Source organism: Triticum aestivum, chromosome 6D (genome assembly GCF_018294505.1).
Source record: "Triticum aestivum cultivar Chinese Spring chromosome 6D, IWGSC CS RefSeq v2.1, whole genome shotgun sequence".
Classification (NCBI taxonomy): Eukaryota; Viridiplantae; Streptophyta; class Magnoliopsida; order Poales; family Poaceae; genus Triticum; species Triticum aestivum.
Window position 1 is genome coordinate 158,550,254 of NC_057811.1, and position 72,089 is coordinate 158,622,342.

The following is a 72,089-nucleotide window of genomic DNA, read 5'->3' on the forward strand; positions in this document are numbered from 1 at the left end:
AATTACATTGAGAAATATGCTAGGTAGCATTCCACATCAAAAATTCTGTTTTTATCATTTACCTACTCGAGGACGAGCAGGAATTAAGCTTGGGGATGCTTGATACGTCTCTAACGTATCTATAATTTTTTATTGTTCCATGCTATTATATTATGTGTTTTGGATGTTTAATGGGATTTACTAAGCACTTTTATATTGTTTTTGGGACTAACCTATTAACCGAAGGCCTAGTGCAAATTGCTGTTTGTTTGCCTATTTCAGTGTTTCGCAGAAAAGGAATATCAAATGGAGTCCAAACGGAATGAAACCTTCGGGAGAATTATTTTTGGAGCAAACGTGATCCAGAGGACTTGGAGTGAACGTCAAGAAAGAAGCAAGGAGGCCACGAGCCAGGGAGGCGCGCCTGCCCCTGGGCGCGCCCCCACCCTCGTGGGCCCCTCGCAGCTCCACCGACCTACTTGTTCCTCGTATATATACCCATGTACCCCGAAAACATCCAGGAGCACCACGAAACCCTATTTCCACCGCCGCAACCTTCTGTACCCGTGAGATCCCATCTTGGGGCCTTTTCCGGCGCTCCGCCGGAGGGGGAATCGATCACGGAGGGCTTCTACATCAACACCATAGCCTCTCCGATGATGTGTGAGTAGTTTACCACAGACCTTCGGGTCCATGGTTATTAGCTAGATGGCTTCTTCTCTCTCTTTGGATCTCAATACAAAGTTCTCCTTGATCCTCTTGGAGATCTATTCAATGTATTTCTTTTTGCGGTGTGTTTGTCGAGATCCGATGAATTTTGGGTTTATGATCAAGATTATCTATGAACAATATTTGAATCTTCTCTGAATTCTTTTATGTATGATTGGTTATCTTTGCAAGTCTCTTCGAATTATCAGTTTGGTTTGGCCTACTAGATTGATCTTTCTTGCAATGGGAGAAGTGCTTAGCTTTGGGTTCAATCTTGCGGTGTCCTTTCCCAGTGACAGCAGGGGCAGCAAGGCACGTATTGTATTGTTGCCATCGAGGATAAAAAGATGGGGTTTATATCATATTGCTTGAGTTTATCCCTCTACATCATGTCATCTTGCCTGATGCGTTACTCTGTTCTTATGAATTTAGTACTCTAGATGCATGCTGGATAGCGGTTGATGTGTGGAGTAATAGTAGTAGATGCAGAATCGTTTCGGTCTACTTGTCGCGGACGTGATGCCTATATACATGATCATGCCTAGATATTCTCATAATTATGAACTTTTCTATCAATTGCTCGACAGTAATTCATTCACCCACCGTAATACTTATGCTATCTTGAGAGAAGCCACTAGTGAAACCTATGGCCCCCGGGTCTATTTTCCATCATATAAGTTTCCAATCTATTTTTACTTTGCATTCTTTACTTTCAGTCTATATCATAAAAATACCAAAAATATTTATCTTATTATCTCTATCAGATCTCACTTTTGCAAGTGGCTGTGAAGGGATTGACAACCCCTTTATCGCGTTGGTTGCATGGTTCTTATTAGTTTGTGCAGGTATAGGGCAATTTGCGTGTAACCTCCTACTAGATTGATACCTTGGTTCTCAAAAACTGAGGGAAATACTTATGCTACTTTGCTGCATCACCCTTTCCTGTTCAAGGGAAAAACCAATGCAAGCTCAAGAGGTAGCAAGGCACTTGCGTACGTACGGCTATGGCCCTAGTGGGTCCCTACTGTCATCCAGTCAAAATAAAGTCATCTCCTGAATCCTCATGTTCGTTGACCATGTTGACAATGCTCGGCGCCACGGTGAGCGCAACAACTCGAAGGACGACGGAGAGGGCCTCACGAACCCTACGGATGGTCTGATACAACGTCTGCTCCTCATTCAGGAAGCCAGGATCATCGGACACCTATGAGCACCTTCGAGAGACTGAGACGGCATGAAACAGTAAGGACACGCTTGGGAGCTGTGGTTTACTTCACACCTGTATTAAGATACAAGTGTAATTTACTCGTCATCAGAAAGAACGTATAAAATACAGGCGTAATGAAACCGAGGGCCCAAGGTCTGTAATTAAAACCGGCGGGTTACACGTGTAATTTGAGAGACCAGTGTATATTTTACTAGTCGAAATCGACCAACCAAGCGCTTCGCCCGAGACCATCTGCTTTTATTTACAAGCGTCAGTTTTACAAGCGGTTTTGGTTGGAAAACGATGATCCAATCACGGCCTAAGATGATGAGTTTGTCGGAAAATCATATGGTTTCACCTCTAACCTACCAAAGTTGTCGTATAGGCTATGAATGAAACATAAGACAATGAACTTCTTAAGCACAAAAACAACAGAAGAGGATGATCTTCTTAACATGCAAATCACGGGCATTAGGTCAACATGCAAAACAATATGGAGCATTATTCTCAGGAGGCACGGTGAACAGCTCGTGATGCCGCATGCCACAACATTCCAAGCTCAACTTTGCAATCAAACTCACAAGGCCTGGCATTACATAGAAAACATTCAGAACAAACTCTTAAAATATCTTACATAAGTCAACATTCATGTGGCTATGCATCTCAGCAGAGTAAATATTTACTTCTGAACTGAAGACAGGAATAGGAAAAAATGATCGACGTTGCTCACAGCAAAGGGCGTCCCACTCAAAAATATCAAATGCATGTCTTCTGGCTAACATCAATGAGCAAAAATTGACAAGATTTTCCAATTCCAATATATTAAACTAATGTCAACTTTGACAATCTTTTCCCATTCAAAATATGTAATGCCTATGATTATGGAACGGGCAGGGTTTGTCATCAGTTTGTCATCTGATAGTCTGGTGGCTCAAGGTGACGACGAATGATTAGAGAACCATTCAATGTATTGTGCATGATGAAGTATTATGGAGGACACGAACCATCTGAACATTTTGTGCAGTTCCACTAAAATCAAGCTGAGCATCCCTGCGGATTTCGTATTTATATGCTGCCAGAAAACAAAGACACATCAGCACACACATGAATATTGGCCCCAGTGTCAACCCACCAATCGGTGGACTAACAAACTGAAAGTATGGTAAACATATTACCATACCCAGATGCCCCATCATTGTTGCTTAGAGTGACATTGACAGACTTCGAGTCCTGTCCTGGCTTCTTGGTACTTGTTTGGGCACTTGTTTGCCTAGTGTTCCTCCGAACCACAAGTAAAGCAGCCATCTCTCTTTTTGTCTTTCTTCTTACCCTTCTTAATGGCCGACGCTGGCAGTACCATTCAAACATGTAGTCCGGTGGCTCAAGGTGACGACGAATGATTAGAGAACCATTCGATGTATTGTGCATGATGAAGTATTATGGAGGACACAAACCATCTGGACACTTTGTGAAGTTCCACTAAAATCAAGCTGAGCATCCCTGTGGATATCATATTTATATGTTGCAAGAAAACAAAGACACAACAGCACACACATGAATATTGGCCCCAGTGTCAATCCACCAATCGGTGGACTAACAAACTGAAAGTACGGTAAACAGATTACCATACCCAGATGCCCCATCATTGTTGCTTAGAATGACATTGACAAATTTGGAGTCCTGTCCTGGCTTCTTGTACTTGTTTGGGCACTTTTTGCCCAGTGCACTCCACGTGTTGTAGAGTTTCCTATGCTGTCTGCAGACTAGTCATGTCACCAGCGTCTACTAATACTCTGTAAAGCTTCTCAATCATTCCTTGTGTAATGTAGCGCAAACAGTGACTGCTTCTTTCTGCAAAGTGGTAAGACCAACTGGACCCACTAATGCAGCAGTTTGCCTTAGACACATTGGCTCCTTTTGTGCAGTTCAACTAAAATCAAAGTCGGAATAAAACCGAGCTTTGATTTTGATATCCCTGTAAGCAACAATAGGTATAAGGAAAACAATTACTGAGAAATAACGGTTGATGACTTGTACTCCCAGAAGAAAAACATCTACTGATCTACCTTATCTTAATGGGAAACCAAGCAAGAGAGTAGCAATTCTCAATCAGTGTGATTCATTCATATTAACTAAGACATTATCTTAACAATGCCTTGTTTCAACATGTATAAAGAACGACAAAGCAGAAAAGTATCATTCCTAAAACAATGCGACTGATTCATTTTAAAAGAGACATTATCTTAACAATACCTTGGTTAAACATGTAGAAAGAACTACAAAGCAGGATAGTACCATTTGTAAAACATTGTAACTCATATATAATAACAGAGACATTATCTGAACAATACATTTCTTAAACATGTACTCCGGCCGGTCCCTAACAGAAATGGTACTCCCGCCGATCCCTAACAAGTGTTGCAGTTTTGAACTAAGATTCAGTAGTTAATTCTGAGGAAAGTAGTGTTGGGGAACGTAGTAATTTCAAAAAAATTTCCTACACACACACAAGATCATGGTGATGCATAGCAACGAGAGGGGAGAGTGTGTCCACGTACCCTCGTAGACCGAAAGCGGAAGCGTTAGCACAACGCGGTTGATGTAGTCGTACGTCTTCACGATCCGACCGATCAAGTACCGAACGCACGGCACCTCCGAGTTCAACACACGTTCAACTCGATGACATCCCTCGAAATCCGATCTAGCCGAGCTTTGAGGGAGAGTTCCGTCAGCACGACGGTGTGGTGACGATGATGATGTTCTACCGACCCAGGGCTTCGCCTAAGCACCGCTACGATATGACCGAGGTGGATTATGGTGGAGGGGGGCACCGCACACGGCTAAGAGATCCAAGGGATCAATTGTTGTGTCTCTAGGGGGTGCCTCCCTCCCCGTATATAAAGGAGTGGAGGAGGGGGAGGGGCCGGCCACCCTTGGCGCGCACCATGAGGAGTCCTACTCCCACCGGGAGTAGGACTCCCCCCCTTCCATGTTGGAGTAGGAGAGGAGAGGGAAGGAGAGAGAGGGGGAAAGGAAAGGGGGGGGGGCGCCTCCCCCCTCCTTGTCCAATTCAGACTTGGGGGGGGGGGGGAGGGGCGTGTGGCTGCCCCTTCGCCGCCTCTCCTCTTCCACCACTTGGGCCCATGAGGCCCAATAACCTCCGGGGGGGTTCCGGTAACCCCCCGATACTCCGGTATTTATCCGATAACCCCCAGAACCATTCCGGTGTCCGAATATAGTCGTCCAATATATCAATCTTCATGTCTTGACCATTTCGAGACTCCTCGTCATGTCCGTGATCACATCCGGGACTCCAAACTACCTTCGGTACATCAAAACACATAAACTCATAATATAACCATCATCGAACTTTAAGCGTGCGGACCCTACGGGTTCGAGAACTATGTAGACATGGCCGAGACACGTCTCCGGTCAATAACCAATAGCGGAACCTGGATGCTCATATTGGCTCCCCCATATTCTACGAAGATCTTTATCTGTCAAACCGCATAACAACATACGTTGTTCCCTTTGTCATCGGTATATTACTTGCCCGAGATTCGATCGTCAGTATCTCAATACCTAGTTCAATCTCGTTACCGGCAAGTCTCTTTACTCGTTTCGTAATACATCATCCCACAACTAACTCATTAGTTGCAAATGCTTGCAAGGCTTAAGTGATGTGCATTACCGAGTGGGCCCAGAGATACCTCTCCGACAATCGGAGTGACAAATCCTAATCTCAAAATACGCCAACCCAACAAGTACCTTCGGAGACACCTGTAGAGCACCTTTATAATCACCCAGTTACGTTGTGACGTTTGGTAGCACACAAAGTGTTCCTCCGGTAAACGGGAGTTGCATAATCTCATAGTCATAGGAACATGTATAAGTCATGAAGAAAGCAATAGCAACATACTAAACGATCAAGTGCTAAGCTAACGGAATGGGTCAAGTCAATCACATCATTCTCCTAATGATGTGATCCCGTTAATCAAATGACAACTCTTTGTCTATGGCTAGGAAACATAACCATCTTTGATTAACGAGCTAGTCAAGTAGAGGCATACTAGTGACACTCTGTTTGTCTATGTATTCACACATGTATCATGTTTCCGGTTAATACAATTCTAGCATGAATAATAAACATTTATCATGATATAAGGAAATAAATAATAACTTTATTATTGCCTCTAGGGCATATTTCCTTCAGTCTCCCACTTGCACTAGAGTCAATAATCTAGATTACACAGTAATGATTCTAACACCCATGGAGCCTTGGTGCTGATCATGTTTTGCTCGTGGAAGAGGCTTAGTCAACGGGTCTGCAACATTCAGATCCGTATGTATCTTGCAAATCTCTATGTCTCCCACCTGGACTTGATCCCGGATGGAGTTGAAGCGTCTCTTGATGTGCTTGGTTCTCTTGTGAAATCTGGATTCCTTTGCCAAAGCAATTGCACCAGTATTGTCACAAAAGATTTTCATTGGACCCGATGCACTAGGTATGACACCTAGATCGGATATGAACTCCTTCATCCAGACTCCTTCATTTGCTGCTTCCGAAGCAGCTATGTACTCCGCTTCACATGTAGATCCCGCTACGACGCTTTGTTTAGAACTGCACCAACTGACAGCTCCACCGTTAATATAAACACGTATCCGGTTTGCGATTTAGAATCGTCCGGATCAGTGTCAAAGCTTGCATCGACGTAACCATTTACGACGAGCTCTTTGTCACCTCCATAAACGAGAAACATATCCTTAGTCCTTCTCAAGTATTTCAGGATGTTCTTGACCGCTGTCCAGTGATCCACTCCTGGATTACTTTGGTACCTCCCTGCTAAACTAATAGCAAGGCACACATCAGGTCTGGTACACAGCATTGCATACATGATAGAGCCTATGGCTGAAGCATAGGGAACATCTTTCATTTTCTCTCTATCTTCTGCAGTGGTCGGGCATTGAGTCTTACTCAACTTCACACCTTGTAACACAGGCAAGAACCCTTTCTTTGCTTGATCCATTTTGAACTTCTTCAAAACTTTGTCAAGGTATGTGCTTTGTGAAAGTCCTATTAAGCGTCTTGATCTATCTCTATAGATCTTGATGCCCAATATATAAGCAGCTTCACCGAGGTCCTTCATTGAAAAACTCTTATTCAAATATCCCTTTATGCTATCCAGAAATTCTATATCATTTCCGATCAATAATATGTCATCCACATATAATATCAGAAATGCTACAGAGCTCCCACTCACTTTCTTGTAAATACAGGCTTCTCCAAAAGTCTGTATAAAACCATATGCTTTGATCACACTATCAAAACGTTTATTCCAACTCCGAGAGGCTTGCACCAGTCCATAAATGGATCGCTGGAGCTTGCACACTTTGTTAGCTCCCTTTGGATCGACAAAACCTTCCGGTTGCATCATATACAACTCTTCTTCCAGAAATCCATTCAGGAATGCAGTTTTGACATCCATTTGCCAAATTTCATAATCATAAAATGCGGCAATTGCTAACATGATTCGGACAGACTTAAGCATCGCTACGGGTGAGAAAGTCTCATCGTAGTCAACCCCTTGAACTTGTCGAAAACCTTTTGCAACAAGTCGAGCTTTATAGACAGTAACATTACCGTCAGCGTCAGTCTTCTTCTTGAAGATCCATTTATTCTCGATGGCCTGCCGATCATCGGGCAAGTCAACCAAAGTCCACACTTTGTTCTCATACATGGATCCCATCTCAGATTTCATGGCCTCAAGCCATTTTGTGGAATCTGGGCTCACCATCGCTTCTTCATAGTTCGTAGGTTCGTCATGGTCTAGTAACATAACCTCTAGAACAGGATTACCGTACCACTCTGGTGCGGATCTTACTCTGGTTGACCTACGAGGTTCAGTAATAACTTGATCTGAAGTTTCATGATCATCATCATTAACTTCCTCATTAATTGGTATAGACGTCACAGGAACCGGTTTCTGTGATGAACTACTTTCCAATAAGGGAGCAGGTACAGTTACCTCATCAAGTTCTACTTTCCTCCCACTCACTTCTTTCGAGAGAAACTCCTTCTCTAGAAAGGATCCATTCTTAGCAACGAATGTCTTGCCTTCGGATCTGTGATAGAAGGTGTACCCAACAGTTTCCTTTGGGTATCCTATGAAGACACATTTCTCCGATTTGGGTTCGAGCTTATCAGGTTGAAGCTTTTTCACATAAGCATCGCAGCCCCAAACTTTAAGAAACGACAACTTTGGTTTCTTGCCAAACCACAGTTCATAAGGCGTCATCTCAACGGATTTTGATGGTGTCCTATTTAACGTGAATGCGGCCGTCTCTAAAGCATAACCCCAAAACGATAGCGGTAAATCAGTAAGAGACATCATAGATCGCACCATATCTAGTAAAGTACGATTACGACGTTCGGACACACTATTACGCTGTGGTGTTCCGGGTGGCGTGAGTTGCGAAACTATTCCGCATTGTTTCAAATGTAGACCACACTCGTAACTCAAATATTCTCCTCCATGATCAGATCGTAGAAAATTTATTTTCTTGTTACGATGATTTTCAACTTCACTCTGAAATTCTTTGAACTTTTCAAATGTTTCAGACTTATGTTTCATTAATTAGATATACCCATATCTGCTTAAATCATCTGTGAAGGTGAGAAAATAACGATACCCGCCGCGAGCCTCAACATTCATTGGACCACATACATCAGTATGTAAGATCTCTAATAAATCAGTTGCTCGCTCCATAGTTCCGGAGAACGGCGTTTTAGTCATCTTGCCCATGAGGCATGGTTTGCAAGTACCAAGTGATTCATAATCAAGTGATTCCAAAAGTCCATCAGTATGGAGTTTCTTCATGCGCTTTACACCAATATGACCCAAACGGCAGTGCCACAAATAAGTTGCACTATCATTATCAACTCTGCATCTTTTGGCTTCAACATTATGAATATGTGTATCACTACTATCGAGATTCGTCAAAAATAGACCACTCTTCAAGGGTGCATGACCATAAAAGATATTACTCATATAAATAGAACAACCATTATTCTCTGATTTAAATGAATAATCGTCTCGCATCAAACAAGATCCAGATATAATGTTCATGCTCAACGCTGGCACCAAATAACAATTATTTAGGTCTAATACTAATCCCGAAGGTAGATGTAGAGGTAGCGTGCCGACGGCGATCACATCGACTTTGGAACCGTTTCCCACGCGCATCGTCACCTCGTCCTTAGCCAGTGTCCGCTTAATCCGTAGTCCCTGTTTCGAGTTGCAAATATTAGCAACAGAACCAGTATCAAATACCCAGGTGCTACTGCGAGCTCTGGTAAGGTACACATCAATAACATGTATATCACATATACCTTTGTTCACCTTGCCATCCTTCTTATCCGCCAAATACTTGGGGCAGTTCCGCTTCCAGTGACCAGTCTGCTTGCAGTAGAAGCACTCAGTCTCAGGCTTAGGTCCAGACTTGGGTTTCTTCTCTTGAGCAGCAACTTGTTTGCTGTTCTTCTTGAAGTTCCCCTTCTTCTTCCCTTTGCCCTTTTTCTTGAAACTGGTGGTCTTATTGACCATCAACACTTGATGCTCCTTCTTGATTTCTACCTCCGCAGCCTTTAGCATTGCGAAGAGCTCGGGAATCGTCTTATCCATCCCTTGCATGTTATAGTTCATCACGAAGCTCTTGTAGCTTGGTGGCAGTGATTGAAGAATTCTGTCAATGACGCTATCATCCGGAAGATTAACTCCCAGTTGAATCAAGTGATTGTTATACCCAGACATTCTGAGTATATGCTCACTGACAGAACTATTCTCCTCCATCTTGCAGCTGTAGAACTTATTGGAGACTTCATATCTCTCAATCCGGGCATTTGCTTGAAATATTAACTTCAACTCCTGGAACATCTCATATGCTCCATGACGTTCAAAACGTCGTTGAAGTCCCGGTTCTAAGCCGTAAAGCATGGCACACTGAACTATCGAGTAGTCATCAGCTTTGCTCTGCCAGACGTTCATAACATCTGGTGTTGCTCCTGCAGCAGGTTTGGCACCTAGCGGTGCTTCCAGGACGTAATTCTTCTGTGCAGCAATGAGGATAATCCTCAAGTTACGGACCCAGTCCGTGTAATTGCTACCATCATCTTTCAACTTTGCTTTCTCAAGGAACGCATTAAAATTCAACGGAACAACAGCACGAGCCATCTATCTACAACAAACATAGACATGCAAAATACTATCAGGTACTAAGTTCATGATAAATTTAAGTTCAATTAATCATATTACTTAAGAACTCCCACTTAGATAGACATCCCTCTAATCATCTAAGTGATCACGTGATCCAAATCAACTAAACCATAACCGATCATCACGTGAAATGGAGTAGTTTTCAATGGTGAACATCACTATGTTGATCATATCTACTATATGATTCACGCTCGACCTTTCGGTCTCAGTGTTCCGAGGCCATATCTGCATATGCTAGGCTCGTCAAGTTTAACCTGAGTATTCTGCGTGTGCAAAACTGGCTTGCACCCGTTGTAGATGGACGTAGAGCTTATCACACCCGATCATCACGTGGTGTCTGGGCACGACGAACTTTGGCAACGGTGCATACTCAGGGAGAACACTTTTATCTTGAAATTTAGTGAGAGATCATCTTATAATGCTACCGTCAATCAAAGCAAGATAAGATGCATAAAAGATAAACATCACATGCAATCAATATAAGTGATATGATATGGCCATCATCATCTTGTGCTTGTGATCTCCATCTCCGAAGCACCGTCATGATCACCATCGTCACCGGCGCGACACCTTGATCTCCATCGTAGCATCGTTGTCGTCTCGCCAACTATTGCTTCTACGACTATCGCTACCGCTTAGTGATAAAGTAAAGCAATTACAGGGCGATTGCATTGCATACAATAAAGCGACAACCATATGGCTCCTGCCAGTTGCCGATAACTCGGTTACAAAACATGATCATCTCATACAATAAAATATAGCATCATGCCTTGACCATATCACATCACAACATGCCCTGCAAAAACAAGTCAGACGTCCTCTACTTTGTTGTTGCAAGTTTTACGTGGCTGCTACGGGCTGAGCAAGAACCGTTCTTACCTACGCATCAAAACCACAACGATAGTTCGTCAAGTTAGTGCTGTTTTAACCTTCTCAAGGACCGGGCGTAGCCACACTCGGTTCAACTAAAGTTGGAGAAACTGACACCCGCCAGCCACCTGTGTGCAAAGCACGTCGGTAGAACCAGTCTCGCGTAAGCGTACGCGTAATGTCGGTCCGGGCCGCTTCATCCAACAATACCGCCGAACCAAAGTGTGACATGCTGGTAAGCAGTATGACTTGTATCGCCCACAACTCACTTGTGTTCTACTCGTGCATATAACATCAACGCATAAAACCAGGCTCGGATGCCACTGTTGGGGAACGTAGTAATTTCAAAAAAATTCCTACGCACACGCAAGATCATGGTGATGCATAGCAACGAGAGGGGAGAGTGTGTCCACGTACCCTCGTAGACCGAAAGCGGAAGCGTTAGCACAACGCGGTTGATGTAGTCGTACGTCTTCACGATCCGACCGATCAAGTACCGAACGCACGGCACCTCCGAGTTCAGCACACGTTCAACTCGATGACGTCCCTCGAACTCCGATCCAGCCGAGCTTTGAGGGAGAGTTCCGTCAGCACGACGGCGTGGTGACGATGATGATGTTCTACCGACGCAGGGCTTCGCCTAAGCACCGCTACGATATGACCGAGGTGGATTATGGTGGAGGGGGGCACCGCACACGGCTAAGAGATCCAAGGGATCAATTGTTGTGTCTCTAGGGGGTGCCTCCCTCCCCGTATATAAAGGAGTGGAGGAGGGGGAGGGGGCCGGCCACCCTTGGCGCGCCCCATGAGGAGTCCTACTCCCACCGGGAGTAGGACTCCCCCCTTCCATGTTGGAGTAGGAGAGGAGAGGGAAGGAGAGAGAGGGGGAAAGGAAAGGGGGGGGGGCGCCGCCCCCCTCCTTGTCCAATTCGGACTTGGGGGGGAGGGGCGCGCGGCTGCCCCTTGGCCGCCTCTCCTCTTCCACCACTTGGGCCCATGAGGCCCAATAACCTCCGGGGGGGTTCCGGTAACCCCCCGGTACTCCGGTATATATCCGATAACCCCCGGAACCATTCCGGTGTCCGAATATAGTCGTCCAATATATCAATCTTCATGTCTCGACCATTTCGAGACTCCTCGTCATGTCCGTGATCACATCCGGGACTCCGAACTACCTTCGGTACATCAAAACACATAAACTCATAATATAACCGTCATCGAACTTTAAGCATGCGGACCCTACGGGTTCGAGAACTATGTAGACATGACCGAGACACGTCTCCGGTCAATAACCAATAGCGGAACCTGGATGCTCATATTGGCTCCCACATATTCTACGAAGATCTTTATCGGTCAAACCGCATAACAACATACGTTGTTCCCTTTGTCATCGGTATGTTACTTGCCCGAGATTCGATCGTCGGTATCTCAATACCTAGTTCAATCTCGTTACCGGCAAGTCTCTTTACTCGTTCCGTAATACATCATCCCGCAACTAACTCATTAGTTGCAATGCTTGCAAGGCTTAAGTGATGTGCATTACCGAGTGGGCCCAGAGATACCTCTCCGACAATCGGAGTGACAAATCCTAATCTCGAAATACGCCAACCCAACAAGTACCTTCGGAGACACCTGTAGAGCACCTTTATAATCACCCAGTTACGTTGTGACGTTTGGTAGCACACAAAGTGTTCCTCCGGTAAACGGGAGTTGCATAATCTCATAGTCATAGGAACATGTATAAGTCATGAAGAAAGCAATAGCAACATACTAAACGATCAAGTGCTAAGCTAACGGAATGGGTCAAGTCAATCACATCATTCTCCTAATGATGTGATCCCGTTAATCAAATGACAACTCTTTGTCTATGGCTAGGAAACATAACCATCTTTGATTAACGAGCTAGTCAAGTAGAGGCATAATAGTTACACTCTGTTTGTCTATGTATTCACACATGTATCATGTTTCCGGTTAATACAATTCTAGCATGAATAATAAACATTTATCATGATATAAGGAAATAAATAATAACTTTATTATTACCTCTAGCGCATATTTCCTTCAAGTAGGTACTGACCTTTCAAGACCAAGATTTGAAACAACTCCTGAGGAAGATCTAAAAGAGATCTCAACACATATATGGAAATCCGGTCTCATTTTGTGTAGTTCCACCAAAATTAAGCGAAGCAAAATGTCGCAATAGCAACAAGTTGAATAGATATCCCTGTTTTAACAGAGGCAAAAAAGGAATGAATTACTGGCCAACAAAGGAGGATGGAACATGCGGCCACAAAAATGGTAATCCCGCCAATCCCTAACAAGTGTTGCAGTTTTGAACTATGATTCAGTAGTTAATTCTGAGAGTGGCATTGCTTAATTTTACCAGCGGCATTAGATTAACAAAAAGCATAAAGAGTTCCAGGGGAGAGTGGGTGCAACAACAACATGTGCTTCCATCTACTTATAAAGGGGGTGATGCAGATTTTGTTGTAACAAAGCAACATGCATTATGTCTGGGTTGGTCCCATCATATTCTTCATGATGCTCTCTTTATGTTTCAATTCTTATCTTTTATGTGAGCATCATTGAAATCATCATGCCTAGCTAAAAGGCATTAAAGAAAAGCGCTTGTTGGGAGACAACCCAATATTTACCCTTACTGTTTTTGTGTGTTTATATGATTAAGATACTGTAGTAATCATGTTTTATAGCTTTTGTTTCAATAAAGTGCCAAGTAAGACCTTTGGGAAGACTTGGGTGAAAGTTAATGTGATCTTGCTGTAAAAAACAGAAACTTTGCGCTCACGAGATTAGCTGTCATTTTTTTACAGAAGAGTGATTTTGAGTTGATTATTTTTATAGAAGATTAATAGACAAATTCCTCACGTCCACCAATTTATTTAATAATTTTTGGAGTATCAGAAGTATGGTTTCTGTTCAGATCATTACAGACTGTTCTGTTTCTGACAAGTTCTGTTTTCATTGCATAGTTTGCTTGTTTTCTAGTTTCTATGGATTATATTTCTCAATATAAATTGTAGAAATGATATGGTACAGTAGGCATTGTGTGAGAAAATTTATGAACCTTGTCTTTGATAGTACCAAAGTGAATGGTTTACTCTTTATCATACTAACCTATCTCACGAAGTTCCGTTAAGTTTTGTGTGATTGAAGTTTTCAAGCTTTGGGTAAGATATCGATATGAGGAGAATAAGGAGTGGAAAGACCCTAAGCTTGGGGATGCCCCGGAAGACATCCCCTCTTTCGTCTTCAAAACTATCAGTATACCTTACTCGGAGCTATATTTTTATTCATCACATGATATGTGTTTTGCTTGGAGCGTATTTTAAATTTTACTTGCCGTTTGAATAAAATCATTGGATCTGAAATCTTGAATGAAAAAGAATCCTCCCATGGCTAGTTAATTATTTGACTACTCAGTGTTCTTCACTCATATCTTTTGGAGTAGTTTGCCATTTACTCACGTGCTTCACGTATATCCTATGAGTAAATGGTTGAATGAATTGAATATCATAAATCTGAATTTATATAGGTTTCATATGCTTATAACGTGGGGAATAATGACTTCACACATAATAAGTATAGGTAGTAAACTTATTGGAAGTTAGCAAACGCAGAATTGGTCACTTGAACAATTCATGAAAGAATATTGAAGGAAGAGAGATTTCACATATAAATATAATATCTTGGACATCTTTCGTAATTGTGAGCACTCATTAAAATATGACATGCTAAAAAGTTGATGTTGGACAAGGAAGACAACTTAATGGGTTATATTTTCCTATATCCGAAACGTTATATTGTCTTGGATCATCCAACATGTTGAGCTTGCCTTTCCCTCTCATGCTAGCCAAATTCTTTGCACCAAGTAGAGATACTACTTGTGCTTCCAAACATTCCTTAACCCAGTTTTGCCATGAGAGTACACCATACCTACCTATGGATTGAGTAAGATCCTTCAAGTAAGTTGTCATCGGTGCATGCAATAAAAAATTGCTCCTTAAATATGTATGATCTATTAGTGCGAATAAATAAGCTTTATACGGACTTGTGATAGGGAAGAAATAAAAGCGACGGACTGCATAATAAAGGTCTTTATCACAAGCGGCAATATAAAGTGACGTTCTTTTGCATTAAGATTTTGTGCATCCAACCATAAAAGCGCATGACAACCTCTGCTTCCCTCCGCGACTGGCCTATCTTTTACTTTTACCTTCTACCCTTATACAAGAGTCATGGTGATTTTCACCTTTCCTTTTTACACTTTTTCCTTTGGCAAGCACTTTGTGTTGGAGCGATCCGGATATATATATATATATATATATATATATATATATATATATATATATCCACTTGGATGTAGGTTTTCATAAAGTATTATTGTTGACATTACCCTTGAGGTAAAAGGTTGGGAGGCGAAACTATAAGCCCCTATCTTTCTCTGTGTCTGATTAAAACTTTGAACCCATAAATATCACGTGAGTGTTAGCAATTGTGAAAGATTAAACGATAGTTGAGTATGTGGAGTTTGCTGAATCAAAGCTCTTACGTAGACCCTTCCCAAAATAAGATGAATTGCAATTGTTTGATGACTAAGAGCATGGTTTGTTAGTTTCAAGAAAGTTTATGATCTATACTTTAACATGTGAATAGCTTGTTACTTGATCATGAGAAGTCTTATGAGTTGGGCTACTGTTATGATATATAATGATGCTACAAAAAGTGATTGAAACTATCATTTATCAAACTTAAGCACTTGCTAGCATTCACACTTCATAAATTATTTATTTTATCACTTACCTACTCGAGGACGAGCAGGAATTAAGCTTGGGGATGCTGATACATCTCCAACGCATCTATAATTTATGAAGTATTCATGCCATGTTTACTATTGTTTTATATGATTTTGGTATGATTTGATTAGAACTAACCCGGACTGACGCTGTTTTTAGCAGAACTATCGTGGTGTAGTTTTTGTGCAGAAATAAAAGTTCTCGGAATGCGCTGAAAATCAATGGAGATTTTTTCTGGAAAATATAAAAAATAATGGAACAAAGAGTTACTGGAGGGGAGTCCCGTGGGCCCCACGAGGGTGGAGGGCGCGCCCACCCCCCTAGGGCACGCCCCTGTGCCTCGTGGACTTCCCGTGGGCCCCCCTGACTTGTTCTCGATGCCAACCTCTCCTATAAATGCCCAAACCTCCAGAAAATAAACTAGATCGGAAGTTCCGCCGCCGCAAGCCTATGTAGCCATGAGAAATCAATCTAGGCCCTCTCTGGCACCCCGCCGGAGGGGGCCATCATCACCGGAGGCCATGGAGGAGGATCCCGGAGGGGCCATCATCGCCATGAAGGCCAAGGACCAGAGGGAGAACCTCTCCCCATCTAGGGGGGAGGCCATGGAGGAAGGAGCACAAGGGGGAGAACCTCTCCTCCTCTCTCTCGCTGGCGCCGGAGTGCCATCGGGAGGGGAATCATCGCCGCGATGATCGTCTTCATCAACATCACCCTCATCATCACCATCCTCATCTCTTTTACGCGGTCCACTCTCCCGCGCTCCGCTGTAATCCCTACTTGAACATGGTGCTTTATGCCACATATTATGATCCAATGATGTGTTGCCATCCTATGATGTTTTTTGTAGATATCCTTTGTCTTTGGGTTGATTGATGATCTAGATTGGTATGAGTTGTATGTTTTATATTGGTGCTTTCCTATTGTGCCCTCCGTGTCGCGCAAGCGTGAGGGATTCCCGTTGTAGGTTGTTGCAATACGTACATGATTCGCTTATAGTGGGTTGCTTGAGTGACAGAAGCATAAACCCGAGTAATGGGGTTGTTGCGTATGGGATATAGGGAACTTGATGCTTTAATGCTATGGTTGGGTTTTACCTTAATGATCTTTAGTAGTTGTGGATGCTTGCTAGAGTTCCAATCATAAGTGCATATGATCCAAGAAGAGAAAGTATGTTAGCTTATGCCTCTCCCTCATATAAAACTGCAATAGTGATTACTGGTCTTGTTAACAATTGCCTAGGATAATTCCACACACCGACCCATCATTATCCCACACTCGCTATTTATAATATTTAGTAATATATTCTAAATTTATGATAACAACACCTAATTTTATGTTTTAGCTCTCCGATATCATCCAAAGTTATCCTCTTCATACCCACACCGTAGTTTTATTTCTTGTTTCTAGTTGGAAGCAAACATTCGGTGTACGTAGAGTCGTATCAGTGACAGATAGGACTTGAGTGAATATTGATCTTACCTTTAGCTCCTTGTGGGTTCGACACTCCATACTTATCAGTTCCACCATTGGGAATTGCTACGATGATTCCCTGCACTTGGGGATTATCAGCTATCTTCGTGTATCTCCTCACCTCGCTTTTCTATCTTGGAGATGCATGCGTGATATGTTTGCATAAGAAACGAAAACACACACACACTCTCTCTAATTTATCGTTTGTTTTCCCTTTCTCTTTTACACACATACTCTTTTTGCACACTCACTCATTCTCCTTCACACGCACTTGATCTCTCTCGACTTAGGCACTCTCTTTGGTCCATAGCATATAGGTTTATTGAAAAGTCAAACATCACAAAGTTTTACCATGTACGTGGAGAAAAACATTTACATCTAGAACGGCAAACATATACCATTAGGTTCATCATGAGATGTAGTTTCGTATGATGTATCTTTGGTATTGTAGATATAAATAACATTTGCGTAAACCTGGTCAAAGTTTCCAAAGTTCGACTTCTAAAAAATTTACAAGCACTGCATTATCGAGCGGATGGAATATCTCTTTCCCCCTCTTAGCTATCTGACACACCACTCAGCCTTATGGGGCTCCTCTATCTCTGTCAAACTTTATATCTCCCTGGTTCACACATACACATGTCTCACTCATGCTACATAGACCCATCTAACATTCTCCGCCCTTGTTCTCTCTCTATGTGACACGCACCCCCCTAAGTATCATAATCCCTCACTCCATCATAGGCGCATGCACTCCCCCCTAAGTATGATTATCTCTCACTAGCCATCAGGAACACACGTATTGTCTCCTTCCATCCATACATCTATCTCGATATCTCTCAGGGTGTGTTCTATCGCGCACACACCTTGTCACTCGATCTCCCACCCATGTAGTCCCATCACGATCTCCAGGGGATCTCTCTATGACAAACATACACTCTCTCCTCCCCATGTCTGCGTTTTCTCCGTACGTCTCTCTCGACCTCTCTCCCTTGTTTGTCAGACCCCTCTTGGGCACGTGCTAGGGGTCTTTCTCTCTCGGTTGCGAACAACCACACACTATCTCCCCACCTTGCTTCCGCTGTCGAAGATGCATGTGTGATATGTTTGCATAAGACACACACACTTTTTCTCTACTTTTATCGTGTGTTGTCCATGTCTCTTTCACACACGCACACACACTTTTTTCAGTCACTCTTTCTATTTCACACACACACACACTCTAGTTAGGTACTCTCTCACGTCCATAAGCATATGAATGTTTTGAAAAGTCAAACCTCAGAAAAGTTAGACCAGGTATATGTGGAGAAAAACATTTACATCTGGAACGATCATTAGATTCATCAGAACATGTACTTACTTCATACTATCATTTATCTTTGGTATTGTAGATATAAGTAATTTCTTTATAAACTTGGTCAAAGTTTCAAAAGTTTGACTTTAAAAAAAATGTAGGCACTACATTATCGAACGAAGGGAGTAGCTCTTTCTCTCTCTCTCTCTACTATCTCTCACGGGCCTCCCCTCTCACTCGAACTCTCTATACCGAGGGATTATACGGTCACTGTGTTAGCATATAGCTCCGTATATTGTTTTGTTGACCAGTCAACCAGTTCACATGCTGCCTTGTCAGCTCGTGTTCTCTATATTCGTGTGCTGGCCCATGTGGCAGTGGGTGAAAATAAGTAAACTAGAGGCCCATCTGACACGCGGTGAAGTAAACAAAGTTGAAACCACTCGGGGTGGCACCCCGCACGCTAGTAAAATGAGGGCACACTTCTTCCACGTGCAGGGCGCACTCGCGCACACTTCACCACTGCGCGGCGGCATGCACTCGCGCACACCCAGCACACAACACACAACAGCACACGTGTACGCCGGCGTCGCCGCCGGCTAAGATGGACGGCGAGGCAGCAAACAAGCGGAGGCGGCTCGAGCCAAAACCCCATCCGGCGAGCCTGGACTTCATCAGCAGCCTCCCCGACGACATGCTGCTCATCATTATCGGCCTCCTCCCCACTAAATCTGCCGTGCGGACCACCCTGCTCTCCCGATGGTGGCGCCCCCTCTGGCACCGCGTCCCCCTCAACCTCACTGTCAAGAGGTGCCTCTACGACGGGGATTGTAAATGCATGCCCGCAGTCTCCAAGATCCTTTCATCGCACCCTAGGCCAGCCAGACGCCTTGACATCCGCATGTTCAGTACCAACTGCAAGGTCCAAGTCAAGTTTGACGAGTGGTTCTTATCCCCCGCCCTAGATCAGCTCGAGGAGCTCAACTTTGAAGCTGGACGATGTCGCTCTCTGCCGCCGGCCGCGCTCCGCCTCACGCCAATGCTGCGCCGCGCCAGCTTCAGCTCCTGCTATCTTCCCTAGATTAATGCCGCGCCCGCCCTTCTTCCCCCTCAACTCAAGGAGCTCGACCTCTTCGACGTTGGCATCTCGAAGAAGGCTATGGAGCACCTGCTCCGCAGCTGTACTGTGCTTGAGTACCTTCGTCTTCAGCAGATCCACGGGTTCATTAGCCTCCACATCGCCTCGACGAATCTCCGATGGATTTATGTGTCTTGCTGGCCCCGCAACAAGACATCAATTGGGAAGAGATCACTCCAGTTGTTCCACATTACGGTCATTGAGAATGCGCCTTTCCTTGAGAGATTGCTTGTATCTGATCTAGAAGGTCCAGCAAAAATCAGGGTCATTGACGCGCCAAAATTAACAGCGTTGGTGTACTCGTGTGGCAAATTCTCCGAACTCTTTATTGGATCCATAATCGTTCAGGTACAACACTCATCTTCTTCTCCGTCTTCTTGAAATTCACATTTTTAAATTTCTTCTTGATGTATTTACGACCGTCTTCCAGAAAACGATTCCCACAAGCTTGACCCAGTCTATGCGCATAGTGAAGATCTTGGCAACAAAATCTATCGGCCCCAATCTGGATCAAGTTGTTGGATTCCTTACATGCTTTCTGTGCACAGAGAAACTACTCATCGAGGTGAAACTTCTTTCCTATTGGTAAACGGTAATCACAACGTAGCTCAATTTTTTTGTAATTTTCCCAAATTACGATGACAAGTGTAGTGTTCAAAACTGCATCTACGCACTGCACCGAAAGAAATGTTTTTAGTATTTTTTCTCACGTGGTCACCTGCATCGTTTTGGTTTTGTACTACTGTAGTAGCCTAGGCTAGTCATAGTGGAAAGTAACTTAGACTAGTAACTCTATGGTTACCCTAAGAGCAAGTACTACCTCCGTACTGGTTTACTCTTCCTATTTTGTAGTATCAAAATTTGACCATAGATTAAACTGACAAAATGTTAATGCATGCCACTAAAAATTATATCGTTGGATTCGTATTTGAACATAATATCAAATGGTATAATTTTTGGTGACATGCATTAGCATTCTCTTAGGTAAATCTATGGTCAAAAGTTTACACTAAATACGAGGTAGTACAAAAGTGGGCTATAACGACCCTCCACTATGTAGGCCAAAACACGTGCCAAATTCACTTGTGATGCATTTGGCATCGATGCCCCTCCATTGCTCACCTGGTGCCCCAATCTGGATCACCTACTTTCTCCGGTGCCAAATTAACTCACACAATGAAAAAACACTTGCGTGGGAGAGAGAGAGGACTGAGGCAATAAAAACACTTGTTTGGGAGAGTGAGAGGCTGGTGTAGTTGGTTTGATTGATTTGTTTATACATGTGGGTCTGTGTGCACAGCGGTGCCAACTCTCTCACATCGCGGGAGCGGTGCCAAAATCTTTTGATTTGACATCGATGCGTATTATGTGGCATACTTTTGAGAAATATGGCATCGGCCACATAGTGGAAGGCAACAAATGCCCTTGCTCTTCACGTGCTCCTAGGTAAATGAGAGGAAAGAGAAAGAGAGAGAGAGAGAGTGAAAAATATCACTAGCTAGCCAACCCTATCGTATGAGCGAATGATATTGGTACCTCTTGATGACATGGCAATCTTATACAGCCAGCTGCTCTAATATGTTCTCTTCTTTTGTAGATAAAAAAGACCCGAAAGTGAAAAATGTGTTGCACTATAACAATCTCATCGAATGCCTTGATTTCCATCTTACAGAAATTGATTTGATCGACTACCGAGGCAGCACATCTGAGATTAAATTGGCCAGGTTCTTTGTTCTGGAGGCAAGTGTGCTCAAGGTAATGAGGTTTGGCGTTCTCTGGCGCAACAATGAATGGCGTGCTGATCACCGCAAGAGTCTAAGCCTAAATGACAAAGTCTCTGCAGAAGCTAAATTTGTTTTTGAAATCAAGTGGCCAGAGACTCGAAAATTTATTTGCCCATTAGTGACTTGTCAGGGCGGTGGATTTTAGTTTGTACGATAATGCTGCATCCACCTAAAGTAACGAAAGTTCTTACGTAAATTTCCTAGTAATTCCCTCTTCGTAGGTGCAGCATTACTCCTAACATTTGTAATATCAGTTTGAAACTTGTAATATTTCCGTGTCCTATTCCTGCGTTTTCAAAATCCTGTGAATCAAAGAGGTCCTGAGTTGGTGATGATGTTGTGCCTGCCATCTTTCACCAATAGCCGTCGGATCTAGATCTGACGCATACAAACCAAACTTCTCCAGTTTTGCAAAAAGATGCCCGCACTTGTTCCCTATTTACAAACAACTCATTGTCTCTCACAATCAGCCTTATGTCCTCCCCACCACATCTAGAAGGCCATGGAAAAATCTGGCGTGATGGCCGCTTCCGGCGCCGTCCACCCCCAATCTTGGTGTTCCGTGCAATGCACGGGCATCTACGCACGGAAAATTATGTCGAACACGACTAGTTGTAAGCAGGCTAGCTCTACAACCATGATGATAGTGACTGCAGACGGTGAGGCTGACTAGGGTATGCCGAACACGGTGCCTATACTCAGGTGTCATCTCCGGCGCAGGGTCTTGTCACTTCACTGTGAGGAGCAGCACGTAATAATTTGACCAACGGGTAGTACAGTACTACTACATTGGTAGTACTACTCACTACAAAAAAAAGACACATCCGTGACATTTTGGGCCGAACGAATTTTTTTCTGTCATACCTATGACACTTCTATGACGATAATTATGACAAAACCCGGTATCATCATAGATGTGGTGGGCTCCTACTTCTATGACAAAAAATCATGACAGAAAATGGGCTTTTCGTCCTGGGCGGGCCGAAGACGCAACTGCATGACATTCTTTGGGCCGTCCATGACGGAAAAAACCGTGGTAGAAGCGAGGGCTAGGAAAATATCAGGGTGTTCCCGGTTATGGTGGGTGGTCGGGGCCGAGCGATGCACGGAGGTTTGCGCGTTTCTCTCATACACGCACGCGTGTGGGTGCGAGGCGTTGGGCTCTAACTGAACCCGAGCGATTGCACTGCAGGCTACGCGTTACTGAACCTGAGTGATCGATCGATGGCTGTTAACTGAACCCGATCGAGTGATTCCGTTGCTACTGCTGCTAACTGAAGCCGATCGATGCTGCCTCTGGATGAACAGCGAGCGTTGCCGGGGGGGTTTGGATGAACAGTTCCCGGTGGGGGTGGATGAACAGGACCCCGTGGAGTTGCCTCTGGATGAACAGGACCTCGATCGATCGAGTCGGTTGGGGCTGGATGAACAGGACCCCGTGGAGGGCTGGATGAATAGGACCACCCCGTGGAGGGCTGGATGAACAGTAGACGGTGGAGGGTTGGATGAACAGTAGCCCATGGAGAGGTGGTTGAATAGGAGCCCGTGGAGAGGGCTGGTTGAACAGTAGCCGGTGGAGTAGCGCGCGGTGGAGGCTGGATGAACAGGAGCCCGTGGATGAACAGTCGCATGTGGAGGCTGGAGGAGGTCAACGGTGGATGAACAGTAGCCCGTGGAGGCTGGAGGGGGTCGATGGTGGAGATGAACATTATCCCGTGGAGTCTCGTTTTGCGGTACGCCACACCCCTCCCGATGAACAGGACCCCCATTTCGACCGTAGCACTCCAACACAAGTCCGTTTCCTCCATTTTGCGGTACGCCACACCCCTCCCGATCAACAGGACCCCCGTTTCGACCGTAGGAGGTCCGTTTCCTCCGTTTTGCGGTACGCCAGACCACTCCCGATGAACAGGATCCCGTTTCGAACGTGGCCGGTTGAACACAAGGCCGTTTCCTCCGTTCCGCGGTACGCCAGGCCTCGTTTCCATCGGCTGTTCCGTCCAAGCCCTCGCGATGAACACGACGACGCATTCCGTTCCGACCCAGCCGGTTGGCTCCCCATGAACACGACGACGACACAGTTTCTCCGTTCCGACCCAGCCATGTACACGAGCCCTGGCCATACGTATGCGCGAGTAGGCGTTCGAGACCCAGCCTGTATGTACGTACGTGGCCGTATTTTCTTTCTTGCACACTGCCGCTGTACGTACGTGTACATGCTACGTGCGCGTCTCTACATCGACCACTATGCACGTACACGTTCGCGACCAGAATGAAAATGCTACGTACGCTTCGACTAGGTGGGTCCCGACCATCAGGCACTTCCTTGCGTGCGAAGATGTAGCTGGTGGGTCCCAGCAGTCAAGGGGGTGAATCATTTTTTTGCCCGGACGCACTTCCTTGCGTGCGAAGATGTCTGGTAGTTCCCAACAGTCAGGGGGGAAACGTTTTTTTCACGAAATACAGTTGCCCGTCTGGTGGGTCCCTGCTGTCAGGTGGAGGAATAATTATTTTGCGGGTAATAAGGAGGCACTTCCTTGCGGCCGTCGTGGACCCAGCTGTCAGCCTCTCCATGTACAGTACTCTTCCGATGGAAGTCTTTCCTTGACCACATTGACCACGCCACGCGGAGAGCACCAGGGCGGTGGACGACGGCGAGGCCTAGGAAGGGGACGACACGGAGCCGGGGAAGATGCGGCAGTGGAAGCCAGCGCGGAGAGGAGTACGAGGGTTCACTGGTTCTGCTACGGTGTGAGGCTGCAGTCGCCGCAGGGCCTGCCAACGGTGGGAATAGTAGGGGGCGATGAAGCCTCCGCGGCAGCATAGCCGGCCACGGGAGGCAGGAGCATGCGGCATGACCGGCGCTGCTTTGGGCGGCTGGAGCAAGAAGACCAGAGGTTGAAGAAGGACTACGGCCGTTGAATGGACATCGTACGGTCACTGGAGCTAGAATCGTTCATATTGACTAAGTTGACAAAGCACTCCGTCCCCGTCAATTTAGTAGGCCCACAAGTCGGCCTCCCACCAAGGTGGGTCCCAACTAGCAGGGGGAGTATTCATTTTTTTGTGCGTAATAAGGAGGCACTTCCGGTGGGTCTGAGCTGACAGCGGGGGGAACGTTTTTTTGCGAAATAGGTGGCCCGTCCAGTGGGTCCCATCAATCAAGGGGGAAATGTTTTTTTGCCAAATACGGTGGCCCGTCTAGTGGGTCCCTGCTGTCAGGTGGACGAATAATTATTTTCCGCGTAATAAGGAGGCACTTCCTTGCGGCTGCCGTGAACCCAGCTGTCAGCCTCTCCACGTACAGTACTCTTCCGATGGAATTCGTTCCTTGACCACGTTGACCACGCCGCGCCGAGAGCACCAGGGCGGTGGACGACGGCGAGGCCTAGGAAGGGGATGACGCGGAGCCGGGGAAGATGCGACAGTGGATGTCCATGGGTAGAGGAGTACGAGGGTTCACTGGTTCACTGCGGTGTGAGGCTGCGGTCGTCGTAGAATAACATGGGGTGTGGGTGAGTAGAGGGATGCCCTGGCCAGCGGTGGGAGTAGTAGGGGGCGGTGAGGCCTGCGCGGCAGCACAGCCAGCCACGGGAGGCAGGAGCAGGCGGCACGACCGGCGCTGCTTTAGGCGGCTGGAGCAAGAAGACCAGAGGTTGAAGAAGCACGACGATCGTTGGATGGACATCGTATGGTCACTACAGCTAGAATCGTTTATATTGACTAAGTTGGCAAAACCCTTGGTACACGTCAACTTAGTAGGCCCACAGGTCAGCTTCCGAAATGGTGCGCCCCAGATGTCAGGAGGATGAATCATTTTTTGGGCGGGTGAAGCTAGAATATCGGAGATTGAAGAAGAAGCACGGCATCCGTTGGATGGACATCCAACGGCCACTGCTACTAGAACCGTGTGTTGACTATAAGTTGACAAAGCCTTGCATACGCGTCAACTCTCTTTTTTAGGGGACGCGTCAACTTAGTAAGGCCACACGTGTGTGGTAGAGAACTTATAGCCCATTTGAGATTTGTAAGAATGTGCAGCCAATTTTTGAATTCTAATGGAATTTACTAAAGCCCATTTACAGTTTGTTAAAAGTACAACCCATTTCAACCAACCGTTCAAAACAGAATTCAATAAAATTTCCCACATTTCGATGGGATCCGAAATATTTTTATCCCGAAATTTCTAGTCAGATTAAATACAATTTCAATATAAATTTATATTACGTAAAAATCCAACGAAACATTGCGCTCGCAACAATTAATGAAATTAAAATTTTCAATATCCAAAAATAATATTTTATAAAGTAATTACGTGTTTGGTGCATTTTTTATAGTTACTGCCCAGTTTTATAATTACATCCCATTTATTATTTCTTAAAGCCAATTTTCTTGTTAAGCCTAATGCATCCCTCCTAGGAAAGATTTGCAGCCCAGCGGGGCGGAGCATAACAACTTGACCTTGCCTGGGTATTCCTAAAAAAAAGTATAGCTGGGCTAGCCATTTTCAGCTTGAAAAAAATTAATATCTGGGCTGGATATCTGGCCTGGGCTAGACGGGCCACAGCCCGCCCAGTTAATACCTGCAGCGATGTTTTCGTTATTATTCAGAGGAGAAAAATTAATATCTGGGCTAAACATCGCTCAAGAAAAACTCTGCAGTGCTCACACCTCAAAAACACAAATACTGCTCGAGCTGCTTGGTCCCAGCTGTCGGCCGCTTATTGTGCAATTCTCTCGTTTATTGACTACATAGGTTGACAATGGTATGGGACCGTGATGTCAGGAAACCAGGAGGAAGCAATTTTTTTTATTGTTTTATATACTAATACAAAAATGCTAGACATACAAACAATTACAAGATTTTACAGGCTCTTTACTTCTAACAACCAATCACAAACTCCCCTCCCTGATTTTCAGGGGGGTGGGCCGCCTCCCTCACTAATTAACCAATCAAATTAACCCAATCTGTAAAAACCTGTAACTTGTTTGTATGTGTAGCATTACTGATACTAATAAGGAGGCACTTGCGTACGTGCGGCTATGGCCCTGGTGGGCCCCCACTGTCATCCTCTCCAAGTAAAGTCATGTCCTCATCCTCATGTCCGTTGACCATGTTGACACGGCGGTGCCACGGTGAGCGCAACAACTCGAAGGACGACGGAGAGGGCCTCGCGGGCCCTACGGATGGTGTGATACAACGCCCGCTGCTCATTCGGGAAGCCAGGATCATAGGTCGACATGTCTGCGACGGCATTGTCGTTCGCTTGTTCACTGGTGCTCGTTGAGGACACGGAGGTTGCAGCACAGGTCCTCCTGCGCTGGTAGCTCTTCCGCCATTAGGGCGTCGAAGTGCGGCCACACCTGCTCTATGGTGAACACAACATGAACCGGCTTGGACAGTGGCGCCGGCTCCTAGTCGGAAGCTACGTCCATCGTCTGATTATCGTCGCTCAGCTCGGCGAGCTAGCTGGTGAGCCAGCATGTTCGGCTGTTGGACCGACCCGCTGCCAAGCATGAGTCTGACTGCCCTGGCCCACCCAGACCGCCTCCCTCGCCCGCGCGCGCTTTCCGCCAAAACAGTCAGCGCCGCCCGCCCCGCTTCCCGGTGCAGGCGATTGCTCTGCGTTCAAACAACACAAGTGTCGTCCATCCGTCCTTCTGCCGCCCACATTAATGATACGCAGTTGCCAAGGCGGCTACTCCGGCGCCACACGTCCGTCCCTCCGCCGCCCACCATTGCTATGTAAACTGCTGCGCCGGCCATAGCCGCAGTCATCCGCATCCGTTCCCTTTCTCCTGTCCACACCGCTACTGCCCACCATGGCTTCCTCGCGCTCCAGCGCTCTTTGGGACGGGCGGAAGATGGACCACAAGGAGATGGCAGCCATTGCTGCCGACTGGTTGGCCGGCAGGCAGCCGGAGGACGACGACGTCCCAATGGAGAACATGGTAGTCGACGATCCGGCGCCAACCCCCTCCTCCGCGCCATCCTCGCCGGTGCATTGCACCATGACCATCGGCGAGGCCCGTGCAGAATATATGGACATGGTGAGGAAGAAGCATGAGGAGCAGTTCCGGGAGGCGCAGGCCGACGCCGCCTACAACCACCATCTCCTCCAGGAGCACCTGCAGGCAAAGGAGCAGATCGCCGCGGAGCGGGCGGAGCAGGAGGCGCTACTCGACTCGTACCGCTCCGCCCGCGAGGGCCGCCTCTAGCGCGGGCGGTACCGCATGCGGGTGGCGGAGGCTGCGGCCGCCTACAAAGAGGGCGATGAAGCGGGCGAGGCGCTGTTTGGCGAGACCGAGGACAAGACAGAGGATAATGCCGGCTCCGACGAGTCCCCGCTCCGCTGGCGTCGACGAGGCCCTGCTCCGCCGAGGCCCCGCGGTGCCAACAACGAGGCAGAGGACACCGTCGGCTCCGCCGAGGCCCCACCCCGCCGGCAACGAGGGGGAGGATTTCCCCCGCTCCGCCAAGGCGCCGCCTGCCGGCAACAAGACATAGGACATCGCCGGCTCCGCTGAGGACCCGCCCCGCTGCCAGCGAGGCCGTGCCACACAGAAAACGAGGAAGAGGAACATGGTAGGTCGCCGCCACTCGGGTCCAAGTAAGGCCACCGCTGCTACCCTCCGGTTGAAGCCAAGCTAGGCGGGTTGACCACTAACGGCCGGTTAGCTTCTTGGCGGCGACGTGGAGTCGGAGAGCTATGTTGGAGAAGGACGCTGCTTCTACTTAACTGCTGGTGCAGGTGGCTGACTGACACATGGGCCCAACAGGCCTCTGGGCCACATGTCAGTTACGCAATTGCGCCTGCAGTTAAGTCACTGAAGCTTCTGTTCGGCTCAGCCGGACACAGGTGGGTAGCTTCGGTTAATTAATTATACCTCCAGCGCACCCCTTTTTAGTTGAAAATGTATGAAATGTAATGAAATCCGGCATGTTTATATGAAATCCGACCGTGTATGAATGAATTTATTTCGATTAGTTTGAATTCTTGTATCACTGGCATTGGATGAACATGCAAAACAATACGTACTAGCATTATTCCTAGGGTGATCACCTCGTTTGCAGCAGTTTCACATGTACTCCCTCCGGTCCTTTCTAGTCTGCATACAAGTTTTGTCTGCAGTCAAAGTATCTCTACTTTGACCAATCTTATAGAAAAAAGTATGCACTTTCACAATGTGCGAAGTAAAAAGGAACAGAAGGAGTACAAAGAGTTTGAGCAGCTTTTTAGCGTTCCTGTACATTGCAATCAAACACACAGGCCTGGCAATTCATAGAGAACATTCAAAACAATCGATGATTATGCATCTCAGCGATTCACATGTCAGAGCCAATATTTACTTCACAACTAAAGAATAAAGAAAAAATGGATCGACGCTGCTGACAGCAAAGGGCGTCCCATTCGAAAATATCAAACGCATGTCTTCTTGCTAAAATCAATGAGCAAAATTTGACAAGGTTTTCCCATTCCAAAATATCAAATGCCTACGATTGTGGAATGGGCAGGGTTTGCCATCAGTTCGGACATTGACATGGCACCTCGTGCTAAATAAACCAGCTGTTCTTTTTGTGCAGTTCCACCAAAATCAACCAAATTCGCGCGTAGCTTGTATGATTTCGCCCTTATATGTTGCAACGCCTTGAACTTATCGGCACCTCCTTTCTTGTGGTGGAAATGAATGATTCGATGTATTCATGAACATTTTGTGCAGTTCCCATTGAAATCAAGCTGAGCACCCCTGTTTGCACAAATACAAAAAAGTGATTAGTATAAAGCAAACTGTACTATGAATTGACAGTTTAAACAGGCACCTACATGGTCCATGTAGAGCACACTTTTAGAAAAATGGAACTCACCGGAAAGAATCCTAGAACAACATTGTACTCGCGCATCACAGCAAGAAAATGGAGATTTGTCAGTCCTTCTGAGCTGAAGTTAGTTTGGTCTTGTGGGGAGTAATGTAACCATCCTTCAACTGCTCCTTCTGATGAGAAGATAGACAGGGCTTCTTCATCCTGGCATAATCGGAACTAGTCACTTCACGTACTCCATATTCTTCTTCAGAGGAGGATGATCCTGTTGTGCAAAGACAAGAGGACAACTAAATGCTAGCATCCCTGTTTGCTCGAAAAAAAGGAAAGGAAATATTTAAAACAGCACAGATGAAGCACTTCTCAAGGACAATACCACTTTTTCATGACAGTATCTAAACAGTAGCACAACACCAATAGAGATGACAAAGCTCAATCATATGGATGAAATCAGTGGGCGAGTACCAACCTTTGTCAGGAGGCTTATTGTGTAGAGCATACAGATGAAGCACTTCTCCGGAACCATCTGTTGCTATCTACTGTGGTGGCCATGCTTACTATATACTCCTCGATTAGTTTAATGTTTCCAACATCTTCTTGTGCAGTTCCACTAAAATATATGGTATCTTCAAAGAAGATCCCTGTTTGCACAAGTAGAGATAATTACGTATTACATTAAGAGTGGCATCAAATCAGTGGCAAAACAATTGCTCGTTCCAGCCATAGCAATAAATTAAGATGCAAAACTATATCATTACTTGTGTCATCACAGTTCCAGTGCTTCATTACAGCACCGGGAGTTGATTTTTGTTTTTCTTCCGCTTGTTCTTCCCCTTCATCACTTGGTTCAATAACAGACAAGCTTCGCCTTCAATGTAAGATTTGGCATGTCAATTAGGTTGCACAAGTATAGCACTAAACAATGACATTAATTTTCTGATGAAAGTGGCAAAATACAGGCCAACAGTTGTGAAATATCCTTATCTTACCTCAATGGGATATTACGGTGCACATACAGATTGGAAGTCTTGTCTCCATTTGTGCAGTTCACTAAAATCAAGCAACATTACCGTACAAGTAGCACAACATATGAAAGCACACTGCAGAATCATGTGAAAGAAGGCTAGTACTGACCTCTCATGACGCGGAATTCAAACAACTCACAAGAAGAAGATCTGAACCAAATTTGCCAACACGGATAGGAAGTAAGATCTCCTCTTGTGCAGTTCCACTAAGATCAAGCAATCAAGCAACGTTGTCGGTGTGACATTTTGGTTGAACTGCACAAAACACTCTTAAAACAAAAGTGTTTTGTGCAGTGCAACAAAAGGTCACAATGGCAACGAGGTGAAGTAGATAACCCTGTTTACACAGAGGTGCAAAGGAAACAACTAGTGGTCAATAACGGTGGATGACACAGAAGCCAACAAAAAGAAGCATCTACCTTATCTAAATGGGAAAGAAAGCAAGACAGTAGCATTTCTCAAACGGTGGCATTGATTATATTAACAGAGAGATTATATTAACAATAAAATTCGTTAAACATGTAATTTGCTTTTAACTGTGGCATTGCATCAATTTTCCAGCGGCATTATTAGAGGGTGTTTGTTTACAGGGACATTTTGGTGGAGGGACTAAAAAAACTCCGTGTCAGTCCCATCTAAACCAAACAGGAGGGACTTTTAGGGACTAAAAGTGGGCATTTGGGACTAAAGAAAGAAGACCCCGAGGGAGAGTCTTTTTGGGACTTTTTCCAACAGTTGCCCCTGCCACGCATCGCACCTTGTCTCTATTAGTTCATTACTAGGGGTAACATGGTCTTTTAGCATGTCATTTAATAACCTCTAGTCCATGTTTAGTCCCTGGAACCAAGCAGGTAGGGACTAGGGAGTTTTTAACCAAACAGGGCCTTAGATTAACAACATCTAAAGAGTTGCACGGACAGTGGACGCACCAGCACCATGTGCATCTACCGATGTACTAGGGTGATGCACAGTCTGTTGCAACAAAGAACAAACAACCAAGGAGCATATTTGTGTTGGTCCCAGTTTTGTTATCTTTAGACACCTTTCCCTATGTGAGCGCAGCAAATCTAGTCCTGCTCAAACTCTACAGCCTTGTCCCCCAAAACAAAAGATCAGTTCGTTACAGATGTGCGTACTGCGTTTGTCATTGTTTTCCCTTCTCGACCAATGTAGGTGCTGGATAGCCAGTTTGTACTAGTACTTTCCCCACTTCCTTTCCTCTGTGAACCACGTCCTAGATTTATGCTATACAACTTTCCCCACTACTTTCCCCATTCCTGTCCTCTTTGAACCACGTCTTAGATTCATGCGATACAACTTTCCCCACTACTTTCCCCCTTCCTTTCCTTTTTGAACCACGTCCTAGATTCATGCTATACAACTTTTCCCACTACTTTCCCCCATTCCTTTCCTCTTTGAACCACGTCCTAGATTCATGGTATACAACTTTCCCCACTACTTTCCTGTTTGATCCAACACCTAGATTCGAGTGCAGAAGCAGAAAAAGCCCACATGCAGCTAGAGCAATGCATGTGGAATAAGTAAATTATACCTTAAGGTTCTTGGGGTGTGGTTCGGTGGGCGACCAGAGGCCATTCGACCCACACTATGTACATCGGCGAAGAAGAAGGGGTCGGAGGCCCTCCCGCGCCGCCGCTGGGTGAAAGTGAACAGCTGCGCCGGTGGTGGATTCCCTCCCTCGCCGACGGCGACAGCGTTAAGCCTCCTTCCCTTCCCGGCGGACGGATCCTGCCGGCTCTTTGACCAGCAGTGAGGGGAGAGAGAGAGGCCAACGAAGTCTTGTTTAGATCTGGAGAGGGTGAGAGAGTGTGAAGAGAGCAACTACAAGCAGACCAGCAGTGAGGGGAGAGAGAGAGGCCAACGAAGCCTTGTTTAGATCTGGAGAGGGTGAGAGAGTGTGAAGAGAGCAACTACAAGCGTTGAGGCTCCAGCGTGTATATATACTGGAGAGAGTGTGAAGAGTGCAAACCCTAGAAAACAAGCGCCGAGGCTGCAGCTTATACGTGATGAGGTGATTATACGGTCACTACGAGATCGTATAGCTCCATATCCATCCATTTTGACCAGTCAAAGAATCCTCCTGGCACGAATTATGCTCAAGTGTAGTTATCGAACCCGAGACCTCAAGTTTGATGAGCGAACAGGCTAACCAGCTACACAACCCTCCCGTTATGTTCAACGAGAGGAAAATAACCTTTTATACATTCCTGCATTCGTGTGACAAGCATGCCGTGTTTTTTTGTGTGTGGGAGTCATTGGGATTTAAATCATAATCGTGTCATGTGGCTTTGGTGGTAAGACTATCCACAGTGGTGCAGAAATAATGCAGCCTTAGTCACCTTACCTCTCTCCACGTAGTACGTTGGGTCCCACCAGTCAGAGGGTGAAACAAACAAATTAATAAGAAAAATTAAAAGCGCCAGCGGTGTATCTTACCTCACACATCTCGCTACTGCTCGGGAACACTGTCCAATTGATCCCTCTGTTCGCTCACGTACTATTTTAAGTGAATCCTTATTATAACATGCACACAATTTTGGGCACTTGTATTCGACCTAAGTCAGTGTGCCACCGTATCTCGTACGACTCCCTCCGTCTAGGTGTAATAAGTCACGTTAGAAGGTGCAGCGGGACCAAGGTGCAAGCAGATTGGAGGAGAAGGAGAAACTTGACCGGTCATTCCTCCAATCAAAGCCCTGATTTCTGTCTCTAAACGCAACAATTAATCCAAACAACTAAGAGATGCCGTTTTAGCTACCATGCAGGGCCACGTATTAACTCGCATGCAAGCCGACTTTGATTTCTTGACTGATCAACGCGTAGTTGCGCTCCATGCATTGGGTTTCCGGGGGAGATAACAAGGCAGAGTAAGGAGCGTTTGGTTACATTGCTTAGGCTGGTCATAGTGGTGAGTAACTTGGACTAGTAACATGCATATGTTACTAGTCTATGTTACTACTACGCGAAGTTTGCCGTCAGATGCGAGCCGATCTGGCTCTCCTGAGCTAGCAAGGTTTTTCTAGCACACCCAAGCTAGTTGGCCCACAAAAGCTAACATATTTTAACAGTTCCAAACGCCTAACCTTGCCCGGCTATGCTATAAGCTGTTCTGGCTAAGGATCCAAACGCTCCCTAAGTAACAATGCTCGCTAGCAATGAGGCCAGGAGGGGATTGAGATGCGAAGTTAATGGACGACGCCTAAACATTTTGGGAATATCTGATTTCCGTAGGATGACTTAACACCTAGACGGAGGGAGTACTACTCCTCAGTCTAGGTTTGATGGAATATTCATCACCTCTTCTCTTCTTGTACGTACTCCATTTGTATCTCACTTCCTGTGGCTTCGCACTCACACGATTTTCCTATTCTATGAACCTGTGTGTGCATGTGCGTGTGTGTGTTTAACAGCATGAGTGTGTTAGAGAGAGCGACAGATCGACCTACTCCTACAGAGAGATGGTGTGTAGTGTATGATTTTAGCCGTGAGAGTTGGTGCATCCTCTCGTTTCCGGGCGTCCGGTAGGGACAGGCGAACAACTGCCATGCCCGCTCCTGACCAGCCTGACCCACCCAAAGCCCCTCCATCGCCCGCGCGTGCTTCCCGCCTAAAACGGTCAGCGCCGCTCCAAAGAATCGGTGCCACATTCATGCCCGGGCAGAGCGGATGCGACCTCTCACTGGAACCTGCGTTGAAGGGAGAAGCGGATTCAAGAGTGATGGTTGCTTCGTCCGTCCAACTTACTGCTGGGTCTATGTGATTTGACGGCTCATTGGTCATTATTACTGAGGTGGTAGGACTGCTGGATGTCCCACGCTTTCGGCGAAAGGAGGTACTACTAAATTACAATTTTCTCCATTCTTACGGCGGAGGAGTGCAAGAGCAGTGAAAACACGCAGGCTCAGTGATTACATGGCCCCCCTCACACTATCACCATATTTTCTGGACACCGTGCGACACCTACTCTTTACATAGTACTCCCTCTGTTCCTAAATATAAGTCTTTGTAGAGATTCCACTAGGTGGACTATATACGGAACAAAATGAATGAATCTACACTTAAAATGCATCTATATACATCCGTATGTGGTACATGGTGAAATCTCTACAAAGACTTATATTTAGGAACGGAGGAAGTACTTGTATAGTACGTACTATAATTTATCAGCGAGATAGTACAATGCTATGAAGCTTCCAGCTTCTGTTACATGTATCTTGCGTCCAAGGTTGCCCATTGCAACATTTCATCAAATACAAAGGAGACTAACATGCATGCTATTGCATCTCAATGATTGACTGATCATAGCAAATATCGGTTCCTCAAAAAGATCATAGCAAATATGTACTCCCTCCGTTCCAAAATAAGTGTCTCAACTTTATGCAGGGGGTGTTTGTTTCCAGGGACTTTTTAGTGTAGGGACTAGAAAAAGTCCCTCTTAGAGACTTCTTAACCAAACAGGAGGGACTACTAGGGACTAAAACTTGCTTTTTGGGACTTAATGAAGAAGACTCTCAAGGAGAGTCTTTTTTGGGACTTTTCCAACAATGCCCCTCCCTGCACCCATTGCCCCGCCGCCCCATGGTGTTGTTTGGTTGTTATTTTTCTGTATACTGGGGGTAACATGGTCATTCAATAACCTCTAGGGAGGGACTAGGGACTTTTTAGTCCCTGAAAACAAACAGGGAGGGACTTTTTAAGGAGTAGGGACTTTTTAGTTGGGACTAGAAAAAGTCCTAGGACTTATGAACCAAACAGGGCCTCAATATGGACTACATACGGAGCAAAATGAGTGAATCTACACTCTAAAATACGTCTATATACATCAGTGTTTGGAGTATGTACTAGTAGTTCATATTGAAATCTACTAAAGGACATATATATTCCAAACAATATGATAATCTCTCTAACCAAGGTAGTAGGGACGAGGAGTAAACGGAGGGAGTAGTAAAATTTTCTCCTCGTCCTGCGAGCCACCGCGCGCGTGGGCGAGGGAGCGGGCGTAAGGCGTACAGTACTACTACTAGTAAGCAAGCTTCACCTCATCCTGCGAGCCACCGCGCCCGTGGGCGGGGGAGACGGCGTACTAAGCAAGCTTCTCCTCGTTCTGCGAGTTGACGGGACACATCAAAAGTACTCCAGTGTATAGAGCCTTGCCTCTAAGGTAGGCCCCACATGGTTTGCCTCTTTTTTAACATAACGCGTCAAGTCGCAATTTGTTTGTTCACCCGTGGTAGACGATCCTCCCTCCATCAAGTGGACAACCAGTACACGTGTCAAATTACCACGTGGGCTGCCTTTTCGTACAGAAATGAGCTCCACCGTGTACCCGCGCGGGTGTGGTTGGGAAAGAGACGGGAGTACGTGCGCCGTGCGTGCACCTCTTCTCTTCGTGCATGTCCCCCACCTACGTGGGTGTGTGTGAGAGATACAAACCTAGACAAATGGCTTGTGCGTTCGTGAGTGTTTTTTGTTTGGGGGGGGGCTTGATTTCGTGAATGTATTTGTGGGAATATGTGTCGATGACATCTCAAACAAAATTTTGCATGCAATGTCGTCTGTGAAATGGAGGCCTATCCATATCATATAGAGAGGGCCGGGCGATCCACGAGAAGAGAGGGAGGGGTCATAGATATCGATAGAGTCGAAGAGAGGATCAAGTGGGTGGGTGCGAGATCGATGAAGAGAGCCATCGAAATTGTGTGTGTGTGCAAGTCAAAGATATAGGGCGACTGACCTACCGGAACGTCAGAGGGCACATGTCAAGTTTGTGTGTGGCAGGGAGACATGACTAGAGCGCTCTATGTATCGGTGTGTGTGTGTGTGGGAGGGGGTGGGGGGAGGGGTAGGCAGAGGCCTAACTATAGAGGTAGAACGACTACTATATGTGTTGAGAAGAAGAGACCCAGCTATGTCTTGAGGGAGATCGGTCGACATCCATACATAACTGAAGGACGGGAAATAGGATGGGACAGAGAGAGAGAGAGAGAGAGAGAGAGAGAGAGAGAGGGAGGGAGAGGGGTAGAGTGCTGGATGGGTGATGGAGTTGCTTCTCGAAGATGGTGGGAGAGGCCTACTAGACAAACTGAGGGTGGACTGCAATATTATCCATAAGAGTGGGATGTGTTTCTGTGTGTGCCTGTGCGTGATAGATCTGTCGGGACGCATCCATGGATGATGAAGGGGAACCATGTGTTTGGTAAGCAAACCTAACTAGATCGGTAGATCAATTGTTGTTTGTCGGAGGAAGGGAGAGACATAACTAATGAGGTAGATCGATCGACGCGTGGGAAAAAACGAGTTATAAGGACCTAGCTAGCTATATGTATAGCGGTAGATCGGTCGGTGTACGTCCATTTGTTAGAGGCAAATAAGGCCCGGCGAGACGGATAGACAGAGAGAATGGAGCTAGGAGGTGGTGCGAGAGGCCCAGCTACTAGCTAGATAGGGGGAGGAGTGTGTGGTTGTGAGATCGATGAAAAGAGGGGCGGGAGTTTACACGTGTGTGGGACCATATGAGAGACACGAGGCAAGGACACATAAAGGAGGAGATTGAAGGTGCGTGTGTATGTTGTAGGCAGACATCGCTGGAGAGGTTTATCGATCGGTGTGTGTTGGAAAAAAGTTGTGGAGACTGTGGGAGAACGACCTAAAGAAAAAAAATGAATGTGCGCGATGGATAGAATGCTGAGGGAGGGGGAGGGCGTGTGCATGCACGGGAGAAAGTTAGTGGTAGCTACAAAGGTTAGAGGATTGTGTGGGTGTAAGAGACTAACAAAGATCATAATTTGATATGAAAGTGGATTCATATATTTGAATAGGAGATCATAGTGTTTTAAACATATGCATGCATGAATATAGCGGTGATACGCGTGTTGTGGTTTTGCACATGTTATACCATAATGTGATAATGCATGGCGTTTGCAACTCATAGCTAAATGCCGAACAATCTAAACCATACTATACATCGAACAATCTCACATTTTATTTGAATTTGTGATAATGTGTGGCGTTTGCAGCTTACAACTAAATATCGAACAATCTAAACAATACTATATATCGAACATTCTCACATTTTATTTGAATTTGTGGTAATGTGTGGTGTTTGCAACTCACATCTAAATACTTGTAGGCGTAGGGGGCGGGGCACCATACATAATGTGATAAACACATTATACATATGAGACATGGTTTAGATTATGAAGATCTAGCTAGAGCTTGAAATGTACTGTGATTTGAAATCAACATAAAGTGGATTCAAAAATCGAGTTCGAGTTCATATAGTACACATAGTTCATATGTAACTCGAGACTAATCATGTGGTGTGCTATGAAGATAATACACAAACGATGGTTTAACTTGACAATAATGATGATTGTAGATCTTCTTAAAACAGAGAAACGAATTCAAATGCTTTGACTTCACAACAATCATTATTGTAGATCTTATTCAAATAGAGGAACGAATTCAAATTTAGTTCATATTGAAGCGGTAGTATATACGTTTGGAATGCACTAAAACGTTCATTTGAGTAGTAGGTTGCATGCATTATACACGTAGCGAAATATTTTAATTGAACATAACATGAATTCAAAGTTTTGAATGACATTTGTAGTGCGAATTGATTTGGTACAGTACACGTTAGGCTTGTACGGAAATTTCGACCCGCGCCTTGTTTTCCCGAAATATTTAAGATAAATCTTTGTCTCGTTGTGCTCCGACGAATCCCTCCATCTCAACCCGCACCTTGCTATTCCAAAATTACAACGCGCGCGAAACTCCCACCTCCTGTGAAATCCCGACATGTGAAATGCCCGTGATACCCCTGAACCGAAAGAACCGCCTCAAATCGGTGGGGGTACTTTCGTAACTTACCCCACATTTCGGACAAGCGCGTCCCTAAGCCATGGTTCCCCACTCCCATCCCATCCGCCCACCCATTCGTAAACCGAGGCCGGGAAAACCCGCGAAGCCCCACACCCTCCTCCGCCCGCCACCCAGCCGGAGCCTCTTCCCCGACGACGTCGTCCACAACAACACCTCGACGTCCCTCATCCACCGTACCGGATGAGGATCCGTCGTCGATCTGGTCATCCCGCCGGTTCAGCCACCCCGTCCTCCACCTCCAAGGAGCTACCCCGATGTTCCCCTCGTCTTTCATGCCACCTCCATTCCACACCGCCGTCTTCACCTGCACCACTGGAAGAGCATCATCATCACCGTTTCCTCGGATGAAGCTGCGGCCTAATCGGCGCCACTAAAGAGGTTGTACACTAATTGCCGCATTTTCTTCCTGATTCGATCTCACAGTGCTGCCGGCGCTCGGTCCCGAGCCGACACGGCGCGGCTCCATCCACGGCGGCGTCGTCGGCCACTTCCTCCACGGCGTCGCTCCCTCAGCAGCGACGTCCACATCAGTAGGAGCTGCTGCTGCTGCTTTAGCTCTCGCTCGCGTTACTGCTCTGCTCTTGCTCTCGGTCCCCTACCTTGTCTACCCTTGCTCTTGCTCTTGCTCGCGCTGCTGCTCTCGCTCTTGCTCTTGCTTGCAATGCTGCTCCGATTTAGCTACACTTCAGTCGACTGAATCGACTTTTGGGTCAGTCAATTTTTAGGGGTGGGGAGGGGGGGCTCACCGGAGTTAAGGAAGAACCAGCCGTAGCGGGGAGGGGGGCTCGCCGGAGAGGTACCCCACTATCTATCTTAGGGTTTAGGGTGGGGGCGGTGGTCGCTGGCGGTGGTGGGGTGGTGGCGTGGGGACCGCCGGAGAAAAAGCTCGGCACGGGGGGGCCTAGAGGAATGGCCGGTGCGGCGGCGGACCGGCGGTGGGGAATGTTTTCTGGGCGGGCGGGGTGGCGCACTGCTGGCCGCGGGCGGCGGGGGCGGCTGTTTGGCCGGTGGTGGCTGGCGGCTTAGGGGGGTGGAGGTTGAAGATGAACTGCAGTCCCTTGATTTCGTATCCAACGGCTGCAAAATCGACTGACCAGAGATGAAAAAGTCAGTCGACTAACGTGTAGCCTCACCTCTAGTGCGTTCAGTTTCGACAGTAAAATTCAGTTTCGACAGCAAAATTCAGTTTCGACAGTTAAGTTCAGTTTCGACAGTTAAATTCAGTTTTGACAGTTAAGTTCAGAGATGAGCGGCTGATGTATACATCTAGCACTCTGTGGTTATGTATTTTACGTCATCTATTGGAGATGCTATTAGAATTACACTCAGGTTAATGTTGTCTCTCTTGTCCTGCTTCAGCCTCGACGTCGTACAACTCACCGGAGCTGCTCCAACGACGAAACCCTCCATCACAGTGGAGAAGTACCTCGGGCTCCATCTCCAGACGCCTAAGATCTTGTTCCCCTCATCCGACAGCCAAGTCAGCTGGAGCATCCTCACCGGCCAACCCAATCACACTGAGATCGACATGGCTTCGCCAAAGAGGTTGTACACTTCTTCTGGTTTGACTTAATCTCACCAAGCTTCTTTGCATCCTGTGATCTTCCAATTCTTGTGAACCAAACACCCAGATTGGCAGAAATCCTGTGTTGTTAAATTCTCTGTTTTGCACGTGCATTCCTATCCTATTCCTGTCTATTTCCTATCCCTGCATTGTTAGAATCCTCAAACTCAAACAAGCCCTTACACAATTACTTCTGTTACAGATATGTGTCAAAGAAAACCTTGTGTGGTTTGTCCTGCTCCTGCGGTGCTGTGCTCCACCCCAGCTCAGCTGCTCCAACGACGAGAGGGTTCACCACAGTAGGGATCCGCTCTCCAGACTGTCTTTCGCCGCCTCAGATCTTCTTCCCTGCCGCCGGCAGCCACGATAACTGCATTACCATCATCAACTGAGCAGATGACCTTGAGGACTACACGGGTCCGCAAGAGAGGTCTCACTCTTTCGTGTCTGCTTACGTTATGCATCGCTTAATATGATGACATGCTACTTTATCGTCGTGTTCACCTATTAGACTCCGAGTCAGGTAGAAACTTATGCTGAAACTTGAGTTTTTAAATGGTTGTGGGGTACATAATGGGGCAGCAATTAGTATTATCTGTCTACTACCTGGTTAATCTCGGGTGTCTACTATGAGTTTCATGTTGGGTGCAAACAAACATTAAAGGATCCATTATTTGTATTTTTTAACTAGAGCTGTTATCTGCCTGCTATCATTGGTTTTGGGTCTATCCACAGTTTGCTACCATCACTCTGGATTTGTGCATGCACTCCTTACATAATCTCACTATGTTTTATTCCTATGCATGTCAGTTATTGTACACAATGTGTAACGCCCACGATGCGGCTATATCTCCCACGTGTCGAGGCACGACTTAGAGGCATAACCGCATTGTGGTTTTGTCGCAAGAAGGGTCATCTTCACACAATCCCATGTAATGAACAAGAATGGGATAACGAGAGTTGGCTTACAATCGCCACTTCACACAATACATAAATATAATTCATACAACATCCAAAATCCACACATATAGACCGACTACGGTCAAATCCAAATGAAAATAAGATAACCCCAAATGCTAGATCCCCGATCGTCCCAACTGGGCTCCACTACTGATCATCAGGAAACGAAACATAGTAACGACCACGTTCCTCGTCGAACTCCCACTTGAGCTCGGTTGCGTCATCTGCACTGGCATCGTCGGCACCTGCAACTATTTTGGTAGAATCTGTGAGTCACGAGGACTCAGCAATCTCACACCCGCGAGATCAAGACTATTTAAGCTTATAGGAAAGGATGGTGTAATGAGCTGGAGCTGCAGTAAGCACTATGCATATTCTGGCTAACATACGCAAATGAGAGCGAGAAGAGAAGCAACGCAACGGTCGCGAAGCTAGAAATGACCAAGAAGTGATCCTGAAACTACTTACGTTCATGCATAACTCAAACCGTGTTCACTTCCCGGACTCCGCCGAGAAGAGACCATCACGGCTACACACACGGTTGATGTATTTTAATTGGGTCAAGTGACAAGTTCTCTACAACCGGACATTAACAAATTCCCATCTGCCTCATAACCGTGGGCACGTCTTTCGAAAGATAATACCCTGCAGGGGTGTCCCAACTTAGCACATCATAAGCTCTCACGGTCAACAAAGGATAAACCTTCTCCCGGAAAGACCCGATCAGTCTCGGAATCTCGGTTTACAAGACATTTCAACAATGGTAAAACAAGACCAGCAAAGCCGCCCGAATGTGCTGACAAAATCCCGATAGGAGCTGCACATATCTCGTTCTCAGGGCACACCGGATTGTCCAAGCTTCCGATAGGCGATCCCAGAGTTGCCCCTGGTGGCCACCGGCGACTGACAGGTTGGACCAATACTCAGAGGAGCACTGGCCCGGGGGTTTAAATAAAGATGACCCTCGGGCTCGCGAAAACCCAAGGGAAAAAGGCTTAGGTGGCAAATGGTAAAACCAAGGTTGGGCCTTGCTGGAGGAGTTTTATTCAAGGCGAACTGTCAAGGGGGTCCCATAAATCACCCAACCGCGTAAGGAACGCAAACTCAAGGAACATAATACCGGTATGACGGAAACTAGGGAGGCAAGAGTGGAACAAAACACCAGGCATAAGGCCAAGCCTTCCACCCTTTACCAAATATATAGATGCATTAATTAAATAATAGATATTGTGATATCCCAAAATATCCATGTTCCAACATGGAACCAACTTCAACTTCACCTGCAACTAGCAACGCTATAAGAAGGGCTGAGCAAAAGCGGTAACTTAGCCAAACAACGGTTTGCTAGGAAAGGATGGTTAGAGGCTGACATGGCAATATGAGAGGCATGATATAGCAAGTGGTAGGTACCGCAACATGGCAATAGAGCGAACAACTACCAAAGCAAAGATAGAAGTGATTTCGAGGGTATGGTCATCTTGCCTGCAAGGTTCTCAGAGTTGTCGAAAGCTTGATCCTCGTAAGCGTACTCAACAAGTTCCTCGTTCATGAACTCGTCTCCCGGCTCTACCCAAAACAAGAACACAAGCAACGAAACCACAATCAATCGCGGGAAAATGAACAAGCAACATGATGCAAAACATGCATGATATGCGGGATATGATATGCGATGCATATGCGTGCTCCGGAAGAAAAATAATGAACAAGGCAGTAACTTGGCAAACCAAGCATGCCACTGGAAAGATGAGATGATTTCGGTCGAAATCGATATAAAGATCACCGGAAACGGATGCACGGTTTGCAAATGGCAAGCAAAAAAAGAATGACACGAATATGTGATTAACAGCATGATAGCACTTAAAATACATCAAGTAACTATGCTACAACACTCCAACATAGCAACAAAACATAAGGAAGTAATCTACAGCAGATGCTTGACAAAAGATGAACACTGAGCTACGGCTAGATCACACCACAACATGTTCAAACAAGCATGGAAAAAATGCAAAAGATAACAGGTTCACAGACTTAGTGAAATTACTGGACATGGCAGAAACAGCATCAAGTAGCAATGTTCAGAGCACGAAATCAACATGCTACAGGAACTTAACATAGCTAAACAAGGCATGGCATGAATCTACTAAATGCATATGACAAAAGTCCCTTACTGACCATAAGCCAAAAAGGACCAGAAGATATGATGGAAACCATGTAAACATAGCTAGTTTCGTTAACAGGTTTCAGACTTGGCAGAAAACAGAGCATGGCAGAAACAGACATTATGAGGGCATCTTTATGAGCTTGATGCACTCATCACAAAGCAATGCATAACACAAAAATCACACCTACAGCAAGATGGCATGTTTATGAAGCTATACATGGCAAGAGCAAATTCATAGCATGTATGAAACAACTACAACAAGCTTGGCAAAATTGAATATCATGTTAACAATCTTCCAGAAATATTTTATAGCAAAAGTAGAGCAAGATTGTGTCATGCTAGGTTACTCCAAAATTGCAAACACAGGCATGAACGGATTAACTACAACAATAGCTACAAAACATCCTTACTGAACATCACCAAAATAAGCATGGATCTCTCTGTAGACATATGGATACATAGCAACAAAATAACAGCAGTCACAGACAGTAAAACTACCAAGTCCCTGAAATCAGAAACATCACAAAGCCTAGTTTGCATGCTTGTGCTAGTCACCACAGAGATCAAAAAAATACATGGCATAAATCTCTGTAAAGATGGCATTGCATACATCAAAACACATGTAGAACTCATGCCCATAAGATGCACACATCAATAGCAACAAAAATAACAAATCACCAAGATCTGATAAGTAATAGCAGATCACGGCAACTAGCACTCTTGCACCAGAGATTTGGGCATCAATATGGACTCAAATGAACATGGCATAATGGAACAAAATGAAGAGCATCTCGGGACGAACATTTCGATATATTACACACACGAAACGGAGCTATATACAAAGATATATGATGCGATGAACAGGAGCATATATCGTACAAATCACAAGATTTAGAATATTTCGGGGAGAGGGGAGAGTCAACCTTCGGTGTTGACTTGATCGGATCTGGCCGAGCTCGACCTCGAGCTCGCCGGGGAAGGAAGGGGCGCGGCGGCCGGAGCTCGGGGAGATGGGCGACGGCGAGGGAGAGGAAGGAGGCGCCGGGACCGGAGCAGGGCTCGCTAGGGCGCCGGGGCGCGCGGGGGCGGCGAGGTTAGCGGCGAGGTTAGCGGCGAGGCGGCGGCGTCCGGCAACGCGCTGGCGGCGGCGGGTTGCTGAGAGGCCCGCGGGCACGGAGGGCGGCGGTGGCGCCGGCGAGACGGCGGCGAACGACGGTGGCGCGCGCGGGCGGGGCGGAGGCGCGCGGCTCGGGCCGCGGGCGAGGAGGCACGGGCCCGCGGGGGCGGCGTACGGGCCCGGCGGGCCGGCGGCGCGGTGAACGGCGCGGGGCCACGTGGCGCGCTGCGGCTGGCTGCGGGCGGCGGAGGCTGGTTCGTCCGGCGCCGGGCGGACACGTCCGGCGGCGCAGAGGGAGCGGGGCTAGGGTTAGGGTGGTTTTTGCCCGAGATTTTGGAGGGGGGAGGTATTTTTATAGGTAGAGGGAGCTAGGAGAGTCCAAATGAAGCACGGGTTTCGCCCACACGATCGTGATCGAACGACCTAGAGCATGGAGGTGACTTAGAGGGGTTTTGGGCTGTTTGAAGGGGGGTTTTGCTGCAACACACAAAAGGACTTTGCGGTTACCTGGTTAACCGTTGGAGCACCAAACGACCTCCAAATGGAACGAAACTTGACAGGTGGTCTACCGGTGGTATACCAAGGCCACTTGGTAAGCCTCGGTCCATTCCGAGAACATTTAACACCCGCTCACGAAAAGAAACAAGAGGGGTACGCCGGAGGAGGTGGGAGTGCCGGATTGCAAAACGGACAACGGGGAAAATGCTCGGATGCATGAGACGAACACATATGCAAAATGAGATGCACCTGATGACATGATATGATATGCATGACATGAGCAAAATGCAAAAACGAAAAACAAAACCCGACCACGAAGGGAATATCATAACACATAGCCGAAAATGGCAAGACTTGAAGTTACAAATATGGAAAATTACATCCGGGGTGTTACACAATGGAACTGAACATGTAGAGCAAAAGAGACGAGCCTTGCGTGACAATAAAATTTCATGCAGACGTCGCTCCATGGTGGGCGCAAAGGTAGCCCCCCTCCACCCATTTCGGATCATAATCAAGAGGAAGATAACTGTTCTGAGGGGGATTCAGAAGCAGAAGACCACTCCTATTTACCCCATGAGGTCTTCGCTCTAACTTGGCATGCTGATGTTGGTAATATCATGCATATGGTGCCTTGCATTGCTTACCGTATACATCAAATTTGTCATCTGCTTAGTTTAGACATGCTTTGTGTCAATGCCATCTGTTTAGTTTCTTTATCGTATATGTGAATCATGCAATGCCATCTTGTTTAGCCAGGCATCATATATGTGAATTTTGCAATGCCACCCTGGTTAGCCAGTCATCTTATATGTGAATTATATCATGAAATCATTTTTTATTACGTGTTAAATTTGTCAATAATTTTAGTACATTCAATTACTCTTCCTGTGCATCAGCCATTCGGCACGGTCATGGAAAAATCTGGAGTGGAAACAAGGTCTTCAGAGCAGACAATGCTATCTGACGAAGCGCATGTCTTGCTGGTTACAGATAGCTCCTCAGAGGAGGATTCAGAGACAGATGACCAGTCCTATTCCCCCCCCCCCCCGAGGTGCATGCTCTAACTTGGCAGGGTTATGTTGCTCATATCGTGCGTATGGTATCTTGCATTGCTATGTCATCTGCTTAGTTTAGACATGCTTTGTGTGAATGCCACCTGTTTAGTGTCTAATTACCATATATGTGAATTATGCAATGCCATCTTGTTGCAAGACATTATATATGTGAATTATGCAATGCTATCTTGTTGCAAGGCATTATATATGTGAATTATGCAATGCCATGCTGTTTAGCCAACCGTCATATATGTGAATTATATCATGCCGTCCTTTTTTTGTATTTCTCATTGCTTTTGTCGACAATGTTTGTATATTCAACTGCTCTTCCTGTGCATCAGCCATTTGAATTGGTGATGGAGAAATCTGGAGTGAAAACAAGGTCTTCAGAGCAGACAATGCTACCTGCTGAAGCAGATATCTTGCTGGTTACAGATAGCTCTTCAGAGGAGGATTCAGAGGCAGATGACCAGTCCTATTACCCCCCTGAGGTGTATGCTCAAACTTGGCAGGGTTATATTACTCACATCATGCATATGTTGTATTGCAATGCTTAGTTTTTACATCATATACACGATATTGAATGCCATCTCCTTAGTGACACATCATATATGCGATTGCCCTCTGCTCACTTCCTTAGTATATAAATCATATATTTGAATTATATCATGCCATGATGTTTACATAGACATCGTGTATCTGAATTATGGCATGCCAACCATTTTCTAAAGACATAATATAGTTATATCATCTCATCCTGTTTACATAGTCATCATATTTTGAATTATGTCATTCTATCCATGAGTTATATCATGCCATCATGTTTCCATCGATGGCATGTTTGTGATTTATGGCATGCCAACCACTTTAATAGACACATCGTATAGTTATATCATGTCATCCTGTTTACATAGTCACCATATTTTGAAGTATGCCATTCTATCCCGTTTAGTTAGCCATCATACATGTGAAATTGTGTCATGCTATCCTGTTTAATTAGCCATCATATACGTGAAATTATGTCCCGCTATTCTATTCGGTTAGACAACATAAATGTGAATTATTTCATGCCCTGTTTTCTTCCCTACTATCCATTGCACCTGCCTATCTTACAATGTCTGTACATTCAATTACTTTTCTTGTTTATCAGCCATTTCAATTGGATGGGGTGATGGCAGTATCTGTGGGAGTAAAAACACGGTCTTCAGAAAAGATCGTGCTACCTGTCGATGGAGATAGAACCACGGTTGTACTTGCCCAAGAACCAGCCCCACCACACATAACCCAGACTCACACAGATTGTACCCCTACCCAGTTGGACAGAGAACCAGCTACACCCTTTCTAACCCCAACCCCAGCAGATAGTAACCCTGTTCCCATTGACACAGCACCGTCTCCACTACAGAGCACCCAAACATGAGCAGTTAGTAAGGCAACTGCAGTGCCCAAAGCAGATAGTAACCCAGTTCCCGTTGACACAGCACCGTCTCCACCACAGAGCACCCAAACATGAGCAGTTAGTAAGGCAACTGCAGTGCCCAAAGCACGGGGACCACCACTCCGAACCCCAAGTCAACGCTTAAAGCAAAAGAAGAATTGTTCTCAGGTCAGGTTCCGTAGCTATGGTTCATACTACTTTGCTCTTGCATCACTGTATTTACTCATACCAACTAATTTCAAATTTGAAGGATGCAATTGAAACTCCAATGGCACAACAGGTATGTTTTAAACATGTTTCTTTAACGTGTTTGTTGTTGTAACTTGCTCTATGTTGATTTCAGTTTCAATTGAATAAACAGTTATGTTCTCATGCCATGCAAATTACAAGTGTTGTTATTGCTGTGTAGTTTCCCACACTTATATTCTGTCTATGCTGCTTTGTCTTAAATAGATATGATTCGAACTGTATATATCTTGATTTGGCAACATAAACTAGAATGATATAGACCATACAGTGACCATACTACATAGATATATGTTTGTTTCATGCTGTTATCCTGTCCACCTTACTACTGAACTAGTTTACCAAAATGAGTTTCATATACTACATTGTAAACCTGTGAAGTGTTTGTTTGTTTCTCTTTTAGAACGCGGATAAAATATTGGAGAAGAGTACCCCGTTATGCAATGGTAAAGGAAGTAATGCAGATAAGGTTCAAGGTAGTGATACATCCCTGTTGGTCTCCAAGAAAGCTGATAAAAACTATATTGAAGACACTGAGACAACCCCAAAGTCCTGTCTTGATGTAGTGTTCGAGTTACTGGCTACTACTGCTGGCACCAGCTCTTCGAACTCGCTGCCTGAATCAGTTCGGCTTCTTGAGTCTCAACTTCAAGTTGAAAGACATTGATCAGATGTTATGCGACAGGAAGCCGAAGGACTGAGGAAGTCTCTGCAGAATTCAGATGCATACTTTCTGTTGCAACAGCAAGTGCTGGAAGATTTAAGCGCCAAACAAGAGAAAGTTAATAAGCTTGCTAAGCATCTTGCCAGCATTATGGGTACCCAGGATATTGTTTCTTGAGCTCTTCTGAAGTGGTTTCAGTTCTAGACTTGTTTTGCTGCGGCGTTTATATGCTGCTTTGTTCCCTATATTTGCACTGGTGGCGAACTGTGATGCCCAGTGGATGTAATATGTGTAATAGTCGTGATAGCCTAGCATAAGTTGCTTGCTAATTTATTTCCTTATTGTCTTGTTTATTTGTTTTCTTGTAGTCAGTGCTGCTCTTTTTCCGCGGTTTGCTAGTGGCCGCAATAACCTATTTTTTAAAACTAGGCCACAATAACCATGGGCTCCACATTTACTGTAGTTAACATGGGCGTCCTACGGGCCGTAGAAACAATGGGCCTTCTATGGGGCGTAGAAACAATAGGCCTTATATGGGCCGTAGACACGATGGGCCTTCTACGGGCCGTATCATCAATGGGCCAACATGGGCCAATAACAGACCACATTATGGCCGTAAATGGGCTAGAGTTGAAATCGTCCGTTCATGGGCCGACCATAACGGGCCGTTGTTAATCGACCGTATTTGATGACGCTATGAAAATGGCCCAACGTATTAACGGGCCACAAACGGGCCGACTGTAACCACGGGCTGAATTTGGCCCACAAGCAAAAAATGACAGTAACGGGCCGTAAGTAAACGAATGCTGGAAATGAGCCCAAGAAAAAATGGGCCCTGAGAAGGCCGAAAGATAACATGGGCTAGAAACGGCCCAATGGAATAACAGGCCATTAATGGGTATAAAGTGATACACTCTTCAATACGGGCCAGTTTCACCACGTGCCGTTAATGGGTATAATGTCATACACTGTTCATTATGGGCCAGTTTTACCACGGGCCATTAATGGGCCGAGAGTTACAAAGGGCCTCATATGGGCCGAAAGACGTCATGGGCCATACATGGCCCGGAAGTTAAAACGGGCTGGAATTACATTGGACGGCCCAGATGTCGCTTCTAGGCCTAATTCGGATAGGCCGTAAACGGGCCCTGGGTTAGCGGGTTGTAAATGGGCTATATGCAAACAGGCCGTGGGCTTGCCATGGGCCGGCCCGCCACCTTTTGACCAAGTCAAACGGGCCGGCCTTTTCACAGGAATGGGCCTCTGTTGGGCCGTGCCACGTGTCGACGTATCATAGGCGCTTTGGGTCCAATGAGTGGATGGCATCTGTCCCAACGGTGAGCCGACACGTGTTTCCTCCAGCCAATGATGATTTTACACGTGGAAAATCCCCATTGGTCGGGGCTGTTAACGGGTTATCAGATCCAAAACCGGACCCGATAGCTTAACGGCGTTCCGTTACGGTGGATGCCACGTGTTGGTCACCCTTGATGAAACCACTTTTGTGATGCGCGATTTATCGTCATGGAAGTGGACACTTCCGTGATGATAATTTTGGTAATGTCATGGAACACTTCTACGACAGCACAGGTATGACTATCTTGATTCTGTCATAAATTTGTCATGGATGTACATGCATGACAGAAAACGTGACCTACTGTGACAAACACGTATCATCACGGAAGTGTATTTTTTTGTAGTGACTACTACTAGTACTAGCACCACCGTCTGGATTTAGTAGTACTACCACATCCATCTGGATTTAGTATTTGACTAGCAATATCTAGTAATGCATGTCACAAAAAATGAACTACTCCCTCTGTAAATAAATACATGGTGTATTGTTTTATTCCTTCCGGTAGATGGCTCAAATCTGAAGTCTCATCAATCAGACTACTATTGTACTCACGGAGCGGTCAGCTTTGAAACTACCAACAAAAAATTGCAATCAAAGACTACTATTGTACTCCCTCCGTACTGGTGCATTAGTCACGTTACGAAAACCAAATAGTAATCCCAAAACTTTTAGGCGCGGTGCATTAACTACCCACCTCGTTCCCTGCTTTTTGCCACGAAAAAAGAAATCATGCAATACGAGACATGGGGTGCGTATGCATCCAATGACTTGAGACTACTCCCTTCGTCTAGGTGTACTATAAGTCATCTTAGAGAAAGTGAAAAAGAGGAGTGGGCTCTCATGCAAGAGCCTAGCTATATGCAGATTCCTAGGCCGATACAATAAATATGAAGAAAGAGAGAGACAAGATGAGAAAAAGTAGTACTCTTATAGCCAGCCTTATAGCTAACCTTATTGTATGAGTGGCTACAAGTGATGGCTCTATATGACATGGCAACATCATATAGCCAGCAGCTGGCTATACTATTAACCATGCTCTTAGGCTGGTCATAGTGGGAGTAACTTAGCGAGTAACATAACACACCATAAGAAAAGTTTGCTTATGTGGCATGTACTTAATGAGGAGAGAGGTGTTTGGAGTAACATAATATGTTACAATAACATAATGCATCTCAAGGCAAAATGAGTCTACATCTTAATAAATGATGCCTTGCATGATACCACACATATGTTACTCCCCACTATAAAGGTTGAACATAGACTAGTAACATATGCATGTTACTAGTCTAAGTTACTCCCCACTATGACCAGCCTTAGGTTGTGCACTGTGACCAAGACGAAGGGGAAAGCGAGAGAACTTAATGTCTTTTTGCTAATTAATAGGATTACATGCAATGAACTAACCACTCCATGTCATGTTTGGTAGTCTCAAGTCATTGAAAGAATGCACGGCCCACATCTCTCATTGGTTGATATGTCACGAAATAAGAAACGACGAGGGAGTTAATGTACCGTGCCTAAGTGTTTTGGGATTATTTGGTTTTCGTAAGGTGACTTACACAACATTTTTGGTTACATGCATTAACATTTTATTAGTTAAATCAAAGGTCAAAACTTGGCGCAAAATGCAAAGGGGACCAATAAACGAGTAAACATCAAAGTTCTCTCGTTTGGCCCCGACTAGAGGTCCGGTGAGATAATTATACTGCACCAACACAGAGGGGGCTTCATTGACTTACTGCACCTGCCTTTGGATGTATGACACGTGGGCCCAATAGGTGGCTGGCCCACCTGTCATACAGCCAAAGGCAGGTGCAGTAGAGGGCCGATGAGTAGATGGCCAACACACACGTGAATGCAACGTAGTATGCACTTCTCATATAAAGGCTCCCCGCCAATCCAATCTACGAAATCCTACGCACCTACGCACCCTAACCAAGGGCAAGAGTGATCACTCCAATCGCAAGATCAGTTGACTAGAAGCTAGACCCATGGAGGCGTTGAGCGCGAGCATCAACCGGCTGTGCCAGATGGTCCATGACGCCGGCTTGTGGCCCGGCACCGAGGAACATCTCCAGGTCGTGCTTGAGGCCGCCAGGGCAAGGGGCCGCTTAGACGATAGCTTTGTCTCCTTTTTCGACTAGGTCCTCATCGGATTCCTCGACAAGTTCACCGTCGTCAAGAAGTTCGCGGACGACCTTCATGTACGCCTCCAGCCCACGCGCCCAGGCTCTGAGATGCCCGCCAGCCTCAACGGCCTCTATGGTGACAACCTCTTCGACGCACTGGTGGCCCTACGACTGCCCATCGTCGTGCTGGAGAATGTCCACCTCGAGGTCGCGCTCGCCGTGCAGTGCCTGGCGCAGCAAGACACCGTCGACATAATCACCCATGTCTACGCGCAAAACATCCACAAAGACTACTACGTGCCAGAGGAGGACGATAGGTTGCTGGCCTCTTGGACCGCAGGGCAACCTTGGATCGCATTGTTCAGAAGCACGTTGAGCTCGCCGCCAACGCCGCTGCTCCTGACACGTCGGTTGCTGACCCGGCGCACTAGGGCGTGAGGATGTCGTTGATGGATCCGTATGTATCTTTATCTTTTCATCAAATCGATGTAGTAGTATATGGTACTACAAGTAATTATCTTACCTTTTGCATCAACTTCATAATTTTCATATGTACTCCATGCATGAACCGCGCCAGAACCAAACTTCTCATTACTCTAGGGAAAATCATTATTTCTATCTATCGGTCGCGCCATGGAGCGGAACCAAATTTTACAAGTTACAAGTTCAAAAGGAAAAGCCTGGCGTGTTTGCGTCGCACCCCCACACAGTTGGTCTGGCACGCCACTCAAGGGGGAATGCGTGATGTGTTGCATTTTCACTTACAAGTGGGACCGCAGTTGAGCAAACCGACTATCGGCAAACCCCCACCCCGCCCACCGCGCGATGGCTGAGAAAACAGGAGGGAGAAGAGATGGCTGTAGCATGGACTCCAAGAAAATTGGTGTCGGATGGGACTCGTGTGGGTGGCGTGTGCCGTACTGCTAGACGTGAATGCTAGTTACGGCCCATGCCACCCACTATATTGAGCCTATATCGAGGTGCTGGTTATGTAGAACAAATTTCCTGGAGTCCGTGCTCAGCCCTCCTCTATCTCTCTTCTCAGCCAGCCAGCAGACGCGTGGAGCCCATCGTATATTTGCTCACATGCGGTCCCATATGTCAGTGAAGAGGCAAGAGGACCCACTGAACCTGCACACTTCTGGAGTTACTCAGGAGTAGTAAGATTCTATTTACAGTTTAATCCAAGATGCACATCACGTGGCTTCAACTACCACTCCATTTTCTTGCATGACACGACCTGGATGCTGGATGTCCCATGTGTCGGCAAAAGGAGGAAGAACTCGACCAAATCTTCTCCACATTTAGACCGGAGGAGTAGGAAACATGGCAAGCCCTGTGCCTACATCATACTACGTACAAGCCCACCTCACGTAGTCATGCTATCACCATATTTCTCGGCCTCTCTGCGACACCTAGCTCTAGTTGATCTAACTAGAAATAACTATTGGTTGGCTCTATCTGATGTGGCAACTTAATACTACTATGGATGCTGGCTATACTACTACGACACTAACACTCCAAGAAGTGAGTTGAAAACCATTTATAAATTGAGTTTATGACATGCATATGAAAATGTACCATTCATTACATACAACAAGTCATCAACACACAATGACAACGAGGATACATGTTGGATTATAGATTAGTTCCAACAAAACATTCTAGTAAATACTAAAGTTTTAATCACACAACAAATAACAAGCAATGAAATGAACTTCAGCTCAACCAATCCTCGGCGTTGGAAACGCTTGCTTTCAACCAGAAGTGATTCTCTGGGAAGGGCCAGCTATTGTCAATCTCGAAACCAACGCAGGACTGATCATCCAGGCTGAAGCGGCCTATATCAGGACATATATTGTGACAGCCACGGTAGGGAACCATAGCAATGTCCAAGGTATAGATACAATTGCTACTCATAAATGGTAGTAACTTTGTGTCAACATCAGCTGGATCGCCTTTCACAATCATTGGATAGTTTTGTCCAAGGAAGAACGAGTTCCCTCCAAGATTATCAATAATAAACTAGGGAGAAGGTGTTGGTGCTAGCACACTAGTATCCATCCCGAATACCCAGCAGTGGATGTTGGAATAGGTCCAGAGAGTGCAACCATGCGAGACAACACCTGCTTCCTTAGTAACATCAGCAGTGTCCTGTATACAGACAAGAAGAGGTGATCCATCGGAATAAGTTGCCAGGTGCCACCGAGTATGTGGGTCCTCATGCTCGTGATCATCATCGTCGTCATCTCCCCCTTGGTTATAATTTTTTTCAAGTATAGGTGGTGAAATGTTCACAGGACCTTGGAAACACAAGAAGGTTAATTACTAAAGGGAAACTAGCTAACCCGCATGCATGTGGATGAAACAATTATAAATACAGTGGAAGACAAATGTACCGAAAGCATAAGGATTCCATGCAAAAACCGTGCCACGAGTGGTGGCAGCAAACACAAGACCCTCGTATTCAATTGCATCACAGTACACATCCGTGTATAGAAACCGATTTTTGAGCAATATCCATCCAGTCGAACAACGAAGGACGCCAACAAACTTGTCGAAGATAGCAACAACTTGATAGTTCTTGTAATTCCAAGAGCGGTTGGGAACTCGAGAAATTCCTATCTTCCGTAGACGACAGTCACCATGATCATATTTGAACGTACGTAGATCATCTGTGTGCTCAACCTCAGGGCACTCGGAGATTTTTGGAAGTGGAATCCGCTGACGAGTGTACACATTCAGAAGTTCCCACTCGCAAATGTACCCAATATAAAAAACCCAATCTCCATTTGCACCTGCCCAAGCCTTGCCCTCGAGCGATGGCATCTTAACATCATACGTATCATTATCAAGCGGCATCAACTTGCACAAGGCGAGGCTTCCCTCGTCCCCGCGCTAGTTAGCAGGGTCACGACGAAGAAGATAGGGGAGATCAAACCGCTCCTGGGCCCTTGGGTTCCTTGTAATGATGTTATTAGTTGAGTTGAGAATGTTCTTGAACGAACCTGCCATGCTAGCCGAGGTGATGACATTGCACCGATCAATGAGTTCCCCCACCACGTCATCTTTCAAATCGGGGCAAGAATAACGGTCCGGCTTGTTCCCTCCGTGGAGAAGACGACCGAACAATGGCAGAAGGAAGGGTGAAGGCAAATGGAGGAGGCAGGAAGAGCGTGCGACAGCAGTTCCAAATCAAGAGGGAAAGGCGAAGAGTCGGTGGACGGTTGCCAGTTTGCCACGGTACACGAAGAGGCGCCCTGGCTACACGTCCTTTCGGAAATTGTACAAAAGGACTCGCCGTCGTCTCACTGGCATGTTGGAACGGGACCACATGTCAACGAAACATGGTGTGTAATTTCTCGTGCAAAATGTGATCTGGCCGCGTTGGCCCGAAGAGCCGTATTATTTCTCGACTTTATTTTTTAATGGCGTGTCGTTCAGTTTTGAAGCACGACTAACTGGTACTGTTTGCAGAGAAAATATAAACTACTCTACCACTACTCCAAATCTAGTACTAGTAGTATAAAAAAGATATATAGGCTGGAGCTTCAGAGCTTTCTTGCTAAGGGCTGCCCACTTGCTTCTCACACTATCACCCTCTCTCCAGATCTAATAAAGACGGCCTCTCTCTCTCCCTCCTCACCGGTGGTCACAGATCCGTCGGGGAAGAAAAGGACATGCAGCATTGATGCACTCGTCGTCGGCGAGCGAGGTCACGCACTGACGAAAGGCCATCCTCTCAGACCTAGCGCCCGCGCGGGATGGCCTCCGTCCCCAAGCTCGCTGCCGTAGTGTGTGTGGAGGACGACGACCACGAGCGAAACCACTTCCCGCCGACCCTTAGGTATGCTTCCTATTTTCGAACCATACCCTTGTTCTATTGCCCCATGTGCCACGTCGCTGCATGTGGATATTTTTCCACTCCACCATCGTCCCAATTTGCTATCCTCTGCTCTGCTGGTCACGCAGACGAAATCCTTAATTTGCACTATTAAAGGAAACCCTACTTCATGCAGACTAATCCATGTCTGGGTTGAATAAGGAAAGGAAGGGAGACTGTACTGTCCAAGAGAGTAGGCATCGAACCCGCATCTAGGTAGAAAAGGGGAAAATCAGTAGCTAAGGAACAAGTCTCGTGTCTCTTGGTTGAAGAAGGGTAGAAAGGCATGACAACGCAATAGAGAATGACCAGGTTGATCGGTTTGTTGTCCTCACATAGGAAAAAGGTGGCCAAACATAACAAAAATGGGACGTAATCCACATATGCTGCCTGGATATTTGTTGCTCTGGGCAACCATACCTCCCTCACCACTCTATGCGTCCGTGGAGGTACATCGTACTGGTGTGCCCACTGTCCGAATGGGCCTCCCATGCTCTTATTGTCACTTTTTTGCTGTTAGTATAACGCCAGCAGGCAAGTCAAGCAATGCTACTGCTAAAGTGATGCCACATTTAACTAATGCCACACTCAGTCTAATGCCACCGATAAATTTAAGCAATGCCATTTAATGTCACTGGATTATTTCAGGGTTAGCTGTTGATTGTGGATGTATTAAAGATTTTTCAGCTAAGGCATTCTAATGCTGTTGCACAGCCAGTATACCAACGATGAAACTTGTTACTACCTTCAGATTTTTGCACTGTTAATGCTTATAGATTACATACCTCACTTTCATGAGATAAGTTAATTTTTTTGTACAGTGTCACCAAAATGCCAAGGCGCTGATGTCATTTTATTTTGGTTAAACTGCACAAAAAATTATGAAGACAAGAGGAAAGGTCAAGAGTGGGCACCTCCTCCTCCGGCTCTTCTCTTGATTCGTTCGATCAAGTTTTTATGTTTGATCGATTATCAAGAGTGGGATAGCAATTTTTAAGGTCCCCCCGAGTTCGAAATGATATTTACCTTGGAGGTACATGGTTTGCAATTTTTTTATACTGTCATTAGTTAATAATGCTAGTTACCTTCAGACTTTTGTATTTGGTTTAATGCTCATGCACAACTAGTATACCAATGCTGAAACGTGTTACCTTTACATTTTGTATTGTTAATTCTTATAGAAATCTTCCAGTGCTAGAGTTTATTGAAATCTGTTTAGTAAAACCATTGTACTGTACCGTGTAATAAAATAACTACTCTACTATTGCACTAGCCACTAGATTAGTGTATATTTGTAGTATTCGAAATTCCGAATGGTGTTGCATTAGCGTATGGACATAAATAAAGTGTGGTAAGCTTTCCCAGATATGTGCTCAAGAAAATTACTACCTGTTTTTCTAAATACTAGACGTTTGGGTACTTTAAACTGAACCGCGAAAACGTCTTATATTAAGGAACAAAGGGTGTAGAGTTCACTCAAATTATCCCGGTAAAGTTAGTCACACCTTTGTTAAAATTAATGTTCATTATGTTATCGGAGGAGGTCTGTAAGTTTGTCTCTAATGCCTGTCGACTACATACCTGACATCATGATGTAATGTTAAGTCATTTCCTTGTGTACAGTGTCACTGAATTGTCAAGACGGTGATGCCATTTTATTTTAGTTGAAATGCACAAAATATGCTTAAAAGAAGAGGAAAGGTCAGGAATCGATCATTCTTTCAGAAAGAACTATATATGCCTTTCTGACATCAGCCGCTGTTGCCTTTCTGACATAACCTCGTATTGAATGGCATCACAGGACACATCTGTGTATTGAAACTGAATTTTGAGCAATATCCATCCAGTCGAACTATGAAGGAAGGCAACAAGCTTGTCGAAGATAGCAACAACTCCATAGTCCGTGTAATCCCAAGAGCGGTTGGGAACTCAACAAATTGCTATCTTCTGTAGACAACAGTCACCATGATCGTAGTTCAACGTACGTAGAATACCGGTGTGCTCAACTTCTGAGCAGTATGAGATTTTTGGAAGTGGAACCCGGTGATGAGTGTACACATCCACAAGTTCCCACTCGCAGTTACCCAATATAAACAACCCAATCTCCATTCGCACCTGCCCAAGCCTTACCCTCAAGAGATGGCATCTTAACATCACACGTATCATTATCAAGCAACATCAACTTGCACAAGGCGAGGCCTCCGTCGTCCGCGCGCCAGTCAGCAGGGTAATGGCGAAGAAGATAGGGGAGATAAAACCGCTCCTGGACCCTTGGTTCCTTGTAATGATGTTATTAGTTGAGTCGAGAATGGTCTTGAACGAACCTGCCATACTAGTCGAGGTGATGAAGTCGCACCGATCAATGAGTTCCTCCACCACATCATCTTTCAGATTGGGGCAAGAATAACGGGGTCGTTTCTGGCCTATTCCCTCCATGGAGAGGACGATCGGACAATGGCAGAAGGAAGGGTGAAGGCAAATGGAGGAGGGAGGAAGAGCGTGTGACAGCAGTTCCAAATCGAGAGGGAAAGGCGACGAGTCGGTGGACGGTTGCCATGGTACACGAAGAGGCGCCCCGGCCTACAGAGACGTCCATTCGGAAATTGTACAAAAGGACTCGCCGTCGTCTCACTGACATGTTGGAACGGGACCACATGTCAACGAAGAGGCTAGTGGGGAGAGGACGGTTGCCACAGAGGTCACACACTGACGACAAGGCCGTCCTGTTAGACCTAGCGCCCACGCGGGATGGCTTCCGTCCCACACACGAGCGAAGCCAGTTCGCACCCCCACACGGTTGGTCCGCCACGCTGCTAGGCCAACTCCAGCGCGTGCAGCTCGGACGCGCGCTCAGTCAGCCCCCTTTCCCTCGACGCCCCGGAGCTACCCAACCACAGCTACGTGTTTGCGCACCCGACGGCCGGATTTGGAGCGGATCCGGTCGGGCTTGAGCTCGCCCGGCTGTGGGAGGCCGCGATGCGCCATGGAATGGCTGGGCACCGGGCCGGAAGGCCCCGACAAGGCCGCATGCAGGTACTGACTCCTCCTCTAGCTGCTCGGATCTACATCGTCGGCGGTCCGCCGGCAGATACATGAATGGCGGTTGGCCAGGCTCGGTGCTGGCCGAAAAGCTCGTCGGCGCACCGTTGCCACTCATTATGTGCGACGACTGCCCAAAGAAGGTCTTGCGCCACGTGTCTACAACGCCAGAACATCCCGGATGGGTGTTCATCAAGTGCTCAACCAATGGGGTATGTGCTACTTTAGCTTCGGTTGTGCCCTCAGATTAGACTAGTTGTGCTAACTTAAAATTTTATTGTGTAGAATGGATGCAAGTTTTGGTATTGGGAAAAAGATTACGTCGATATATTCGCAATTTAGTAGATGTTCTAGCACTTTTAGCTAGCTTAGAGGCTAGAGATGAGACAAGTGCACTTGTTGATAGAATAGAGGCTAGACATGAGACTAGATGCGAGGAAGCAACGTCTACTTCTTTACACTCGAAGAAGAAAGAAGCGCGCAAGCTCGAGCCTCTGTAGATCAACAATGAATGCATCGAGAAGGCACTAATCGAACTTGCAGGAGCAGTTACGGAAGTTGAATATCTTCTAAAATGTATTCTTGTGGTTCTTTTTTTCTTTGGTCTTGCTTTTCTAGTCAAAATTTGGTGATGTATTTCCATGTACCAAAAATCAATGATGAAAAAAGATATGTGTTTGCAAAGAAAAATGTATGCGGCCGGGATGTGTTCGTGCGTTGGGCGCACGGCCACCGCATCCGAGAAATGGCCCGGACACGACCCCATTGCCCTACCAAACGGACAGAATCTGGGAAAACGGAGGTCCGTTTGGGGTCGTGCGTTGGAGTGGGCCTTACAAGTGGGACCGTAGTTGAGGAAACCGACTATCGGCAAACACCCACCTCGCCCGCCGCGCAATGGCTGGGTTAGAGAAACGAGGAAGTTGAAGAGATACCTGTAGCACGAACTCCAAGAAATATGGTGTCAGATGGAAGTCGTGCTGGTGGTGTGTGCCGTACTCCTAGACATGAATGCTTGTTCTGGCCCATGCAACCCTACTATATATCGAGGATTCGAGGTGCAGGTTACGTACAGTGAACACATTAACATATGGCCCACCTCTCACTGACATGTTGGAACGGGACCACATGTCAACAAAACATGGTGTGTAATATCTTGTGCAAAATGCGATCTGGCCGCGTTGGCCCGAGGTGCCGCATTAGTCATCGACCTTTTTTTAATGGCGGGCCGTTCAGTTTTGAAGCACGACTAACTGGTACTGTATGCATAGAAAATATAAACTACACTACCACTACTCCACCTCTAGTACTAGTAGTATAAAAAAGATATATAGGCTGGAGCTTCAGCGCTTTCTTGCTAAGGGCTGCTCACTTTCTTCTCACACTATCACCCTCTCTCCAGATCTAAAAAGACGGCCTCTCTCTCCCTCCTCGCCGGTGGTCACAGATCCACCGGGGAAGAAAAGGACATGCAGCGTTGACGCACTCGTCATCGGCGAGGGAGGTCACACATTGACGACAAGGCCATCGTCTCAGACCTAGCGCCCGCGCGGGATGGCCTCTGTCCCCAAGCTCACTGCCGTAGTGTGTGCGGAGGACGACGACGACGAGTGAAGTCACTTCCCGCCGACCCTCAGGTATGCTACCTCTTTTCGAACCATACCCTTGTTCTATTGCCCCATCTGCCATGTCGCTGCATGTGGATCTTTTCCACTCCACCATCTTCCCAATTTTCTATCCTCTACTCTGCTGGTCACACAGACGAAAACCTTAATTTGCACTATTAAAGGAAACCCTACTTCATGCAGACTAATCCATGTCTGGGTTGAATAAGGAAAGGAAGGGAGACTGTACTGTCCAAGAGACTAGGCATCGAACCCGCATCTAGGTTGAAAAGGGGAAAATCAGTAGCTAAGGAACGAGTCATGTCTCTTGGTTGAAGAAGGGTAGAAAGGCCTGATAACGCAATAGAGAATGACCAGGTCGACAGGTTTGTTGTCCTCACATAGGAAAAAGGTGCCTAAACATAACAAAAATGGGACGTAATCCACATATGCTGCCTGGATATTTGTTTCTCTGGGCAACCATACCTCCCTGACCACTCTATGCGTCCGTGGAGGTACATCGTACTGGTGCGCCCTCTGTCCGAATGGGCCTCCCATGCACTTATTGCCACTTTTTTGCTGTTAGTATAATGCCAGCGGTCAAGTCAAGCAATGCTACTACTAAAGTGATTCCACATTTAACTAATGCCGCACTCAGTCTAATGCAACCGATAAATTTAAGCAATGCCATTTAATGTCACTGGATTATTTCAGGGTTAGCTGTTGATTGTGGATGTATTAAGATTTTTCAGCTAAGGCATTCTAATGCTATTGCACAGCCAGTATACCAATGATGAAACTTGTTACTACCTTCAGATTTTTGCACTGTTAATGCTTATAGATTACATACCTCACTTTCATGAGATAAGTCAAAAAAAATTGTACAGTGTCACCAAAGTCCCAAGGCGTTGATGTCATTTTATTTTGGTTAAACTGCACAAAAAATTATGAAGACAAGATGAAAGGTCAAGAGTGGGCACCTCCTCCTCCGACTGTTCTCTTGATTCGTTCGATCAAGTTTTTATGTTTGATCGATTATCAAGATTGGGATAGCAATTTTTAGGTCCCCTCGAGTTCAAAATGATATTTACCTTGAAGGTACATGGTTTGCAATTTTTTATACTGTCATTAGTTAATAATGCTAGTTACCTTCAGACTTTTGTATTTGGTTTAATGCTCTTGCACAACTAGTATACCAATGCTGAAACTTGTTACCTTTACATTTTGTATTGTTAATTCTTATAGAAATCTTCCAGTGCTAGAGCTTATGGAAATCTATTCAGTAAAACCATTGTACTATACCCTGTAATAAAATAACTACTCTACTGTTGCACTAGCCACTGGATTAGTGTATATTTGTACTATTCGAATGCTGTTGCATTAGCGTATGGATATATATAAAGTGTGGCAAGCTTTCCCAGGTATGTGCTCAAGAAAACTACTACCTGTTTTTCTAAATACTAGACATTTGGGTACTTTAAATTGAACTACGAAAACGTCTTATATTAAGGAACAGAGGGTGTAGAGTTCACTCAAATTATCCCGGTAAAGCTAGTCACACCTTTGTTAAAATTAATGTTCATTATGTTATCGGAGGAGGTCTATATGTTTGTCTCTAATGCCTGTCGACTACATACCTGACATCATGATGTAATGTTAAGTCATTTCCTTGTGTACAGTGTCACTGAATTGTGAAGGCAGTAATGGCATTTTATTTTAGTTTAACTGCACAAAATATGCTTAAAAGAAGAGGAAAGGTCAGGAATGGTTCAATTTTTCAGAAAAAACTATGTATGCCTTCCTGACATCAGCCGCTGTTGCCTTATTTATTCCTTCAAACAGGTGGTTAGAAACAGTCTTGCTACCTTTTCCCATTAAGAAATTGGAATGCTTATATTTGTGAGTCTATGCTTCAACTAGTGCCACTTTTATAGTAATCACACTTTCAATATCTATGCAAACAGGGATGCTCGATTTTAGTGGAACTGCACAAAAAGTCCAAATGGTTCAACATTAGGAGCATGTTTTCTTCCAAACCTTTATATCCAATTGGTGGCACTATGAGCTGTTCATTACGAAGGTACATGGTTTGCTACTATCTTGCTACTCTTTTTGTACTGTCATTAGATAGTAATACTAGTGGTTTGCATGTGAATTTATTGGTAGGGTGGACCTACGTTGGAGGTGCAAGACAGGATTCAATGATTGGATGCTCAATTTCGGTTGTATCGATTTCACCTCTTCCATCACTGCGAACATGGATATCCTTGGTCTGATGAAGAATAGGCGCTATATTTCTGCTCTGAACCAGCAAATCAATTCAGTATGAAATTGTCCAGGGCAAAACATGACTGTATCAAATTGTCCAGTGCAAAACATGACAGATGCTAAGCGGAAGAGACGTGTTTAAACCGAAAATACAAGGTGGGGTATATGTTTACTAGCTGCTTGATATTTGTGCAGACAGAGATGTCTGCCCATTGCTATTTGGCAAACAAACAAAGTGACCGCAATTTTGGTTGAACTGCACAAGAGAATAGTATAGTCACTGCATGCAGTGCCATTTGAAAATAGACACAGAAAGATTGGATAGTCACTTCATGGACTGCAGAAAAGTAGTACTATACTATTTATTGGCCAACACTAGGTGCTTCAGTGCTTTGGTCTGATTATACAATGGGCATCATTTTGCCTAAGTTAAAGTTTGTATTCCAAAAATTGTCTCGCCGTGTGATCGAGAGAAGACCAAATCATATTGAAGTGGATGTTCCTCCATCATGTGTGGTTCATTCGCATGGTTCCAACTGTTGGTGAAACCACTTACTTTTGCAAGAGGAATTGTAGACTTCAGAAACAAATTTGTCTTTCACTCTGTACTGAATGTTGGCCAAGAGAAGCATTCATGTTACTAGGAAGAACATATGTTTTTTCTAGATCTTTGCTTTTGGAGGTACATATTTGTATATGATCTATGAACCATTGAGATGCATTAACATGTTGATCTTATGTATGGGAATCGTACTAGTTGGTTTTGAATTTGGGCTACTAATGTGAACATATTACAATGCCAGGCCTGTGAGTCTCGTCTGAAAATTTTGACCGGATCAGCTCTTACTGTTGTGCACAACATGATCCTTATTTCTATGTTCTCAGTGTTTACAAGTTACTAATAGTTCCTTATTTCTGTTCGCTCAGTGTTTACAAGTTACTGATTAATCACTAGCTAGCCTACTAATGCGCTCCTGGCAGTTTTAGTTGCGACGCAAGATCTGAAGTGGCAGTTTTTTGAATAAAAATGCCTACCTCTGAAGAAACTGACAAGCTGCTCTAATGAAAATGCCATGCGAATCTAAAGAAACTGCCAGCAAAAACGTTCGCAAATGCCTTATCTCCCAGGGAACGTTCATCAGCTAATGTGATCCTACAAGTACACCATCTGACCTACTCGATCCTACACGTACACTATCCGACCTACTCGATCCTACACGAATAAATAGCAAATCACGTACGTACTACCTCCTTTCTAGTTTGCATGGATCAATTCAAAAAACGACCTACTCGATCCTACACGAATAAATAGCGGATCACGCACGTACTACCTCCTTTCTGGTTTGTGGGGCTTAATTCAAAAATCTCACCAACCAAGGTAGATGATGAGTGGTGGAATCATTGTTGACAAGGAGGGAGTACCTCATCTGGATGATTCGATTGCACTCATTTGACCGTCATGCCGACGTGCGACCTAGCACGGACGGGACGCACCACTGACGGGACGGGACGACACAGTCATAATTTCAGTTTTTCTAGTTTTCCACGGCAAGCTGGTGCGCTAAGCCATGCCTGCTTATGCATTGAATTCCGATGACCGCGATGACCGTGACATTTCCCGCGACACACTGGTTCGCCTACCTTTTGCCTATAATGACTGTTTCCTGGCCTTCTCCGGTGGCACCATCACCCAACTCGCCCTATCCTCATAATCCCCCACCGGCCCGACTTTGCTCACCACTTATCCTTGCTCTCGCCACGTCCGCCAAGCCCCTGCCTGTCCGCGATAGGCTACGCCGGAGGAGGTCACTGCCGGAACTAGTGTTCGGTTTTTCACCGGAAGGCAGACAGAGGGAGGAGGCATTCTATCAGTCTTTAGATGGCAATGCGGAGTATGAGGAGTTGTTGGAGCGCGACCGCCTGGCGGAGGAGCAGTGTATCACCGATTTGCACCGCCAGCGAGACATGGAGTAGCAGCGCACCAACGCTCTGAGTCGCGATAGAGCGCCCGCAACTGGGCCGACTACATGGAGGCTGGCGCCCGGCAAATAGCCCTGTAGGCTGTTGGGCACGCACGCGTTCGCGACGCCGAATATTACTACCAGCTCGTCAAGTGGGTTTCCCGCTTAGAAGCTGAAGCTTTGGTGGACCACGCCGGCATGGAAAGGGCCAACGCGCGTGAGCAACGTGCCCTATCGCACCTCTTGCAAGTCCGAGGCGAGGCGGAGGACACCGGTGCCGGCGTTTAGCGTGTACCGCAGATGGCGGCCGTCATCATCTAGTTAGCTAAGAGTAAGTTAGTACTTGTACACTACTAGAGTATTAGTGGGAGTAGATAGTTAACTTGGCTATGATGGTTGTCAACGTGGAAGTTCTGTACTCTATATCTGGATCAGACCTGTTACTTTGCTCTGAATGTTGAACTATTCGTTTGAACGTATGGAATGTGCTGTTATTTTTTTAAATGGGTTGTATTTGTCCGCCACGGGTTTAGAGGCTGACTTGTGGGCCTACCAGGTGACGCGTACACAATCAGGAGATGATTGTATGTGGAGAGGATGACAGCAGGGACCAACCAAGGTCATGGTAGTATGCAAGCAAGTGCCTCCTTATTTCAAGCCAATAAAACATGGCTCCTCCTAATGGATTTCTGACATTTGGGTCCCATGCCATTGTCAACGTAGTCAATAAACGGGAGAATTGCACAACGAGCGGCTCACACCAGGGACCCAGCAGCTCGCCCAGTTATTTTTGTTTTGGGTTAATTTGATAAATGCCACTCCAAATCTGCTGATTCCGAGAAATGCCACTGCAATTTCCAAACTTTGAAAAATGCCATTTCATGCCATTTTCAGTGGCATTTTCGAAGTCTGGAGTGGCGTTTTTCAAAGTTTGCAAAAATTGCAGTGGCGTTTTTCAAAGTTTGCAAAAATTGCAGTGGCCTTTTTCAAAGTTTGGAAAATGCAGTGGCATTTTTATGAATTGCCATCATTGGAGTGGCATTTATCTAATTTGTTTTTGAGATGGAAGCAGGGTGTCAACTGGGCTATGCGGGGAACTCTGGCCTGTCTAGACAGCCTTTTCTTTTATGTTTACCACAGACCAGCCCAGTAGTTTTTTTCTTTCTGAAAATGGCTAGCCCAGTTTTTTTGTGCTTTGTCAAGTAAGTCGCTTTGGCAGGCCTGTTGGGCTGCAAATCTTTCAAGACGAGGATAACTTTATTCAGCTGGCCCAGAAAATGGCCTATCAGTAATGAGAAATGGGGTGTACATTTTAAAACACATCAAACCGGCAATTAGTTTCAAATTTCCTTTTTTTCATTTCGAGATTTTAAATTCCATTGATTTTTATGTGTGGACAATTTGTTGGATTTTATATCGATATACATTTATTTTTAAAATCAGTTTGAATGTGACTCGAAATTTCAGGATTAAAAACAGTTCGGACCGCACTGAAATATGCAAAATTACGTATAATTTTTTAACGGTGGCCACAATAAGGGCTTTAATGCTAACAAAAGAATATGGGCTCAAAAAAACCTTAAGAATTAGCAAATGGGCTGTAAATTATTAGAAATAATGGCAGATGGGATGTATGCTGTTTTCCACAGATTTGAGGCTTTCCTAAAAAAAGGTTGACGCACAAGCAGTGACTGTTGGATGTCCATCCAACGGCCGTCGTGCTTCTTCAATCTCTGCTCTTCCTGCTCCAGCCGCTCAAACAAGAGCCGGCGGGACTGCCTGCTCCCTCCTCCCGTGGCCGGCTGTGCTACCGCGCAGGCCTCACCGCCCCACCGTACTCCCATCCTGGCCTAGCCATCCCTCTACTCACCCACACCTGCTGTTATTCTCCGGCGACGGCAGACGAACCAGTAAACCCTCGTACTCCCCTTCGCCTGGGAAACAACCGCCGAGTCTTCCCTGGCTCCGTGTCGTTCCCTTCCTAGGCCTTGCCGTCGTCCACCGCCCTGGTGCTCTCGGAGCGGCATGGTCAATGTGGTCAACGAACAACATCCATCGAAGTGGACTATACGTGGAGAGGCTGACAGCTGGGTCCATGGCCGCACGCAAGGAAATGCCTCCTTATTACGCGCAAAATAATGATTCCTCCACCTGGCAGCTGGGCCTCACTGGAAGGGCCTCTGTATTTCATGAAAAAAACGTTCCCCCCGCTGACAGGTCGGACCCACCAGCTATATCTTCGCACGCAAGGAAGTGCCTCCTTATTACGCACAAAAAATGAATACCCCCTGCTAGCTGGGACCCACCGTAGTGGGAGGCTGACTTGTGGGCCTACTAAGTTGACGGGGACGGAGGGCTTTGTCAACTTAGTCAATATGAACGATTCTAGCTCCAGTGACCGTACGATGTCCATCCAACGGCCGTAGTGCTTCTTCGGCGATGACAGCCTCACAACGCTGGCCAGGCCCTGCGGCGACGACAGCCTCACACCACAGCCGAACCAGTAACCCTCGTACTCCTCTCCGCGTGGGCATCCACTGCCGCGTCTTCCCCGGCTCCGCGTCGTCCCCGTCTTAGGCCTCGCCTTCGTCCACCGCCTTGGTTCTCTCGGCGCGGCATGGTCAATGTGGTCAAGGATAGACTTCCATTGGAAGAGTACTGTACGTGGAGAGGCTGACAGCTGGGTCCATGGCCGCAGCAAGGAAGTGCCTCCTTATTACGCGGAAAATAATGATTCCTCCACCTGACGGACCCACCGGACGGGCCACCGTATTTCATGAAAAAACGTTTCCCCCTGACTGCTGGGACCCACCAGCTACATCTTCACACGCAAGGAAGTGCCTGATAGTCAGGACCCACCTGGTCGAAGCGTATGCAGCGTTGTCATTCTGGTCGCGAACGTGTACGTACATACTGGTCGATCGGTCTGTCTGCAGGCTGCAGCAATGAACCATGGCCGTGTAAGGAAGGGCACGTGTCGTAGTAGAGGCGCACACGTAGCATGTACACGTACGTACAGCGGCCAGGGTGCAAGAAAGTAAATACGACCACGTACGTACATACGGGCGGGGTCTCGAACGCCTACTCGCGCATACGTACAGCCAGGGCTCGTGTACATGGCTGGGTCGAAATGGAGAAACTGCATCGTCGTCGTGTTCATGTGGAGGCAACGGAATGCGTCGTGTTCATTGGGAGGCAACGGAATATGTCGTGTTCATCGGGAGCCAACCGGCTTGGACGGAACAACCGATCGAAACGAGACCTGGCGTACCGTAGAACAGAGGAAACAGCCTTCTGTTCGACTGGCCACGGTCGAAACGGGATCCTGTTCATCGGGAGGGGTCTGGCGTACCGCAAAACGGAGGAAACAGACTTCTCTTGGACCTCCTAGGGTCGAAACGGGGTCCTGTTGATCGGGAGGGGTGTGGCGTACCGCAAAACGGAGGAAACGGACTTGTGTTGGAGCGCTACGGTCGAAACGAGGGTCCTATTCATCGGGAGGGGTGTGGCGTACCGCAAAACGGGACTCCATGGGATACCGTTCATCTCCACCGTCGACCTCCTCCAGCCTCCACGGGCTACTGTTCATCCACCGTCGACCTCCTCTAGCCTCCGCCTGCAACTGTTCGTCCACGGGCTCCTGTTCATCCAGCCTCCACCGCTCCTCTACCAGCTACTGTTCAACCAGCCCTCTCCACGGGGTCCTGTTCAACCACCCCTCCACGAGCTACTGTTCATCCAGCCCTCCACCAGCTACTGTTCAACCATCCCTCCACCGGCTACTGTTCATCCAGCCCTCCACCAGCTACTGTTCAACCATCCCTCCACCGGCTACTGTTCAACTAGCCCTCCACGGGGTCTGGTTCATCCACCCCCCAACCGGCTCGATCTATCGGGGTCCTATTCATCCAACAGCAATGGCCTCTACTACCACGGGGTCCAGTTCATCCAAGCCCCACCGGGAACTGTTCATCCAAACCCCCAACAATGCTCACTGTTCATCAAGAGGCAACATCGATCGGCTTCAGTTAGCAGCAGTAGTGAAGGAATCGCTCGATCGATCAGTTTCAGTTAACAGCCATCGATCGAGTGCTCAGGTTCAGTAACGCGTAGCCTGTAGTGCAATCGCTCGGGTTCAGTAGCCGAACGCCTCGCACCACGCGCGTACGTTAGGTTGGTTCCCCCTTCATTCCCCCTTTCCACAAAACCTTCAGGTTGGTTCATGTATATTTCTTCTTCCAACATTCCATTTAAGAATGCTGTTTTAACATCCATTTGATGCAATTCCAGATCATAATAAGCGGTTAATGCACTAATGATCCGTATGGAGGTAAATTTAGCAACGGGGGAAAAGGTTTCTACAAAATCAATTCCTTCCATTTGTGTAAATCCTTTAGCAACAAGCCTTGCTTTATATTTATCCACTTGACCAGTCGCATTCAGTTTCCTTTTAAAGATCCATTTAGAACCAATAGACTTTCGATTGTTTGGTAATTCCACTAATTCCCAAACATTATTTTTCCTCATAGAGTTTAATTCTTCCAGCATGGCTTCCATCCAAAGATTTGATTCAGGACTTGCCAATGCAGCTTTGAATGATTTGATTTAGGACTTGCCAATCAGCTTCAATACACTCTAAAATTCAGAACTCAGAGGAAGAACCAAAATCATTCAAAGCTGCATTGGCAAGTCCTGAATCAAATCTTTGGATGGAAGCTGTCAGGACCCCGATTTCAAGTCACATCGATCTAGCCGGTAACACCTCATATCACTTTGCGGCCTCACGCACGATATTCCCACGGGTGTTGCCTTACCATGGCCCGGGACCGTTTGCGCCTTTTGGCTCATGTATATGATAGTGTCGCTAGCATCCATATGATAGAGAACCCGGGCCGACATGACTAGTCGTGAACCCAAAGTGGCACCAACTTACGGGGACAGGCATACATGAATCAACATCGAGCATGTCGGTCAGCAGCGTGCGAATCCGGGCTGTAGCACTGGGCTAATAGGACTCCGGTGAACCGTGTTGTAGCAGGCTAGGCAGGACTCCGGATGTCACCACGTGACATTTCCCCGAAGGGACAGACACAGGAACGAAGTGAATCACATGCCGGCCAGTCAAGTGTTCCGGAGCAGTAGTGCTGGGCTAGCAGGACTCCGGTGAACCGGGCTGTAGCGGACTACTATGGCTCGTGGAAGCACAAGACTACATTTCCCCATAAGAGAGGCTACCAAGGAAAACAACTAGGTTGTCGGATCCCACACATACCAAGCATTTCAATCATACACACAATATGCTCGATATGTTTAAATACAACATGGCATCACAACATAACTCTACGACTCAAGTATTTATCCATTAGGCTCCGAGGAGCCAAGTATTACAAACATGGGTCTCATGACCCCAACATACAGAGCATACAAGCAACAAGCACATGCGGAAGCTTAACTTGTCTGAGTACAGACAACTACAAATGAAGAAGGCTGAGAAGCCTGACTATCTACAAGACCCTGCCGAGGGCAGAAGATCGTAGCTGAGGTAACAAGCTAAACGTCGAAGTCCACGCGGAACTACTAGCGAGACTGACGTCTCTCTGCAAAAACATAATAGGCAAACGTGAGTACAAATATACCCAGCAAGACTTACATCAGAACTAACTACATATGCATCGGTATCAACAAAGGGGGTAGTGGAGTTTAACTGCAGCAAGCCAGCTTTGACTCAGTGGCTAACCTGAACTACGACTGCAAGCAACTCTTTTGAGGTGGCGCACACGAGTCCACATATTCACCATATCAATACACCACTATGGATCCGCTCCCGTCTCCCTACGAGAAGGCCATCCATAGCACTCACGCTTATCTTGCGAGTTTTAGAGTATCCACTTTCACTTGTCTATGAACTGTTATAGGCAACCCAGAAGTCCTTTACCGTGGACGCGGCTATTCGAATAGATCATTTATAACCCTGCAGGGGTGTACTTCTTCACACATGTTTCCACCACTTAGCGTCTGCACACGACATGTGCTCGGCAGACTTCAAGCGAAAGCCGACGTGGGTGTAGACCACGACCTACCTAAACACTCAAGTCTCTAGTCCAGGTTTATTGCCTATCCAGGTTCCATCCGCACGGAGTCCGGCCGAGGTTTCCACATACGGCCCCGAACGATGTGTGCAGGGTTCCCGAGACACCAAACGGGCGCCCGGTACACCATGCCACGTGCCTACTGCATGAAAGCCCACCCCTCGGGTCAGCGCTGCACACGGCCTCCAGCATACTACAAACACCAGAAACTACTTGCAACTCCTGGACAGAGGACTAGGGTGGTTAAGAAGACGAGTGGGGTCATATTTCAGGGCCCAACGTGTGGTAGTAGCTGTTTCATGGATCACAAACACAGAACTCAGTTCCTGAGGACGGCTTCAATGAGACAACCCACCATGTACTCGTACATGGCCTCTCACCGCTACCTTTACCAAATCATGTGCACACACTTAGCTCACACATAGTAGGACATGTTCATCACCATTCCAATTCATCCCCGATGAATCAGACCTGACTCAACTCTAAGCAGTAGCAGGCATGACAAACAAGCATGAATGAGTAGGCACATCAGGGCTCAAACAACTCCTACTCATGCTAGTGGGTTTCATCTATTTACTGTGGCAATGACAGGTCATGCAGAGGAAAAGGGGTTCAGCTACCGCAGCATGTAACAGTTGAATCGATGTTGTCCTAATGCAGTAAAAGAGAGCAGGAGCGAGAGAGTGGGATTGTATCGGAATGAACAAGGGGGTTTTGCTTGCCTGGCACTTCTGAAGATAGTATAGTTCTTCATCGGTGTCATCGAACTCATCGTCGGAACGTCGTCTATTGAGAGGGGACAAATACCGGCAACACGGAAGGAAACACAATCAATGCAATGCACAATATCATGCATGATCAAGACATGGAAAATGAGTGTGTTGGGCTAATGCAACTACAACCAGATGGGTTTGAGCTATTTTGAACCAAAGATTCAAAGTTCAAACTCATTTGTGATCTTAAATAGTGCTTTATCATGTTTTGCACTAAACAGCAAGTTAACTTGTTTAAACATGCATGAAACCAGTACAGATGGATAGATTGGATTTTTCTGATCATTTTTCATATATAATTTATCTTATTTGGAGTTATAGATAATTTTCTATGAATTTTAGAAGTTTTGGGCATTTTCTGGAATTTCCTGAATAAGAATAAATCCAGAAAAAGGTTAACTGCGTCAGCATGACGTCGGGGTGACGTATTCAGGTCAAAGGCGCCAGCCCAGGTCAAACCTGACGGCTGGGACCCACATGTCAGTGTAACAACTAACTAATAGAGTAGTTAGTGTTACGTTAGTACTAACCTAGGTTAATTAGGGCCTGGGCCCACTGGTCAGTGTCTAAACTAACTGTCAGGGTTAATTAGCACTAATATAAATCTAACTAAAGATTAACAAGGACGGGCCCGCATGTCAGTGATCCTGGGGGGTCAAACTCCAGGTCAAACGAGTAAACCTCGCCGGACTTGGTCCACAGCTCGTCGCCGGCGATGCCAGAGACGGCGGAGGTGCTCGGAATCGCAGCTCAGGCGACCAAATGAGCGGCGGAGAGGCTCTACGGGGAGCTGGCGATCGCGCGCATCTAACGGGGCAAGCGGGAGCAGCTGGGGTGGACCGAGCTCGTCGGAAGCGAGCTCGCGGCGGCGGCGAGAGTTCGGCCAATGGCGGTTTGCGCGTTGCGGGGCATGTCCGGAGCCGTGGATGGCCGTGATCGACTCGCGGGAGTGCAGCGTTGGGCTCAGACGCGTGCTTGCACGGCCGTA